Below are 60,948 nucleotides of genomic sequence, written 5' to 3' on the forward strand. Positions count from 1 at the left end.
CTATGCTGATCATGGCATGATTGCTGTTACTGTCATCACCTCCGCAGCAGGTATTGCCACGCTTGCAACCGGATTCGGAGCCCCCATAGCAATTGGTCTTGAAGCCGCGGCTCTTGCAGTGGGTATGGGCCAAGTAGGTTTGAAGAATGCTTCCAAAAGGATACAGTATAAGGTGCACAAACATGAGTGCATCAAACTCCTAGCTGAATCAAAACTAGACACTGTCTATGATAAGATTTCCAGAGCGATCCAAGATGGTATAATTTCAGACTACGAGTTTACATGGATCATGCAGGAAAAACAGCGCTACATGGTGCTCGAGGAGCAGATTCGAAAACGAACGAAAAAAGCTGTGAAATTCATCAACGATAATGAACGCGCAGAGTTGCTAGCACAAGGCAGGCAAGAAGCTAAAGATGAAATTTTTAAAAAACTGCAATCTGCGCAGTATGCCAGCGCTACTTAGAGTCTTCACCCGCCTACAGAGTCTAATATGTTGGTCAACATACTAGACGATCACTTCTCCTGTATCTTGATCTATGAGCAAGTCGCCATTATGTACGACACGTCGCTGAGCGAGATCCCTCAAATATTGTTCAAGATTTTTCTCCCATGCAATTTTAGCACAAGGCTCGCAGTACGGTCCGTCCGTTTGTGTCGACGCATCCTTATACTTGACTTTGCATATGGCTTCAACAAGGTCTATTCGCTTCAACGTAGAGTACCCTTTGAGACCTAAGGCTTTAGCTTCTTGTCGCAGTTTGTCCATTTGTTTATGTAGCTGAGCACAACCAGGTTTTCGTTATTTTTGTGACTGTCTCCAGTCACAAAAGATTAATTTTTAGTCTTCCACTTCCACAAGGTCGTAATCATAGTAAAATTGACCAGGATTCTTCGTAGATTGTTTCTTTCCCAGTGATTTGATGAACATCTGACCTGTTCGACCTATCAAAGCTTCTCTCAGTACACTCGTTGCCCATGCTTGAAATCGTTCACCATCACAATCGATCAATGTGATGACAGTTGCATCACCTTTTTTGGTCTTGATCTCTTCAACATACTCAATTTTGAATATGATTCCAGTGGGAACATCACGCCACTTCATAATGCTCTCGTGTTCTGATTTCAAGGCATCAAATTGTTCTGCAGATAGGAAAGGCATCTCTTTATTATAGATTTTTTAAACCTCAACCAGGATCAAAATACTGGACATTACTTCCATAATTTAGATATCTCGCGCTTTTCTTCCTCATCTACACACCAATTCCAAAATCGATCCGGATGCCACGCCACCGGTAGTACCTCATTCCATAGTTTTGCATAAATTTTACGCTTGTGATGATGTCGCAGCAATTCATCATGAATGACATCAAAACCACGCAGCAGTACAGCAATCTCGCTGTGACCATTGCGAGCTGCAAGTCTCATGGCCAAATCAAATTCTGTCGCACCCCACTCTTTGCACAGTTTAACAATCTCGATGTGACCATTGACAGCTGCACTTTCTAGAGCCCAATTAAACTCTGTCGCACCCCACTCTTTGAAGATCTTAACAATCTCAATGTGACCATTTTCAGCTGCACTTTCTAGAGCCCAATTAAAGTCTGTCGCACCCCACTCTTTGAGAAACTGACTTTTCGTAACAGGATTGATGGTTTCAAACCGGGCGAGATTGTTACATGTTTGACCAAAATCACTTACGACAAGTATATACGAGATAAAATGATAAAAAAATAGCAGGATTATATTAGTCCATTAGTCTCTACTACTGAAACTGACTTTCCGTAATAGGATTGATGGTTTCAAACCAGGCGGGGTTGTTACATGTATGAAAAAAATCGCTTACGACAAGTAAATACGAGATAAAATGATGAATAAAAATAGCAGCGGGATTGTAGCATGTTTGACCAAAATCGTTTACGACAAGTAAAAACGAGATATAATGATGAAAAAAATAGTAGCATTGTATTAGTCTACCAGTCTGTGCTACTGAAACTGACTTTCCGTAACAGAATTGATGGTTTCAAACCGGGCGTGATTGTAGCATGTTTGAACAAAATCGTTTACGACAAGTAAATTCGAGATAAAATGATGAAAAAATTAGTCCATTAGTCTCTACTACTGAAACTGACTTTTCGAAATAGGATTGACGGTTTTAAACGGACCATTTTCAGCTGCAAGGTTCATGGCCCAATCAAAATCTGTCGCACCCCACTCTTTGCACAGTTTAACAATCTCAATGTGACCATTTTCAGCTGCACGTTTCATGGGCCTATCAAAGTCTGTCGCACCCCATTCTTTGCACAGTTTAACAATCTCGATGTGACCATTGACAGCTGCAATTTTCATGGCCCAATCAAAGTCTGTCGCACCCCATTCTTTGCACAGTTAAACAATCTCGATGTGACCATTTTCAGCTGCAATTTTCATGGCCCAATCAAAGTCTGTCACACCCCACTCTTTGAACATCTTAACAATCTCAATGTGACCATTTTCAGCTGGAAGTTCCATGATTGCATTCTTGAACCAACTCATTTCTCTTTATTATAAGTACATTCAGACTTCAACTAACAACGGTCGCAATTTGAGTAGGGAATTTCCCTTTCTATTCAAACAGATTTACGCATGCGCGTTTGTTGATGTCAGCAGTTTTGTCGAGTGCCGTCATTTTTGATGATGTCAGCAAATTTGTTGAATATCACGTGACTTGTTTACGCATTTGAGGCATGATGAAATCTGTGACGTCACAGATGGTTTTTTCATGATATATTTTTATAAGGGTTTGACCGTGGAAAACCTTAAACGTACTTTAATTACCTCCCTACTCTAGCTTGTCTCATTACCATTTCCCCAGGTCGCCCAATTACACGCTACTCTTTCGTTCTTCTAGAACGGCAAGGACACTTGGTTTACGCTACTCTTCTAATGGCAGAAGCGCTTTAAACTTTCCTTGATCCTTTCCCATAAAATAAACTACGGATAACTCAAATAATCGTAACTCAACCGATTTTTGGCCCCTTGAAGCCAAGTGCTAACTCGAACATTTTACTCAAGATATATATTAGATAAATATCAAATTTTAAATTCATAACTTCTTGTCACCTCTTAACATAATATGAATCCAAGTATAAAGTATATATTTATATGTCACAGACGATGTTAATAGTTTGTGTACATCGTCTCGGCATATGATAGAATAGTGAAATGTTGTGCAATAGTAATCCAAATAGGCGATATTTTGATGTAGCAGATATTTTCTACACATTGCATCTGCCCTACCAAGACTTGAACTTAAATTTCCTAAATTTTGTAGGTGTCGTACATTAGACGATCAAAGCCTTGTTATACATTTCAAAGTATTGTTGAAAACCAATTTTCCCCTCTTGTGATTGTATCCAGAATTTTTTAGTGCAGTTTCGTAGTATGGGTCAGATTCGTTAAATATAGCTTCATTTGATGATAGATTTGATAAACGTGTTTCAATGGATGATGGGATTTGTTTTATAACATTTGGCGGGTGGTTTCAATTCTTTGTGGACATAGTGTGTCTCGTTGTCAGGTTTGCGATACGGACTGTATGTGGAATCAGTAAGGTTTAGTGTAAGATTGAGTTAGTTGATAATTTTCATGTTGCATTGAATTGAACGAGCCGGTGTTCAAATATGTACCGGATCATATAAAGACGCAGGACATGTGCAACAAGGCCGTGGAAAGGAATCCCGGTGCGCTCAAATATGTACCAGATTGGTTCAAGACACAAGACATGTGCAACAAGGCCCTTGAGTAGAAGGCCTTCCCCAGACTGGAGGCGCCTCGTCAGATTTGGGGGCGACTTGACGCAGGAAGGAAGTTTTAGGGTTGGATTGAAACGTTAACTTACAACCTTGTGGTAAGATACTATATTAAAATGTGCATCAGCTGTCAGAGAAAATTTAATATATTGGGAAGTGCAGTAGCCATGACTTTTATAACCGGTATTGGTATCTCCCTGCCGCTAATAGCGTTGGCCCTGGCATTACAAGAATCAGAGGAGAGGGTGAATGAATGGAGGATTAAGGACCTAAGGGATCGTCTTTATACCTTAGAATCATAAGATTAATGGAACAATGTAACGACTGTGAACGTATGTTGGATGCGTACGACAGGTGCACCTGTGGTCGGAGGTTCGTGGTAAGCGGTAAAATGTTATGCTGGTACTGCTACCATGAATATATCACATATAATGGAGGTGGCTGCGTATGTACGATGACATGCAATTCTCTGGGATCGTTTAAACTTTCAATAAAACAAGATGCTACGATTTGAGAATAAGCTTGTCAAGCCTAAATTATTCTACTCATTTACTGCTACCCTTACAGACATCAACGATATCAATGTGGACTACCTGACGGTGTCGGATCCTATTCCTGCCAATGGGGGTAAGGAGAATCGGTACATAGTAGGATACCATACACGAGACCTTGTGGTTGCCCTCAGGGTAAAAACACCCAAAATCTACTCCCAACATGGAGTCACACGGTATAACGCCAATGCAGTACCAGCAATGAGTCTCGATTTTGAAGAGTACCCCGATTGGGTTGCAAAGTATCGTCAAATCTGAAACAAAATCGAAGAGTTGATATCCGAGCAATTGACGACAGAGCCTGTGAAAAAGGACCGTTACGTGAACGCCAAGCTTAAATACTACAAGGATGCAATCACAACTAAAATCTACGGTATGCCGGTACCCCATGATGAACCCTGTCAAGCCAGTGCCATCCTAGCTATTTCATCGGTGTATGTGCAAGGTAAAAACTTCTACCCGCAGGTACATATCACGGAATGCCGGTACAAAGACTTCAAAAAGGAATGGTTGCTGAGTGAGGATTAAAAATAATATATAAAATTAAGGCTTATACTCAGGTGGTGACTCTAGGTACCGGATACATACTGCACAGATTGAAGTTTTTTTAAGACATCTTGCCTCCCTTCTTCCAGACCCTTGGCAACTAGCTGGGCACGCTCTTGTTCACCGTTTTCCATTGCCCTTGATATGAGATCAATAATAGAGTTCAGTTTACCTTCCGGGAGTAGTCTTATACCTTCATGTTTCTTGGATTTGACACGGAGCCTTTTCGAGGCGTTCCGGAGACCAGCTTGACCTATTCCGGCTGCAATCGCGAGCCCCCCCCCCATGGCACAGGCCAAGGGGACCCCTAAACCTGAGGCCATAGCCGCGATGCCAAGCGCGGATGTAATCACGCTCACGCCAAGAAGGCCATGGTCACAGAAGCGTACCCACGTATTATGCATTTTAAACTTCTTGGCAAGCCTGTTCCGCTCCTTGATTTCATCTCGTAGATATACCTCTATTTCCTCGATCTTTTCTAACCTAAAGACCTGTCCCTCATTCTGCATATCGGCGCCTTGTGAAGGTGCACTTGGTAAGTTTGGGTACAGCTTGGCTATGTCGCTCATCTTTATTCTATGAATATGCACATAGCTGGGCCTGTGAACGAGACGTTCTTCTCATGGTGGTAGACGTCTGTAAGCATAAACTCTAGACAGTCCGTCGAACCTTTCAGGGGTAGGTAAACCGGGGTGTCCGAGGACCAGCTTAGCATATCCCTTCAAGCGTTCAATTCTTTGGTGGGAAGCAGGGCCAGAATTTTAGACTTTTTACCATCAAGCAGGCAGTCGTCTTCTTCCAACTGCAGACAAACGAGTCTCAACCTATGGTACACATCGGTCCTATAATAGGCATCGTGGTCACCGCTCGTGTAGTACTTTTTTGCGGGGTCGTAGGGTAGGCCCAGAAGCTCCTGTAGGGGCCTGTTAATCACCATCGTATAGCTATCACTGACACGGAGCCCACAGAGTCTATTTTTCAAGACAAAAAGCTTAATCTTGTCTTCCGCCTGGCTATTGACAATAGTCGCGATATCCTCTATTCTGTACAAACCCTTCATAATCTCGATCCGAGTCACCCTCTGATCAGGCCCCACTTTACGTATGGTAAAGTCGTTATTACTATACAGGTTCAGCCATGCAGGTCTAATACTGATGGATTTCAGAGCTATACGAGTGTTCTGTCCCAGATAGTCCTCAAATATCGTAGGCTTCTCGATATCGGTGATGTACAGTTGTTTCATCCTTTGTTTAAGAAAGGATGAACATATACTCACACAACCCCAAGGCAAAGTATAAAAGTAACAGGGGAGAATGGGCACTTGTGTTACAAATCTTGAGCCTGTATCAGGGCCTGTACGTGAGTACAGACTCGATATTGAGGTAACCTTCCCCCAATTTACCAAATATGCCATCTCCATTCCCACTAATCTGCTGAATGACCCTGTTAGGGTGGGTTGGACAGGGCAGGCGTTGGACTACTGGAATATCCAGGTTAATTTCGCTACCCATTGCGCAAGCACCGCATTAGGCATATCTGCCAAGCATCTTACCGGTTCCGTGCCCCTTGTCAACTCGATCTTTAAATTCCATGTCTATTACCACATGTGTCGTATCCTGGCAAGAATGAAGGTACCCATGCCCTATGCCGATGGGTTTTCTCAGTACAAAAACCCCTACTCAACCTCCGGATATGCACAGGTATGTAGGGAATACGGTGCAGATGCCAACGCTTTATACAAATTCAAAGCAGTCATGTCGTCATTGACAAATGGTAGATGGTGGCCCCAAGTTGATGGGGACTGGTTCATCATCCCCACAAGTCAAGACCTGACATCAGAAGGTCTAACCAAATTGAGCGAGAGTATTAGGGTTTACGTGATCTTGTTACTGGGGTCCCAAGCAGGGCTAAAAGCATCTCTCATCGGCTCTGGTACCGATAACTACACGGCAAGGCAGATCCTGTTGCAAAAATTTGAGGCCATGGTGCAACGTCTAGAGAATGCAGGGCATGACATCACCGAATTTCAGAAGGTGTTGCAATATGCCCGAACTCCGGTAAATTTTGCCGTCATGGCCAGCGTGTACATGCTGCCTTCCGATATGAACCTGCGTATAGGAAAAATTGTAGGGTATAACAACAATATCCTCATAGCACCTGCCAATGTAAACGTGGGGGTGCAGTTTGATGTGAACAACAAGCTTGTTCATACAGAAAGGGCTATCAAACAACCACCCAAGCATACCATCAGGCACGTGGCAGCTTTCAGGCCACCCATACATACTACACCACTCAAGCATACTATCAAACCATCCATACATACTACACCACCCAAGCATACTATCAAACCACCTATGCATACTACGCCTCCTATACCTCCTAAGCATGCTACACCTATTACACCTCCCATGCATACTCCCGATCATACCATACAGGCTATACCACCGACACCTCCAAAACATACCATACCACCTACCATACCTGAACAACCCCCACAAAATCAAAACAAGGATACCAAGGCCGCATTAATAACGACAGGGGTTGTGATCATCATTGCCTACATCTGGCTTAAATAGGCTTATTTCCTCATATAGAGCACGATAAAACTAGAGGCTGCCGCGATGGCCATGTACAGATGTTTTGCCGCGTATTCCACGACTGTTGTCGCTACCCAACCGTGCCTATAATCCCGGGTAATGCAACACCCACCTTACCTGCCAAGTACTTTAAAATTTTACCCAATCTTTCCAGCTGCTTCTCAACTAAGCCTTTTCTTGCACCCGCTGCGGCACTTCCTCTTGCAGCACCCCCGGCGCTTCCTCCAGTAATGGAGAGTACAAAGGTGCTTATCAGTAGACCAATAGCAGGGACGATACTCGCTATAGTTATACCCTGCTCCTTAAACAAAATCTTAAGCTTCTCAAGCAGAGATGTGCTATCTTCAGCGATTTTCAACAGCGTGTCTTTGATGTGTCTCAGCTGGGGGTAAATGTCAGTGGATAGTATGCCATGAGCTTCCCTTATGGCCTTCTTTTTATCGTTCATATCCTTAATCTCCTTCTTCACCTTTTCTATTTCCCCTTCAAGATTAGCTTATTGCCCTTCGTCTGTCCCAGCCTTCTGCTTCTCAAGTTTTTTCACCTTGCCCTCTGCCTTGTTAATCTCGCTGTCGTATAGAATCCTCTTGTTTTTGAAGCTTTTCAAGTTACCCCTTAATGTCTGAAGTTCGAGGTCAAGCCCTTTCTTTCACGTTCGGTGATGCCACTTTCATCAGGCCCAGTAAACGAAGTGTCTTGTATAAGGCTCTCCGTGGCATCTACAAATTCATCGATCTCCTCTAAGGATTCCATCTCAATATTTTCGGTCTCGGCCTCCTAGCCAACGGTTTTTAAGGTACCATCTTGATTTGCAATCACTATTTCCTTGAAGGTTTTTGCCGCAAAGCGTTGCCGCACGTGGCAACACTTTTTGCGTGCCCCTGGCAAAAATGTTTGAGTTGACGAGAGATTTGCCCTTTTATCCGGCAGAGCTACGTGACAGATTGCAGTTTGTCCTGCATTTCGCGTCTTACGGTGACGTGATCAAAGATGCAGGGACAGCAGCCTCGGGGTCTACCGCGGCCAAGGCAGCCGATGCTGCCTACAAAATCACCAACATCAAGCTAGAGTTTGATAAGATCACTCACGAAGCCCTCGCGAGTGCTATGATATCAAGGTATAGTCGTCTCGCTTTGCCATATGAGAGAATACTCCGTAGCAAGGTCGTTACCATGAGAAAAGCAGATACCTCATACAACCTCCAAATCGACACCCCCGCAAAGAGTTTGAAAGGCGTGTTGCTATTTTTCATAGATCTTGAAAAAGTGAAGGCTTATGCCGGTGTCAACGAGGTGTTCTACAATCTAAAAATTGAGCAGATTAGCGTCACCGTTGAGGGAAAACCTAATGAGTTGTACTCTCATGCGATGCTTCCCAAGGATCATTTGGAGCAAATCGTGAACCTCTTTGGTAGTCACGACTCGAATGTGACCATCGGGCAATTCTTTAATGAATGCTACGCCCTATTCGTTGATTTCCGGGCCTCTCACGAGGACAGTCTGCATGGTTCTGGAAGGCCTCTACAACGCCTGAGTGATGGCGTAACCCTCCACATGACCAAAAAAGTCGACGGAACCGGGGATTTTAGATGCTATGTTTACCTCCTGCAGGACGCGCAGTTGAATATACTTAATGGTAGGTTTCATTCTGTGGAGTATTGAAATAAAGAGAGATGGCTACAATCGCTGTCTTTATCGCAGGGGCAGCTATAAATGCACTGGCATTTTCAGGGACAAATTTTCTATTCAGTAAGCTCTCAGGGCACGGTGAAGCGGAGCGCAGGCTTCACGATGAAGCCGTTGAAAAGCTCAATGCGGCCCAGGCCCAGTAGATCAGGCTTAGGCAAGATAAGTTAGATTGGTTCACCAGGCAGAGAGAGATGCAGCTAAAAGCCGGCAAAAGTCTAAAAGAATTGGACGACGATATGTATCAGTATTATATTGCTTCAGAGAAGAAGGCCCCGCAATTGAAAGATTTTTACGTACCCTCGAAGCAACAACAAGGGGGCGAATTGACGTTCGTCCTTGGCTCCTTATCCCTACTAGGCTTTGTTGCCTATAAGTATTTGTAAGAACGCGTTTTTGACATGTCGAAAGACATGTCAAAAGCATCACATATCGTTACGGAAGAAGAGGCGGAGAAATTAGGCCAAGTTTACTATACCCCGGAACACCTGTGGACCGGACGGAAAGCTATCAAATTACTCGCGAAGGAGAGCGGTCTCTCCAAAAAGCTAGTAACTCATTGGCTATCCAGGCAGCTCTTGTGGCTGAGACACATCAAGGGTCCAAAGCGTATAGACTACCCTCATTTTACCATTAAGAGGCCTAACGAGATGCATCAATTCGATCTACTGTACATGCCACATGACAAGCTATATGGTAGGACCTACAAATATATTCTGACAGGTATTGACGTTGCCTCACGTTACAAAGTAACAAGATCCCTGCGGACGAAGAAAGCTAGCGAGGTCGCGGGTATGATCCAAGATATTTACAAGGCAGGACATTTATACTACCCCAAAACCTTTCAATGCGACAATGGTTCGAGTTTAAATCAGATGTAACCAAGCTGCTAGAAGGAAAAGGTGTGGAGATTAAACGGGCTACCACAAAATATCATGATACGTTTACGGCCTTTGTAGAGTCCTACAACAAAGCTCTCGTCGAAAGACTCTTCAAGCCTCAGGATGCGCAAGAGCTGGTCTCCGGGGAGCCTAGCTCCATTTGGGTCAAGCACCTGTATACAATTGTCAAAAGTCTGAACAATGCCAAGACTGCAATGATAAACATGAAGCCCAACAAGGTCATTAAGCTCGAGGAGATATTGCTCGCGAAAAGCGAAGAATATCCCGAGGAGAAACCCCTGCCCGGGGATGGGCTGTACTTGTACCTACCGTATTGTAGCGGGTACCGTATTGTAGCGGGTAGCCGTGTTTTATACTATTTGAAAGACGATCCCGAAAGAAGCTTTGTTTCGGAGGAGTTGATGCTTATTCCGGAGGATGTTCAAGTACCGCCAGATGTTATCAAGGAATGGTAAAATGCTTTCACGAGTTCCTCTAGGTCATCAAAATCTATTTCGTCATCCTCGTCATCATCATCTTCATTTGGATCCCTTACATAGTCCAAATGAAGGTTGGGTGTAGAACGGGTACCCATAGACGATGACATTAGGCTCATTCTCCAAATCAATATCGACTAGACGATCATCTGGTATCGGAAAGTTGAGTATATCGCCTATTGTTGCGATATCAGCCGATAGCCTCAAGTCCTTATCCTTGACGATAACAGAGTGCCCCATAGTTTTTCTCTTTAGCCGCAACGATATAGAGTCCCAGACGTTCAATATCATCCTCGAGATCATCATCGATCACGCTTCTTGCAAATGTACCCCGTGCTTTTTCGCCCGACGCTACCCTGTGTAAAAGATCTTCGTCCGTGGGGTATTCAAAACCTTCGTAGTATACTCCACCTCGATACCTAAAATTTTCCAGGAGGTGGGGCAATATCCAGCCACTGATCCTGCCTTGATACAGCAATGTAGCACAGGTACCTGAATATTGTAGTTGATTGTAAATTGATTCCTTTGTACATAGGCTTCCCTCTTTTAGATATTTCAGTTCCTTTTAACATAATACAGCTGAAAGGGTCAATAGTGAGGGGTTGGGAACCCCCTCACCTTTGCCTATAATTTTTACTACCCGCAAGAGTATTAAAAATTAGCGTCTGCCTAATCCTGTAATGCCGGAACACCCAGATCATACAGGTCATCCCGAGTAACATCGATAAGCCTGAAATGATTCCTGAAACGTTCTACATGCCCCTCCTCCTCAAAAAGATTAAAGGCGTGTATGCCGTATGTATAAACGTGTATAAACCTTACCGTAAACCTAATGACGAAACCAGTTACATAAACGTAGAATCCAACCACCCACCTTCAATTATTAAACAAGTTCCAATAGCCTTAGAAGAACGACTTTCACTAATGTCTGCAAACGAAAAAATATTTTACCAATCTACACCTTACTACGAACAAGCGCTCAAAAACTCAGGTTATTCCAAAAAACTTACATACACAAACAAACAAAAAAACAATAACAGAAAAAACAGAAAAAGAAATATAATTTGGTTTAATCCCCCTTACGGCGTAAATGTTAAAATAAGAATCGCAAAGCAACTTTTATCGCTAATCGACAAACATTTTACTCGAAAACACAAGTATCACAAAATATTTAACCGAAACAATGTTAAAGTAAGTTACAGTTGCGTGCCTAACATGAAACAACACATAGATGCCCATAATAAAAAAATTATTAACACCAAACCTTTCCAAAAAGAACAAAACTGCAACTGCATCAAAAAAGAACAATGTCCCCTAAACCACCAATGCCTAACACCATGCATTGTTTACCAAGCTAATCTGATGTCTGAAGAAAATCCACGGTATGAGGCAAATTATATTAGCATTAGCGAAGTGTTATTTAAAAAACGTTACGCAAACGATAAGAAATCATTCAACACAGAACGATACATGAATGATACAGTTTTATCAAAAAAAGTATGGCGATTGAAGAAGAACAAAGAAACGCCGAAAATTCGATGGAAAATTATCAAAAAATGTTCCCCGTATAAACCCAATTCAAAAAATTGTAACCTCTGCCTTAACGAAAAGTATGAAATTTTAACCATTAAAGGAAACAACCAGAAAAATGAACTTATATCAAAATGTAGACACAAAAACAAATTCTTGTTGGCCAGTTTTGACACTAATGACTAACGTCAAATGAAGTCATTACATATGAGAACATGATATTGAATATTAAACGTTAACTTTGTAAATTTTTAGTCAGTTGGCTGAAGATTGTGTTCAAAGAACGCATGAAACTTGAGTTCCAAACGAAGTTGTTTTTTTCATTTTACACACTGTATTTGCTCTAAAGTGTACATATATTTAATCCAGATCTAAGAAAGGGTCTTTAGGATCCAACTTTATAGATAGAGCCTTAGCCAAATGTGAAAATAACGAAAATAATAAGTTCTAACACTGCAGTTTTTATTGATTTCAAGCATCCATCATTTTCCATTTTAATTTTCAAACCCGTTCTAAATTTGAATGTTTTAAATCGTTATTAGCAATTCAGGGCGCATTAATGGTAACTATGGCTAGTCTTAACATTTTAGAACATACAAAAGCCAATGTTACGAAAATAAAAAGCTTATAGAAGACAAAAAGGTGAAACAGACTTACACAAATAGCACAGACCACCATTACTTTAAAAACTAAAATGGTCATCATGTTTCGGTCCTCACGTTTCTTCGTTTACCCAGGCCGCAAAAGTCTTGGATTGGTTTTTCAAAGAATCAAGCGTTTTGATTAGTGTATTATGTGCGAGCGGTCAAAACAAAGTCAGTAAAACTATCAGTAAAATGTCACATTTGTTTTCTGTGGCTCCTGAGCGAAAATGACGATTGAGGTCACGGGGGTAATTATTATTAAATATGGTGTATTAAAATAATGCATTCATTCTTATCACTAAATTTATTTTTTTTTGCTGATGGTAATAAATTAAAGTAATTAAACTAATTACAGAAATAAAATAATTTTAAAATTTATTTCAACTAATAATCAGATTTGCGATTAAATAACCCCCTGGTCTCTAAAAATTCGCAGAAAGAACAAAGGAATATTGGTAACCCTTTTGAACAGACAAAATACGGCTATTATTATAGAGACTAGTCATTAGCCCGTGGAAAAATCCACTTGTTCGCCTGTCCTTTTTATACCGCATTGCGTGCTTCTCGCTACTTGAGCAGCTAACCTACCAATTTGCGTGACAGACAGACAGACGTATGCGGGTATTATAATATATGTACCCGGGAAACCCGGCGTCGAATCACCGGGATGAGCCACAAGTAACTGTTGTTGAACGCCCTAAGGAGCGCTTAAAAAGAATTGCAAACTGTTAGACACAGTCAGGTGGAGCACTTTAGTACAGGTATGCAGTATGTCGTAAATCAAGTGAAGCGCACACACCATGATAGTGTTGCAACTGTAACATATTTTTCAAAAAATAACTTTCCCGCAACAAAGACTGAAAAAGAAACACAGTTTACAACCGTTGTGACTCCGTCATAGCAAAAACAATCTGTCAATAATATTTTATTTTGTGGAATAAGTTTTTGTAAAAGTTAAAAAATTAATCCGGACTGAGCGCTTAGTAAAGTTAAACGGTGTTACACAGGTGTATAGGGATAATACCCATTTAAAAAAAACTTTCTTGTAGACTCTTTTTAAATGAAAACACAAGAAACAGTCCGTTACCAACACGGGGTTGAGCGGTTAGTCCAGGTAAACAGTGTGCACTGCACACCCGTACAGACGTTATTCCCGAGAGTACAGGTAAACCACATCGCACATGCTCTAGGCGTAACAGCTTTTCCAAAAAAACAGTCCATTGTTAACACTAAGCAGGTAAAATGTGTCGCACATGCCTATAAGCTTAATAGCCTTTTCCAAAATACTTAAGTTTAAATAAAAACACAGGAAACAGACCGTCGTTTAACAACACGGGATAGGCACGTAACACAGGTATGTGTCCTGTCTGGCTAGAGAACGTGACAGTAAGGGGCAAATAAAACTAATACAAATCTTTAGGTGGTTAGGTGAAGGGTCTCCTTAAGAGACAAGAGAGGAGTTGAACGTCCTCCACCATACCTTAGTTTAAAGGGGCGATCGTGGAAGTCCCATGAAATGCCACATAGTGATGGTGTCACTTTAAAAAACACCCAGTCCGGTCTGTGAACGGTTGGCGCTAGGAAGGGCATCCAGCTGTAAAACAATGCCAAAACTTTTTATTAATGGCCGTAAGAATAGTTGATCAGACAAATTGCGTAAACGGGGCTGGAACTCTCGCACGGTAGGACAGATGTCAGGTGTGAGCATTGTCAGACCGTTACCCAGCTATCACATCATAAGGTAGATAACACTAGGTTGAGGATGGCTAGTGTAAATGTTGGTACTCTGAGAGGTAGAGCAGGTGAAGTAGTCGAAATGTTAGAACGTAGATCTGTTGATATGTGTTGTGTTCAGGAAGTCAGGTGGAGAGGAGCTTCATTGAGATTTGTGGAAGGTAGGAGGGCAAGGTATAACCTTTTTTGGATTGGTAATAGTAATGGGTATGGAGGAGTTGGCATATTCGTTGCAGAGAAGTGGGTAGAAAAAGTAATAGATGTTATGCGTGTTAATAGTCGTATTATAGTGATAACGTTTTTGATAGGTAATAGGATTGTCACTTTTCTTTCAGTTTATGCTCCACAGTGTGGACTCAGTGAGGAAGATAAAGATAAGTTTTATGATGAGTTAATAGCAGTCACATCAAAGTTTGAAGACACTGAACTTGTCATGGTGGGCGGCGACTTTAATGGTCATGTTGGGAAGTCATTTGAAGGTTATAGAGGTGTGCATGGAGGCTATGGATTTGGGACCAGAAATAAGGAAGGGGAGAGATTGCTTGAGTTTGGAATGGCAACGGACATGGTGGTTTGCAACACATCATTCAGTAAAAGACAGAGTAGGCTGATAACATATGAATCAGGTGGTTGTAAGACACAGATAGATTACTTCCTGGTTAGAAAGGCAGACAAGAAAGTGGTGAAGGACGTGAAAGTTATATCGGGGGAAGAGTGTGTTTCCCAGCATAGGTTTCTGGTTTGTGATATTATCTTGAAGAGTGTTAAAGAAGCCAAGGAAAAGTACAGGCCCCGTCGAAAAGTCTGGAAGCTGAAGGAAGAGATTGTAGCAAGACAATTTAGTGCAAAAGTTCAGCAGTTAGCCTACAATAGTCAATGTGATAGTGACAATGTTGAAAGTACTTGGACTACTTTGAAGAATTGTCTTCTAGAAGCTTCTGATGATACCTGTGGGTGGACGAAAGGACCAGCTAGACATAGACAGACCTGGTGGTGGAATAATGAGGTTGACCAGTGTATAAAGGAAAAGAGGAAACTTTGGAAAGAGTGGAAGTCAGGTGGTAGTAAAAATATTTACTTAGAAGCTAAGCGTCGCGCTCGTACAGCAGTGTATAAGGCAAAATCAGAAGCAGAGAGAAACAGATTTGCAGATATTTTTTTTGTCATTGTTTACTTTTCTTTGTAGTATTTTGTTCTTCTCAGTAACTTTAATTGTATTTGTGATTTGTTTTTCTCTTGAAATGGTGATTAGCTGAAAAATTTAAGAAAATTTCACCCAAAACATGCCACTTTTTTACATGACTATTTTTACGTTTGGACAAAAGTTTTGCTAAAAATCTTTTTGTATCATAACAGTAGTGTAAAAAACCTCCTTAGCTATCACTTTTAAAGGTGTTTCCACTCAACCGGTGTCAAGAAATTTTCACTGTCACGTATTATTCTGAAATAATAATTAGTGGTTATCATATTAAGTGGTAATATTAGGTGGTAGTAGAACACAACCGAAATTTAAGAATTCTCAAACTCAAAGAATTAAAGCGTTTTTAATAGTGATTTAAGCTTTGTTGAAACAGCTAAGAGGTTAAATGGGAGGAATTACTATAGATATTATAAGATACAGCAACCTAAAGCTATATGACATGTGATATGTCTGTGAATAACGGATGAGATGAGCTGAAAAGGCGGTTCAGAAAGACATATTAGCGGTCGTTCCAATCTTTCTTAAGTAATCACTATTACTTATTGTAATTTCATGGTTAAATAAACTTCATTTCGGTAACTTCATGATGTTAGTATTAGCATAGACTCCCAAGATCTTTAAATTATGGAAATGTGTTTAACAAACCCTGTTTTGAGAGCATTAAAACAATGTATGTGTTTACTTTTGTACTTGTTTGCGGATGTGTTTTAGGACAATTGAGGCAATCTACCAAGAAAATCAAAATCTTTCACTTCTTGTATCATTTGCAAGCCTCCGAATTCTTCTGAACATCTATTAAAAACTTTTCAAAAACTATCTCACCTTAAATGATAATTGTTAAAAAGGAAGATATTGACGAAACCACGATGTTCGTGAATATATCACTGATTATCTACAAAATAGTGATCATCTAAGAATGAAAGACAATTTTGAAATTAAAGACTTTAAACAATTATTAAAATACGCATTTATTCAACAACCAAAACACTGATTGATATTGTTTTAACCAACAATGTAACTAGCATCGGTAGTAACATAAATGCCAATTGCAACTTTTTAATTCAACCTCGACGTTCACAACCTTGAATTATCTAAAAAATGTTTTAGCAGATGTGTTCAATCAACACGCTCTTTTTCCTTTCTCCTTTAAAACGATGTGTCAAGATGAACACATGACCTTGCCTCAACAAAGATGTGAAACGAAAATGAAATCCCGAGATCAGCTCGTGTACACAGACCGTAAATCAAATAAACTGTCGGAACTGGATGCCTACACACGAAAACAAAACTTTAATAGAAATGAGTTGAAAAGATCAGAAAGAAAACGCATATAACTTCGTTCATTTCTAGAAAACAGGAGATTTTTCGGACACAGCTCAGAACTAGCAATCAACCAACCACGTTTACTATTGACATCTCAGTGATACAGATTTCTGTAAATATTTTACAAAATTTTTGAGTTGATTGAAGCGTATATCATTCACCCTCACGAACTTACATAACGAAACAAAAAACACTGTAAACCTAGTCCACAGCGACAGACTTTACATTTCAGAAAGTCGCTAAGACTGAAGTGAAAAGTCATCGAAAGGAACTTCAACTTAAATGGGCTACAGGGTTAGACAATATTTCCAGGTGCTTTCTAAAGGTTGCTTTAAGCGTCATTGTGAAGCCACTAATGTACGTCATAACGATATCACTGGTTTCAGACAATTTCTAATTAGCACAAATTTTTCTGATACTAGAAATTATTAACTAAGGTATCCAGTTTAACCTTTTACCGTGTTCAAAAGGTAAGTTTTCTATCCGAAAAAATTTCCAAATTTTTTAACCCTTCCGATATTTGTTCCTACATGCAGCCGACAAGTTTTTTTATTTCCATGGTTTTGTAATTTTGTGCTTTTTGATTCGTTAGTTTAAACAACAACCGCGACTGCCCATCGTTCGCCCGAATGTGCAGAAAATGTAGATTTAATTTTCGCTCTGTTTACAATATGTTACAATTAAAAATGTCTGGAAATTAAAATACTCGGTGTCTTAGGTATATCACGGATGGCCTGCTCACAAATACACCTGACAAGCCATTTTTTGTATTACTGGATGTGACACATTTCGTTTAAATATTTTTATCTGTAGGCATATGTAACTAAATCTGAGGTTTATTGTGAGGTGACTACAAAGTTTCTATCCATGTTTTTTTTGAAATGACGGATAAAAATGCATATTTTTTTTTTCAAAATACAAGAATCTTATCTTCCATTTAAAAGGATCGCGTATTTAAGCCTTTAACTGTATTTAACCATATTATAATGCCATGAACTTAAATATTCTGCGTCAAGCCTGAGAAAACACATGCAATTTCTCCAAACTGGTTAAATCATTCGATCTTAAACCTAGGACATGTTTTGTTAGACTATATCTGGCTGATTTTAATAATGAGAAACGCTTCATGTTTTTGTACGTGAGGCTTTCTTAAAATTAATATGCAGTCAAAAACAGTTTATCGTTTTCTTGAGGAATGGGTCACTTCGGGAATTCAGGTACAAAGACAATAGTAGGAAGAAAATCTTGTCTATTGCACCAAACCAGTCTAAAACATGATACCATGTTTCAATTCATTATTTTAATTTTTACCAAAGATATAGGGCTATGAACATGACGCAAAATTATGGTTTTTTATACTGCTGACAGCGAAATGGTCATAGAGGCTAATCGGTATGAAGTTATTTTGTAAAACCTGAAGCTGATTTCACTCTAATGATAATAAATGTTATTTTAAAGATGATTTATCATCAAGCTGTTCAATATATCAAGATATTTAATATCAATTGATTTTTTTATAAGACATTCCCAAAATACGACATGATTTAACTTTGCAAGGCCCTCAAGCCGGTGTGTAATACAAGGTGGGTATAAGGTCTGACATAAAGTAAAAACCTGTGCTTTTATTTATAATGGACTTGTGAAAACATTATAGACACGGTGCAACACTGTAGGCAATGACCAACCTACCTATACTAAATTCTCAGCCTAGGGAGCCCTAATTTGCGTGGAATTGGAACCTAAAGAATTAACTGCTGCGTTAGTTTAAACCTTAACATATTTTTATTAAAGCAGATAGCTATATGTTTATGATGTTTTCAACAAAAAACATGTCTTCATAAAAGCATGCATTGTAGGTCATTTTTGTCAGCATATCGTACATATTTTCCGCATTGTTATTTCGTGCATTCATGCTCACTTGTTAGTATGATGGAATGTAATTTATTTGAACGGGTGTTATTACTACGATCATATGTGCGATTATAATGAGGTTTTCTATTTATCAACACCTTTTTTCTAAAAAAATACGGAAATTCACAGGTTATAACGTCCTTTATATATTGCTTTTCAACTGTATACAGCATAAAATTTTTCTAGCGCATAAGTAATATACGGGTATTGGTATTATTATAGTGCATCGAAACTTTAAGCGACATCATAATGTTTTACCAAGCCTTTAACGGCAAGTTGACTGACTGTTTAGTTGCAGGTAAATTGTTCACATATGTTGGTTAAACTTAAGGAAAGATATTCTGCACACCCAGTGGGGCGCGTGCAGGTGTAATGTCTTCCGGACTTCGAGCGTTGAGCGCTTCAATTATGTTGCGCAACAAGGAAGACCGCTGTAGTATTAGTGTATGTTACCTTGTAACATAAAATTAACGAAGCGTAACTTTAACGTAGTTATGAAGTTATGAAATTTATCGCTATTTTTCATATTATTTTAAAACTAAAGGCACTAATTAAACGACTACGACGAAGTTACTATTTTTGAGACTTAAAACTGTCGTAAGGCTTACGGGCGTCGTAAAAAGAAAAAAAATATTCATATAGTTGAACTAAAATTATGCAGAAAAGTGTTTTAGATTAGAAGTATTAGCGGTAGTAATCTCTATTTAACATAGTTATTTTTCAAAACTAAAGTGCCATAACCACAATTTTAATATTGGGGGGGGATGGGGGGGGGGGGGGGGGGTGGGGACTTAAAGAAAATTACATATGAATTTCGCCTTATATAGCGGCCATTTTGAAAGTTTACACCTCTAGATTGGCGGAAAATGTCCTTTCAGACGTCAACGATCTGATGGTTCAATGTTAAAAAAACTGGAAAAAAAAGTGCATTGTTTAATTGCATCCATATTTAGATAAAAACTTCCATCAGAAACCAAAAGATAGAAAAAGAAACATATTTACATTACACGACTACAATAATATAAAAAATGAATAGTACCCTAGAAATTTTAAGAGTAATGGCACTTTTTAGAAAATTTACACCGCATTTGCACTTTTTAAAATGTGCTGGCATCCACTTGAAACATTCAGTGGTTTTGATCATGAGTAGAACATCTGTTTTACGTTTTTCATTTCTCTCTGTCTCTCTATTTCTCTGACTCTCTTTCTCTCTTTTCTTTCTTTCTTTCCTTCTTTCTTACTAAACTCCAGCCATGATACATAAAATATTAACATAAACCGAGTAGTTAAAATAAAATTAAACCGAAATAAAAATACTATTGACGACAAAATAAAAATACTATTGCCGACAAAATAAAAATACTATTTCTGACAAAATACAAATACTATTGCCGACAAAATAAAAATACGATTACTGACAAAATAAAAATACTATTCCCAAAATAAAAATACTATTCCCAAAATAAAAATACTATTGCTGACAAAATAAAAATACTATTACTGACAAAATAAAAATACTATTACTGACAAAATAAAAATACTATTGCCGACAAAATAAAAATACTATTACTGACAAAATAAAAATACTATTGCCGACAAAATAAAAATACTATTCCCAAAATAAAAATACTATTGCCTTGTAACATAAAATTAACGAAGCATAACTTTAACTAGTCATCAAGTTATGAAATTTAGCGCTATTACTTAAATAGAAACCGAAATAAAAATACTATTTGCCGACAAAATAAAAATACTATTCCCAAAATATCTTACACGTACAGTAAACGTTGTCTATATTGTATTCTCGAAATCTCAAAACAAGATAAGCATTTTATTTAAGTTAGTAGAACCACCTACGGATTAAAATCACGCGTGCATTAATTTGCACCTTCGCAGTAAAACATTTCATTGATTTAGCTTATAACAAATGAATATTGGGGAAAGAGGGGAATACTCTATTTTGTATTGAGTAACAAAAATAAACTGGGTGGTACAGACACAGACTCTGCTAATGATATCGGTAAAAATATCAATTCGATAAATTTTTCCACTGTAGTTTTAATTAACGTAACAGGATATCTTTGGGAAATGCACCTTTCTCTAATTTCATGCATTTTTAAACCTGTTTAAGGTACATTATGTATATCATGTCCATAAACGATAATTTTTAATAACTGTTTATAAAAGAGGACACATAATTAAACAAGCCGCTAAAACAAGTTAATTGTCTGCAGCGGAACAACAGTATTAAAGTGGTCATTCTATACAAGACTTAATAATGCCTGAAACGAGATTTATATAAAGTTTGCAAATGACTGAAGTAGAACGAAATTTATTTTCAACTTCAACTCTTCTTTTCTTCCAGGTTCCTTTATAATGAGGTTTGCTGTTTACGTCATTACTAGATTTGAGTGTCATACGACTCTCCGTTATTCTCTTGTCAAATACACGAACATGAGCAGAATTAATACTTTCATAAAAAGATTACGTAATCACATGAAAACGAGACAAGGGGAGCAAAAACTTTGTTCTCGCGTAAGAAAACAGCGATAGTGAATACCAGAAAGATTGTATAAGCTAGAAAATGGAAATCGACACTTATAAACAATACGAAACCTGTATTACGTTCTTAAAACAATATTCAATAGGAAAGGCTCCGAAAAGCTCCAATGTAGCGTTTATCACCAAGAAAATCATGTAAATTGTCCGTTGAACCTGAAAACAATGCTAGTAATATTTCTGAAATCGATTTTGACATTGTTGTTAGTAATACTAAGGACAATAATACAGGAGCAGAAGACCTTATTAAGAAGAAGGAAGAACTCATTACCAAACGCCAACAGTATACTAACTACGTTATGCAGGCATGCCAAGTATAGAAATATTAACTGCGTTGTTTGGTTTCATTGATCCCGGAATTGATGGTGAAAGTATTATTTTACATAATAGTCGTAAAATCAAAGGGAATGATACAAGAGACAGGAAGCAATTTTTTTCAGGGCCTGTAGCGTTTCATTGTCATATCAGAAAACGCTACAGGTCCTGGTATGGAGGTTGCGTTGTCGTGTGAATCTTTTTTATTACTTACTACTTATTTTAACTAAACCAAAACATAGATATTGAAACTGTTATGTTGTTGGGAACCAACAATGCCCAAAACACTTTCACAGGATAGTGTACTGACCACGGCAACTCGCATTCATGTTTGTTTTTACAGCATTATATATCATGTTCACGACCAATATCGTAAATAAAAGGCAAAGTGTTGAAAGAACTATTAACTTTATATATTATTCTAGTTTGTATCACTGAGACAAGTTTTCTGTAATAGGAAGTAGTAGGATTGTATTAGTTGACTAGTTCAGCAGAAACTGACTTTTCGTAACAGGATTGATGGTTTCAAACCAGGCGAGATTGTTACATGTTTGACCAAAATCACTTAAGACAAGTATATACGAGATAAAATGATAAAAAAAATAGCAGGATTATATTAGTCCATTAGTGTCTACTACTGAAACTGACTTTCCGTAATAGGATTGATGGTTTCAAACCGGGCGGGATTGTTACATGTATGACCAAAATCGTTTACGACAAGTGAATACGAGATAAAATGATAAAAAAAATAGTAGGATTGTATTAGTCGACCAGTCTGTGCTACTGAAACTGACTTTCCGTAACAGAATTGATGGTTTCAAACCGGGCGGGATTGTTACATGTATGACCAAAATCGTTTACGACAAGTAAATACGAGATAAAATGATAAAAAAATAGTAGGATTGTATTAGTCGACCAGTCTGTGCTACTGAAACTGATTTTCCGTGACAGAATTGATGGTTTCAAACCGGGCGGGATTGTTACATGTATGACCAAAATCGTTTACGACAAGTGAATACGAGATAAAATGATAAAAAAAATAGTAGGATTGTATTAGTCGACCAGTCTGTGCTACTGAAACTGACTTTCCGTAACAGAATTGATGGTTTCAAACCGGGCGGGATTGTTACATGTATGACCAAAATCGCGTACGACAAGTAAATACGAGATAAAATGATGAATAAAAATAGCAGGGCTGTATTAGTCCATTAGTCTGTACTACTAAATCCGATTTTTCGTGACAGAATTGATGGTTTCAAACCGGGCGGGATTGTTACATGTATGACCAAAATCGCGTACGACAATTAAATACGAGATAAAATGATGAAAAAAATAGTAGGATTGTATTAGTCGACCAGTCTGTGCTACTGAAACTGATTTTCCGTGACAGAATTGATGTTTTCAAACCGGGCGGGATTGTTACATGTATGACCAAAATCGCGTACGACAAGTAAATACGAGATAAAATGATGAATAAAAATAGCAGGGCTGTATTAGTCCATTAGTCTGTACTACTAAATCCGATTTTTCGTGACAGAATTGATGGTTTCAAACCGGGCGGGATTGTTACATGTATGACCAAAATCGCGTACGACAAGTAAATACGAGATAAAATGATGAAAAAAATAGTAGGATTGTATTAGTCGACCAGTCTGTGCTACTGAAACTGATTTTCCGTGACAGAATTGATGGTTTCAAACCGGGCGGGATTGTAGCATGTTTGACCAAAATCGTTTACGACAAGTAAATACGAGATAAAATGATGAAAAAAATAGTAGGATTGTATTAGTCGACCAGTCTGTGCTACTGAAACTGATTTTCCGTGACAGAATTGATGGTTTCAAACCGGGCGGGATTGTAGCATGTTTGACCAAAATCGTTTACGACAAGTAAATACGAGATAAAATGATGAAAAAAATAGTAGGATTGTATTAGTCGACCAGTCTGTGCTACTGAAACTGACTTTCCGTAACAGAATTGATGGTTTTAAACCGGGCGGGATTGTTATATGTTTGACCAAAATCGTTTACGACAAGTAAATACGAGATAAAATGATAAAAAAAATAGTAGGATTGTATTAGTCCATTAGTCACTACTACTGAAACTGACTTTTCGACATAGGATTGACGGTTTTAAACGGGGCGGGATAACATTATATTAGCCGACTAGTTTGTATTACAAGAATAGTTTCTTGTAGCAGGGCTCACAGTTTTGTATCAGTTATACTAGTTTATTGTAGCAGGATTGATAGATCGGATGCAGATGTTGCATAACCAAATTGCCTACACAAAGTACATATAAAACGTATTGATGACACAAAAGCAAAGAGTACATGGATTGTATGCCTCAAACTAATTTCATGTAACGGATTCAATAATTTTAAATTTGGTTGCTTGTTACAAGTGACAAAATCTAAGCCCTACATACGCGACAAGAGTATTTTATTTTGAGGTTGAGAGTATTATATTCTGCTGTGAGTTTTTATTTGCAAGTTAGGAAAGACTGATATATATTTGACTTGCGTTTTTTAACATTAAACCAAAGCGAATTTGCTATCAGAAGTCTTCTTATAGTAACAGGAGAGAGAGAGAAAGAGTTAATAGCAAATGCCACTACACCTTCCGTAGCAGACTTGGACAGTCTTCGTAAAATTACCTCGGGTTTATAAGCAGTCTCTTAGGCGGCGGCTTGTTACCTGAGGCGGCTGTCCGCATACCACAAGGGCATGGCTAGCGATTATTAAATTAGCGTAAGTTTTGTTATCATGCAATTGTTTTATATGCGATTTTTATATTTTAACTTGTGGTGCAACTTTTTCGTTTCGGTTATTTGCGGACGTGTAAGTTTTTTTCACAACAGCTCAAGCGACGGCCTAAGAGACCGCCAGTTTGCCTATGGTGTGCGCCAGACTTTTTAAATTTTCGATACTGTTAAGAAAATCAACCGAAACGAACAAGGCCAAACCAATTTACTAATATCATATACAAATACTTTTAGCTAAAATTTTATTCGTCGAAGAAAAGGCTTCTTGACCAATGACTTCACCTATGATACTTTCAGCAACAGCAATGTCGATATTTTCAGCAGCCATTACTTTAATAAATAGTTTAATAGTTCAGGTATGCATGACGGAAAAGTAGTAGACAAGTCCAATAAAGTGTAGGTAGTAGTTTACGTGTCCCGGATCCATATCTCTTAATTTAACCGGGGCAATTTCGTGTAGACACATTATACACAACATTTTTCACTATATACAAACAAGAGATATTTCAGTCTACATTAAAGCTAATTTTTTCTTTAAAAACGTGTGGTAAAAAGTACAATAATAATGCTATGAAGCATCTTCTAAAAACTTTAAATTGAATTCTAACTTTTAAACGAGTTCGTAAAACACGTGCTTATACAAATTACGAAAGTAGAGGGTGTAATAACAAGAAGATTCAAGTTTGCTAAAACAGAATCATGCATAGGATGTAGTAGAGATGACCAATGCCTTTACAGCTCATAAACAAAATATAAACTTTAGAAAGCAGTGCATCAAGCGTTATATACACAAAATGAAATTAGCAAGAAAACACATTTTGTCTAATCAAGGTTGTATTTAAAGAAAATGTCAGCTTAGCCAAACTTAGTTTCATTAATTAAAACTAGTTGTCAAAAATTAACTCAGTATTATAATCGTCGTCAAAATTAGGAAAGTACAGTATCGTGCGTGATAGCAGTGCTGCCTCTGGGATAACATGCAACATCAATTTTAAGAACAATTAGTAAAGAAACAAAAGCAGAACATTAACATGTTTAATAATTTTAACGAAGAGTTATTCGTTTTAATGACTGGCATAAGTTCATGGAACAAATGTATTCATAGTTGTTTTCTTTCGTAGTCCAAACGAGTACGAATTTGTACAAAAGTAAATTTGTTTAGTATATCCTCCCCTTCCAACGCCTTAGTGACAGCTTGTTTCGTTAAAGGACCATTAGCAATAATATCCGAGCACTTTTGACGTAGCAGTTGAACATCTTTATCGCAAAATAAACTTCTTCTCTTGCCCTAGTATAACAGAAAGAAAAAAAAATAAGTATTTTTAAATGATATTTTTTCCAAGAACATTCAGGGCAATACATTATACACATTGTACCTCTGATAATCTTTGGAGAGCGTACCAAAAAATTAAACCTACTACTTACTCTGAATAAAGATTTTTGCTGTGGCACACTACTTGCCGTACTTACAGTTTCCTGAAAAATGTGAAAATGTCAATTAGTTTATCTCAGGTTAAAGCTAATTCTCAAGTTTATTTGCCTTCCATGTGAATAGCACAATATGCAATGTATGAGCGGTACTAAATGCGTTTTTTATACACCTCCCATAAGTTGCATTTACGGCTTACCAAAAAATATTTTCTCAGTTATAAAATTTTTCAGGATTAATCAGGAATCGCGATTAAATTCAGAAAAGATATGATCATTTAACATCAAAGTAAGGAAACGAGACCTTAAAAAAACTAGGATCTTATAAAAAGAATGAAAAACTGCAGATTTAAACAGAAGAAGATCCGCTGCTTACAGTAATTAAAGGTCGCTTAACAGGAGTATATCGCATTAAGCTACGGACTTTATCATAGATTTGCTTGATAGAGATATCAACAGGTACATTCAGCATAGGTCTTTTATCTCTTACGTTAAGCATCGATATATCCCTGTTTTTAATTTCTTCTTTAAACATTTCCTGTATTGTTTGTACCTCCTCTATTCTCCATTGATTTCGTGGCGATGCATGCTCATTTATTTCCGCCATTTTTCGTGGAGGAGTAGATAAAATTGATTTCGTGGGTTCGTCTTCCAAGAAATGTTGCCTTATAACACGTCCCGCAGTAACTGCGGCTTGTTGTTTCTCGCGAAGGAAGTAATGTTTTTCGGCCGTTTTAAGGCTATGATCCATCAGATCCGCAGCTTCTTGGTAATGTCCAGAGCTTGCATCTCTTAAACCCGTGCTTGTGCTTTTTCTGATGACATTACAACATAGATTTTTTGGTTGTTTCGCTGGATCAAGGATCCCGGACTTAACCCACAGACTATTGATTTGCTTACTTATTGAACCTGATGCCATTTGTTTTCCCGAGCAGGAAACGAAGACATTATCGAACTCTAACGATAAATTAGCTTTGCGATTTGTAACAAAGAGTTTAAGATAAGCGTACTGTTCTTGATCCAAAGATATGATAGCGGGACCAGAAAATGTAAACGTTTTATGTTTGCGAACTTTTATTAAGTACGTTGAATCGATTTCCACCGCTCGTTCGAACTCAGAGATTGTCAAATTTGCTGTTACACCGGATCTATGTCCATTACTAAAATGAATTAGAGCGAGTAAATGGTCACGAATCGCACAATACTCTGTATTTGAAAGCACCATATTTGCATTCTGAGTTAACTTAGTAAATATCTCCTTTGCCAGTTGCGCGTTCTTGCTCTTAAGATATGTTTGAACTTGTTGCGGTGTCACTATCATTAAAAAATCTGTCTCTTGACGCTCCCAATAACGGTCTCTCGCGCCTTTATTGTAGTTTTTTCGCCAGGAGCGGAAAACAACTTTCATTTGTTGAATATTCTCAATTGTTATACCTGGGATAACAACATCCTCTACAATCACGAAATTACAAAAGTCTTCTAGGGAATAGAGATACTTTTTAATAGAATCAGGCGCATGTTTTTTCTTAACACAATATCCCATTAAATATTTATTCCTCAATTTTTCTTTATTTAAGAGATCCGCTACGGATGTCGCGTCAATAATTTTATAAATTCTCCTGACATCGTTTACAACATTTATAGAAGACGTTCTATCCCTCATGCCTCCGTCTGGGCCGCAAATAAAGCTAAGAAAGCGATCAAAGAAAAATTCAACTTCATCATTTGGCAAAACAATTTGCTCCGTTTCATCATCGTTCGACGGTAAATACTCCGAATCACTTCCGCTATTAGTAGAAGCCACTTCACTCTTGCATGCTTCAGGCATCATCCTGTATATCTTTACCGCGGAAGCATCAGTATTTTCAGGTTTGTAATTTTTCAACGGAGTTAAAGGATCTTGATCAGTAGCATATTGTTGAGGTGATGGATTCGTTACCGTACAAGTTTTTTCTTTTTTTTCAACGATCTGATTCTGGTCTGTTTTTGATTCTTCGAAATTACTTTTTAACATGAATTTTTGTTTGATTGACAATATTTGTTTACGGGGAGAAGCCAAAGCAACATCAGATTTTAATGGCTTCGAAAACTTTGATGCATTTTTGAGTAAACTGTAGTATTTTGTATCGCGTTTCATCTTGTGAAAATTTAAAAGGTGGTCGTCTAACCTTTTCACGACTTTGACACACTGTCCCAACGGACATATACGAAGGGTGTGATAGTCCTGCTTCGATGAACTTTCAGTAGCAGTATTCTTGATCTTTTTTTTTCGTAAAGAAAAATGGCTGACTACCGCCTTGGCAGACTCGGCCGTCCATTTGTGATCTTTTCCCTGAAGATGTCTCGGGAGATTATATACTGCCTTCTTACACACTGGACAGGTAAATTGTTGCCGTTTGTATTTACTATAATAAAAATGAGATACTTGTAGGTAAGTCTTAATTTTCGACTCTTTTATTACTCGTAAAATATGTTCATTCTGTAGAAACTTACTATTTTTTTACAGTTTCGCTCCTGAAGTCAAAACCATGTGTTTCTAAACATAATTTTGATAAAAAATGTAATTTGTGTAAAAACAACATGTGAAAAGTAAGACAGGTTTAACCAAATCCAAAGAATTGTTAATACCTTTGAAGGGTTCGACGCCTGTCACGGTAACATCACATTGTGGAGCATCTTTAAGAAGAGTTTCTAAACATAATTTTGATAAAAAATGTAATTTGTGTAAAAAGAACATGTGAAAAGTAAGACAGGTTTAACCAAATCCAAAGAATTGTTAATACCTTTGAAGGGTTCGACGCCTGTCACGGTAACATCACATTGTGGAGCATCTTTAAGAGGAGTTTCTAAACATAATTTTGATAAAAAATGTAATTTGTGTAAAAAGAACATGTGAAAAGTAAGACAATTTCAACCAAATTCAAAGAATTGTTAATACCTTTGAAGGGTTCGAAGCCTGTCACGGTAACATCACATTGTGGAGCATCTTTAAGAGGAGTTTCGAAACATAATTTTGATAAAAAATGTAATTTGTGTAAAAAGAACATGTGAAAAGTAAGACAATTTCAACCAAATTCAAAGAATTGTTAATACCTTTGAAGGGTTCGACGCCTGTCACGGTAACATCACATTGTGGAGCATCTTTAAGAGGAGTTTCTAAACATAATTTTGATAAAAAATGTAATTTGTGTAAAAACAACATGTGAAAAGTAAGACAGGTTTAACCAAATCCAAAGAATTGTTAATACCTTTGAAGGGTTCGACGCCTGTCACGGTAACATCACATTGTGGAGCATCTTTAAGAAGAGTTTCTAAACATAATTTTGATAAAAAATGTAATTTGTGTAAAAAGAACATGTGAAAAGTAAGACAATTTCAACCAAATTCAAAGAATTGTTAATACCTTTGAAGGGTTCGACGCCTGTCACGGTAACATCACATTGTGGAGCATCTTTAAGAGGAGTTTCTAAACATAATTTTGATAAAAAATGTAATTTGTGTAAAAACAACATGTGAAAAGTAAGACAGGTTTAACCAAATCCAAAGAATTGTTAATACCTTTGAAGGGTTCGACGCCTGTCACGGTAACATCACATTGTGGAGCATCTTTAAGAAGAGTTTCTAAACATAATTTTGATAAAAAATGTAATTTGTGTAAAAAGAACATGTGAAAAGTAAGACAGGTTTAACCAAATCCAAAGAATTGTTAATACCTTTGAAGGGTTCGACGCCTGTCACGGTAACATCACATTGTGGAGCATCTTTAAGAGGAGTTTCTAAACATAATTTTGATAAAAAATGTAATTTGTGTAAAAAGAACATGTGAAAAGTAAGACAATTTCAACCAAATTCAAAGAATTGTTAATACCTTTGAAGGGTTCGAAGCCTGTCACGGTAACATCACATTGTGGAGCATCTTTAAGAGGAGTTTCGAAACATAATTTTGATAAAAAATGTAATTTGTGTAAAAAGAACATGTGAAAAGTAAGGCAATTTCAACCAAATTCAAAGAATTGTTAATACCTTTGAAGGGTTCGACGCCTGTCACGGTAACATCACATTGTGGAGCATCTTTAAGAGGAGTTTCTAAACATAATTTTGATAAAAAATGTAATTTGTGTAAAAACAACATGTGAAAAGTAAGACAAGTTCAACCAAATTCAAAGAATTGTTAATACCTTTGAAAGGTTCGACGCTTGTCACGGTAACATCACATTGTGGAGCATCTTTAAGAGGAGTTTCTAAACATAATTTTGATAAAAAATGTAATTTGTGTAAAAAGAACATGTGAAAAGTAAGACAATTTCAACCAAATTCAAAGAATTGTTAATACCTTTGAAGGGTTCGACGCCTGTCACGGTAACATCACATTGTGGAGCATCTTTAAGAAGAGTTTCTAAACATAATTTTGATAAAAAATGTAATTTGTGTAAAAAGAACATGTGAAAAGTAAGACAATTTCAACCAAATTCAAAGAATTGTTAATACCTTTGAAGGGTTCGACGCCTGTCACGGTAACATCACATTGTGGAGCATCTTTAAGAGGAGTTTCTAAACATAATTTTGATAAAAAATGTAATTTGTGTAAAAACAACATGTGAAAAGTAAGACAATTTCAACCAAATTCAAAGAATTGGTAATACCTTTGAAGGGTTCGACCCCTGTCACGGTAACATCACATTGTGGAGCATCTTTAAGAGGAGTTTCTAAACATAATTTTGACAAAAAATGTAATTTGTGTAAAACAACATGTGAAAAGTAAGACAAGTTCAACCAAATTCAAAGAATTGTTAATACCTTTGAAGGGTTCGACGCCTGTCACGGTAACATCACATTGTGGAGCATCTTTAAGAGGAGTTTCTAAACATAATTTTGATAAAAAATGTAATTTGTGTAAAAACAACATGTGAAAAGTAAGACAATTTCAACCAAATCCAAAGAATTGTTAATACCTTTGAAGGGTTCGACACCTGTCACGGTAACATCACATTGTGGAGCATCTTTAAGAGGAGTTTCTAAACATAATTTTGATAAAAAATGTAATTTGTGTAAAAACAACATGTGAAAAGTAAGACAATTTCAACCAAATTCAAAGAATTGTTAATACCTTTGAAGGGTTCGACCCCTGTCACGGTAACATCACATTGTGGAGCATCTTTAAGAGGAGTTTCTAAACATAATTTTGATAAAAAATGTAATTTGTGTAAAAACAACATGTGAAAAGTAAGACAATTTCAACCAAATTCAAAGAATTGGTAATACCTTTGAAGGGTTCGACCCCTGTCACGGTAACATCACATTGTGGAGCATCTTTAAGAGGAGTTTCTAAACATAATTTTGATAAAAAATGTAATTTGTGTAAAAACAACATGTGAAAAGTAAGACAATTTCAACCAAATTCAAAGAATTGGTAATACCTTTGAAGGGTTCGACCCCTGTCACGGTAACATCACATTGTGGAGCATCTTTAAGAGGAGTTTCTAAACAGAATTTTGACAAAAAATGTAATTTGTGTAAAACAACATGTGAAAAGTAAGACAAGTTCAACCAAATTCAAAGAATTGTTAATACCTTTGAAGGGTTCGACGCCTGTCACGGTAGCATCACATTGTCGAGCATCTTTAAGAGGAGTTTCTAAACATAATGTTGATAAAAATGTAATTTGTGTAAAAACAACATGTGAAAAGTAAGACAAGTTCAACCAAATTCAAAGAATTGTTAATACCTTTGAAAGGTTCGACGCCTGTCACGGTAGCATCACATTGTCGAGCATCTTTAAGAGGAGTTTCTAAACATAATGTTGATAAAAATGTAATTTGTGTAAAAACAACATGTGAAAAGTAAGACAAGTTCAACCAAATTCAAAGAATTGTTAATACCTTTGAAAGGTTCGACGCCTGTCACGGTAGCATCACATTGTGGAGCATCGTTAAGAGGAGTTTCTAAACATAATTTTTTTAAAAATGTATCTGACAGATCACAGAACTCCATGTGCAATGCAAAACAACTTTAATTATATGCAAAGAATTGTTAATACCTTCCAAAGGTTCGATCCCTTCGGAGGTAACCTCAAATTGTCGACCATCGTTAAGAGGACTTTCTACATATATCAGGATATCAAATTTTATGCAAGTGCTTTTCTAAGTTCTGGGAATATGACGAGAAAATAGAAAAAATCTGATTAGATAATTTTGCAGTAATTACGTAATTTTATGTACCTTTGTTTTCTTTTTTGGTTTCGTCGCTCGTGTTTCCAATGTCCAATTTCAATTCGTTTTTTAATTGTTCACAACCAAAGGAAATCTAAAAAAAGCATTCTAGAGAAATCTGAATACAAATGTTGGATAGTAAAAACAAAAACAATTTTTAACATACCCTGCATCTTTTCAGAATCCTATAAAGGAAACAATGTTTTCTTGTTATTTTGTTTTACATATCACCACAGTTCAAATAAAAAACTTAGTGCTTGAGTTGCCTAAATATCCTTATAATTGATATTTCCCTTTTGTTAATGCAAAATTTTACATTCTAGCGAAAAAAATAATAATTTAAATGAAATTTGTTAAAAATACTGCTGTTCAAAACGATTAAGGAATCTAAAATGAACTTAAGAAGACCACTTCGGAAGTAAGGAATCTGAGGCAGTAGTATGTAAACTAGTTTGTTAGAGACAATAACTTGGATACACATAATAATGAAAAGCAACAAAAAGGAATAAAAATGGTAAGTAATTAAAATGGTAGGCTACTTATATTCACAATGTAGGTATATATCTATAACCAAATGCATTAGTTCTACTACTACAGCGCATGTTAAGTCACACCAGGATCTTTATTTATATGCCAAGAAACTTACTCGTTTTTTTATGTGAGTAATACGAGGCTCAGAAACGAAAAAAGTTAAGAAACGTTTAAGAAACATGGGTGGGCTGAAAACGGAAAATCCAGCAAAAAACGGAAAAACAAGAACAAAAATTTAGGAACAGGAAACAATACATAGTCCGGATAAAGTGGCAATGTCATCGAAACAAGTCTATTGGGTGCTTTTGAAATTTTACATTTACGCAAACTTTTGACGCAACACAATGTTTATCGCAATGACTTCTTTCCTATGCAATGCAATACGGAGTGGCAGCGAACGTGTATGTAGAACCTTTCGAACGAGACTTGAGCCTGCCTACTAAAAGCCTGCTACTGATTCCTGCACAATCACGATAACACAGCAAAGAAACTTGCGGAATAGCAATAACCAGTATGCTTTCAGTGAGAGTGAATTAGCGTTGAATATAATTTTATTGGTACCATATTTACTGTATTTAGCCTGGATTCAATATTATAGAAGAAACATCTAGGGAGTATTTTGTTTATAAGGGAAAAGATTATTTTATGTAGGCCAATGTCAGTGTTGACATGGTTGTTACAAATTAAGAGCCATGTTAATAAATACTACCAATTTTAAGTTATATTTATCGATCACTTAATAATGAGAAAAATTCCATTGGGAAAAGTGTTGCTTGCAAGAAAAACCTAACCTTATAAAAACTAAAAATTTCACGTATTGATTGTCCTTTAATTGTGCGTGAAAAAGAATTCGTGTTGCGAACATATGCCATTTGTCCATGAACTACGTACTATCATTTCTAACAAAAAATCGCTCATCGTACGTTTCTACCTAAAAACGCCTTGAGAATTCACAAGTGATGTTGGAATTAATTCACATCATCACTCGCAGATTTCCAATGCCAAATTCCAGGATGGAAAACATATTTGACTATTTTTGTTAAAGAAGGAGAAAGGGTTCTGAGCTTGCGGGTAAACTTGAGGAAGCGTGACAAATAGACAGAGTTTGATATGACCAACCTGGCCAATGAAATAATTAGCTAACCGCCTAAAAGAAAACTGAAAAAAAATAGTTTCAAAGTTTAAATGTTTAGCTGCTTCTTTGATCAAACTATCAAAGTCGATATCCTTTCGTGCAATATCTACTAGGAATCATAGAAAGTTTTTCATACACTAATACAATTATTGCAACAACAACACCACCAAACGTAGATTTTCTAAATAAATTATTTACTAAGGAATCACCTTTACGTCTACATAACGTCTATAAAAGATAGGTGTAAATTCTGTAGGACAACTTTTCAAAATACTTGCTAACGTAGGCCCTAAGGGGGAGCTTATAGCTACACCATCAATTTGTTTTTAAACTTTGTTAAAATGCTAGCAGGCTAAGGTAAATTGTTCTGGCTACGAGGTAGTATTTTAGACACAAATGTGCGAGATCATAAAACATCGTTGCTCCTCACTCAAATTTTCTGACATGCGTGACAAGCTTGTCTTTGTAAAGAGCCAAAAATATATAATAAAATATACTCTTTTTTCCAATAAGAAGAAATATGAATTACAATTAAAATGCTATGTTTTGTAAATCGAAAAACATTTATAGCATAACCTAACAATAAATTGAATGTTCTATAATACTTTTAATGAATTTCAAGCCATGAATTGATCAAGTCAATAACTTGTGTAAATTTATTTTCCTCTTATTGCGAATGTTTGATGCATGTTTGTTGCAAGTGTTCAATAAATATCGTGGATGGAAGAACAGATAAATTTTGGCAGCTCTGAACCAGAAGTTCCTATTCCATATATAGTGTTCTGACTCCCTACACTTTCGCTAGTGAATCATCTTTGCAATTAAGCCAGCACCTAAAATCGATGAAGATTATAATACGGATTATCAATTTATTGTCATATAATACTACTACTTTGAGTTTTTAACACCTTTAAACTGTACTAAATAATAACAATAAGTTGTAATTCGTATTGCAACTACTGTTTAAACTGTGTAGCTGGTTTACTAACTAGGTAACTTAAAGACTAAAAATACTTACAATTAGATTTATCACTGTAGACGCTTCTATTTAAAACCAGCTTACTCAAAAGTTAACGTCCTATTACTAACTAGCATCCTAGATTTTCTTTTTACTCAACTTGATATAGTGAATTTGCACGCGAATCTGAATGCTAGTCCAACGATGAGATCATCTCGTCGTTAGCAGATTAACTGGAGTTTGGACCAATCTTCTTTCATACACAGCACCAGAAATTTTTATTAAAAACAGATAGGTACTTGACATGATGCTGATGCAAAAAAAGCGAATGTAACAAATCATAACTCTAATTAGGACATATCGCTTTTGCCTAGGAACTACGAAACGACGGATATCACTTAGAAATCAAAGTAAAAAAACCGACGCCCAAAAACTATGAAGCAAAAATATTAGCGTGAGATGAAAAAATATTAGCGTTTTTTCACATATATTCGGAAATGCACGCAAAAAAATGATAGCTAATTATTCCAAATAATTCTTCAGGACATTCTCCAAATGTCCTGAAGATTTATTTTTCTTTATCAAAACTTAATAGTTAAAATAAAAAGACTATTATATATTATGACTGAGAAAGAATAAAACATATCTGCTTCTAATACTTTTCTTCGTAAGATTTGTTCTAAATTACTGACATTCACTTCTGTTAATGTGTCATACTATTATCACTTTGATGAACTAATACAACATACTAAATGTGTAGTTTCATGTAACTACTTATAATATAACATACCTCTCTAAAATCACATTTCCTATTATTTCTAAGTACATACTTTTTAGCAGCTTTCTTCTTGCATGCTTCGACAAAGTCGTCAAAACTAACTCCTTTAGCTATCAACTGGTCGACTTTATCATAATTTTCTTTATTAGTAACGAAGCTTTTATGACGATCACTGTCGAGGTGCTATCAAAACAATAACAATAGCTAAACGAGTCTTTCTGTCAAAAAACTATCAACTTTATTTTTTCCGTTGATATAATTCTTGTATCCAAGAAACAGATTTGATCTACAAGAAAAAAAGGGGTCATAGCATACATATACCTGTTGCAGTGATGTGTAACGTATCTTGCAACATTCACAAAAGCCATCATCGGCAACATCTTGAGGTCTAGGAAGAACATATTTATTACGTGAACATTAATAGAAAGGATCTTAAGAGACGTTATTGGAGTTATGATAAAACGAATACTTTTGCGCTTTCTTTTACAAATGCGTAGATTATTAGATGACGCTCAAAAACCTTGAAATCGTAAATACATTTTAGGAAAATCCCCAGTTTCAGCTTGTCAAGATTCAATTTTTAAAGACCTTGATATTTAGATTTACAGTTACCAAAATCACCGTAATTTCAGAAGAACACAATCAAGTTTCTTTTTTTTCAGTAAATTAGCTATACAGCATTCATGGATCTCTGGAGGCAAAATGTATTCAAAATAGTGGAATCAATTACTAATAAAGTTTTATCCCAAAATAACAAAAGAAGTCTTTTTTTCTTCAATAAAAATGTTATTTCAAATGTCGATAAAATATCGTAGTTATTTATAAAGAAAACAAAGAGGAATAAAAATTAAGAAAAAAATAAGAAAATTTGAGCCTATATTCAGTCATTTTGCAAAGAAAATTGAGGCTCAGGTCAAAATACGGTTATCTTTCAACACAACGTGTAATGCAGGAATTGTAAAAAATACATCTAGGCATTTTCTACGTTGTTGATTTGTCATACCATAAAAAAAAAATTTTTTGCCGCCCACTAGCTGCAATACACCAACAGCTAAGAAGTTGTAGTTAGCATAAAATTAAAACACGAAGACTCTTACTTTAAAATAGTGGCCCTAGGAATAAAAAAGAGCACCATAGAGAATACTAATTTAGATGTGAACTGTTAAGATACCTTGTATCACACGAGTCATGTCTTGTGATTTCCTTGTCGATTTTAAACAGACAACCCTTTTCAAAGTGAAGATTAGGGATCTTCGTCTTATATATTAATGGCTTGAACAAACTAAAAACATAATAAAGAAACAGGCATATTAACAATACGTTAACGGTAACAATTCAAATTTAATCATGAGATTCAGGTTGTAATAAAGCCAAATCATTATTATTTTTATTTACTGAACACGTTAAAACTACACAAGAAAGAAGAGCGCTACTTACTTTTCACGATCTCTGATAATCATGTAAGGCTCTTTTAATACTATAAAAATAATTGTGTCACAATACACGTTTATTGATGAAAGGTTATACTTCTCATTGTAAGTGTACTCACCTTCTACCTCAATTACAGTTTTTTGCCCTTCCTACAATGAAATCATTGATAAAATTGAAATAACAAGCAAAACCTTTAGTTATTAATTAAGCAATCGTACAAAAATTTAATAAATAAGAATGCTAGTTTTATATATTAACATCTCAGGAAATATGCAACATAAAAACAGCGCTTGCTACTAGTTTATTATTAGGAAATGAAATTCAGTGATATAATACATACCTTCAGTTTCAGAATACTAGCATGGGAGATCTTTTTTAGCTAAGAATAAAAGATAAACATCACTAATAAATCTGTTAACAAATATATAAATAATAAAATGTACACTGAAGCACTGAACATACCTTTCTCGGTGGTTGACTAAGATCATCTGCACTATTTCTCTAAAGAGCGTGTAATGTATGCAAGTTAGAAAGCGTCTAACATACAAGTACGTAACAATATAGATGGACATAGCTGGCCCGCAGCTTAAACAGACACATTGGTCTGCTTTATATCTTTAAAGCATATCTTCAAAATTATTCTCGCTCGCTAGAATTATTAATTATAAAGAATTTTATGTGAAAATTAGAGAGATATACTCCCGATTTTTTATGATAAAGGTATAAGTAAAGTTAATTTTTCATATAGTTGATTTTTTAAAAATATACATATATATATATATCTTCTTTTTGGTTGATTTGAATATAAGTCTGCAGTCCTGATATAAAAGAGGAAATCTTTTGAAGAAATAAATCCTCTGGTGTTCTGCGGTACTCAAATTTAGACTTTTCTAAAGTTGGTTTAAAATTTTTCTGTACAAATTTATTACAAAGCAGTACTAACTCTACCAGATCCAAGTTCAGGCATCAGGCAACTTATCAGGAGGATATCAACGGACCCATTCTCTGCCAAAAGATATTGTTTTATTAGCTTTGTGATAATATAAAACTTCTTCGAGCTTGCCTTGATAGCTCACCGCATATTATTTCCCTGCACCGCATTACTTTTTTTACTGGGAGGCTTAGAGACTTACAAACTTTTTACCACTGCTTTTTACTCTCGCCACTTCTTAGATGTGCATCACCATTTTCTTCACATTCAATATCATATGCGTAATCTTTCCTGTCAACAACTAATTCAGTGCACAGTGAACGTCTTTTCGTTACAGGCCTAGCCATAATCATTACCGGTGTTTGTTTACAACTAGCCTTGGGGAAAACTGATTCCAGAATGTCAAAGCATGATGAACACTTTTTTCAAACTTGCTGTGATACATCTTTTCTGGTGACAAACACACCTTCTTAGTATCAGTAACAGGCTTCCTTTTATTCATCTTCTGACATGATTCACTTTGTCTTTGTTAATCTTGATTAGTTGGAGTTCCTTCTTCCTCCTTTATGAATCTGTAATACTGTAGTCTTACTCAATACTGCTTTTTCCACTACTATATTCACTTTTTAAAAAACCCAGGTATTTCGTCAAAATATACTATCTTAGATGCTACTGATTAAAGTGAAGATTAGGGATCTTCGTCTTATATATTAATGGCTTGAACAAACTAAAAACATAATAAAGAAACAGGCATATTAACAATACGTTAACGGTAACAATTCAAATTTAATCATGAGATTCAGGTTGTAATAAAGCCAAATCATTATTATTTTTATTTACTGAACACGTTAAAACTACACAAGAAAGAAGAGCGCTACTTACTTTTCACGATCTCTGATAATCATGTAAGGCTCTTTTAATACTATAAAAATAATTGTGTCACAATACACGTTTATTGATGAAAGGTTATACTTCTCATTGTAAGTGTACTCACCTTCTACCTCAATTACAGTTTTTTGCCCTTCCTACAATGAAATCATTGATAAAATTGAAATAACAAGCAAAACCTTTAGTTATTAATTAAGCAATCGTACAAAAATTTAATAAATAAGAATGCTAGTTTTATATATTAACATCTCAGGAAATATGCAACATAAAAACAGCGCTTGCTACTAGTTTATTATTAGGAAATGAAATTCAGTGATATAATACATACCTTCAGTTTCAGAATACTAGCATGGGAGATCTTTTTTAGCTAAGAATAAAAGATAAACATCACTAATAAATCTGTTAACAAATATATAAATAATAAAATGTACACTGAAGCACTGAACATACCTTTCTCGGTGGTTGACTAAGATCATCTGCACTATTTCTCTAAAGAGCGTGTAATGTATGCAAGTTAGAAAGCGTCTAACATACAAGTACGTAACAATATAGATGGACATAGCTGGCCCGCAGCTTAAACAGACACATTGGTCTGCTTTATATCTTTAAAGCATATCTTCAAAATTATTCTCGCTCGCTAGAATTATTAATTATAAAGAATTTTATGTGAAAATTAGAGAGATATACTCCCGATTTTTTATGATAAAGGTATAAGTAAAGTTAATTTTTCATATAGTTGATTTTTTAAAAATATACATATATATATATCTTCTTTTTGGTTGATTTGAATATAAGTCTGCAGTCCTGATATAAAAGAGGAAATCTTTTGAAGAAATAAATCCTCTGGTGTTCTGCGGTACTCAAATTTAGACTTTTCTAAAGTTGGTTTAAAATTTTTCTGTACAAATTTATTACAAAGCAGTACTAACTCTACCAGATCCAAGTTCAGGCATCAGGCAACTTATCAGGAGGATATCAACGGACCCATTCTCTGCCAAAAGATATTGTTTTATTAGCTTTGTGATAATATAAAACTTCTTCGAGCTTGCCTTGATAGCTCACCGCATATTATTTCCCTGCACCGCATTACTTTTTTTACTGGGAGGCTTAGAGACTTACAAACTTTTTACCACTGCTTTTTACTCTCGCCACTTCTTAGATGTGCATCACCATTTTCTTCACATTCAATATCATATGCGTAATCTTTCCTGTCAACAACTAATTCAGTGCACAGTGAACGTCTTTTCGTTACAGGCCTAGCCATAATCATTACCGGTGTTTGTTTACAACTAGCCTTGGGGAAAACTGATTCCAGAATGTCAAAGCATGATGAACACTTTTTTCAAACTTGCTGTGATACATCTTTTCTGGTGACAAACACACCTTCTTAGTATCAGTAACAGGCTTCCTTTTATTCATCTTCTGACATGATTCACTTTGTCTTTGTTAATCTTGATTAGTTGGAGTTCCTTCTTCCTCCTTTATGAATCTGTAATACTGTAGTCTTACTCAATACTGCTTTTTCCACTACTATATTCACTTTTTAAAAAACCCAGGTATTTCGTCAAAATATACTATCTTAGATGCTACTGATTAAACGACTAAAAGTTTTAAAAAACTCAACTAGCTTTAAGGATACCTACTAAATAAAAAAATCACTTGAAGGAAGATATATTCTTCTTCTAATGTTATGATATGTAAGGATAAAAATTACTTAAACGTTTAAATATATTATTTTAGTTCATATTAACTAATCTAACTACTCGCATTTAACCAATCTGAGAAAGACTATATTTCGTATATTATGATATCCATCACATAATCACTCTAACAAACAGAACCATTGTTGAATAAAGCATTTTTATAGAACATTGCTTTAAGATCTAATATTATGCGGTACCTACTGTTGGTACGAATTTAGACATCTAAATTCAATCAACATAAAAATTAAAACTTAAAACAAAAAAAATAAAGGAAGTGAACTATAACTTACTTTGCCAACGTTACCACAAGAAACAGATGCCATGTTAACAGGTGCAATTAATTTTAAAACCTAGTGACAAAAATTTAAAATCAACAGGAACTGTGAAAAAGTGGAAGTATTGCCAAGAAATGCAACTGAACACCAAAGTAGAAAATGACTCTCAAAGAACTTCATGTTACAGTAGCTACATTACCTTGGAACTCTGCTGCAGCTTTTGATTACCCTGAAATAAAATATGTTTCTTCTTTTAAAAGTGTATATGGTGCTCAGGAAGAGAAATTCTATTGATAACTTGTAGTGGAAGAAAGAACAGAAGCAGAACCTTGAACACACTAATTTTCTTGAGCCTTGATAATATGCGAGTTTAACATGCAGTAGGCAAGAAAAAAATTGACTTTGTTTGTGCAAATATAGAAAACATGAATTCACAATGAAACTTCTTTTAAATCACAGCTCAAGAATAGATTTCTTTTTGTGATCACAAAAATCCAAACAACTGCTTTGTGTGCAAGAATATTTGACATTAATAATAACTTGAATTGAAATTATAGAATCCTGGTGAGAATATTTGCTTCTCTGGATCTTTAAATTTTTTACTTTTTACTTTTGTACAATACAAGAAATAATGATGTTTACCTGATTCTTTATATCTTTTAAATGTAATGGTACACACAAGTTCTTCTAAAAGAAAAAAATGCAGTAAATATTTGTAAAGCAAAATAACAGTAAAGTTCCTTAGAGTTAATAAATTACCTGCTTTCTCCAAGACAACATGCATTTGTCACCATAATCGTATCTAAGCTCTTCATTAGTCTTTATGAGTTTTAGAGACTTTAAGCCTAGATACGGCACTTTGTCACGAACCAGTAACACCATTTTACAATTGGCACACCGGGATGGGGCATCATTCACGAATCTCGCCAAGCAGTTGGAATGTGTGGCATCAATGCTTAAATATAGTAGAAAAACTATTCAGATACTATTTACGGATTAGAAACAAAGTTTAAAATATCTTGAATTAGAGTTTTTAGACAACATTTGTGTACCATTACCAAAAGCTGCAATATCCTGTCTTGTAATATATACATTGTTATCTTATGTATTCCTTTTAGTAAAATACAAAACAACCTGGAACATATTACATCAAAATTGTGTCCTATTACCATAATTTTTCACCATTGCTATTAAAGTCAAACAAGTAGTTTCCCAGCCCTTCCTCTTGATAGTTCTGGGATCTTTTCCGAGCCTCCTCCTGGGTTATCAATTCGCCCCTGTAAAGGAGTAGTGGAGAATTTTCCTTATATTCATTTGATGCGAACACTCCAAAACCTAAAAAATATCATAAGATTTTAAATAATGTTTATTCGCAATGCTTACAAATAATAAGGTATAGCTACAAACCAATTTTTGAATGAATATAATATTTTTGGAAACCCTCCTCAGGATCTCCTTTCTCTATTAATGCTTGCCAAGGGTCAATCTGTGTTCGTTTCTAAAAATAGATAAAGCTCTCATCACATGAGACATGACAATGATGAAGGCTATAATTTGAAGTAATTTTTTTTGTTTTCGCGGGTCTTTGCTGACGTCAGCATAATTTTTAAACCCTTATATCATTAACCGTTCATCAAAATCACATGATCACATACATTCTCTTCATGAGCGTGTCAAGCTCTACACAATAAAGACAACGGATAAAATGAATTTCGTCAATTCGTTTTTTCATATGCACTGCTGACATCAGCAAAAGGTCTAAAATAACCAATTTTTACATTGTCCCTCCTGCCTAAGTGGATTTCTCCACGGGCCTTATTGACTAGTTTATTATATTGAAAATCACTTTCCATTTCCCCATGAAAAATGAATTCACTCACTGGATATTTAGCAGCAGATATCTAGCAGCGTTCATGTCAACTTAGCAGTTTAGTTCAATATTGGTTCTTTATCTTTATAACTAAGAAAAAGTATTTCCTATGAATAAGGATAGACAATAAGGCACCAAACATCAAACATGGCTAACCTTTATAAAATAGCAGTTGTCACAAAACATATACAGAATAAAAAAATAAAAATGATGTTAAAAACATTAAATAAATTATGCAATACAAGAGTTCACAGTTTTAACTAACTATTGTTTAAAAAAATCTTTCTTTTGTTACAATGCTCTTTTTGAGAATTGAAAAATGGAAGTAAACTGTTATGAATTAAGAAAAGTTACAAATCATTCAATATGTTTTAAGTAGGGTTACTGGCAATAACTTACTAAATTTTCATGCCTTAAAACCATTTTTTAGAAAATACAAAATATTTATAATGCCCATGGTCTTATTAAATTCACTCCGTTTACTTCCTTTTTTAATACAGAAAATAAGTGAACAACTTAAACTGTGAAAAGGTCAATAAAAGAGAATATAGCACATTGAAATTTTATGCGGGATATAACTTTACACTAGAGTTTTTGGATATATAATAGTTATAAACCAGAAATACGTGTTGACTTTTGCAATTTGATTTATATATAAGTAACATTATTTTTTTTAATAAACTTATGAAGAGATTATGCATAATACGTTATTTCAAACAACACAATTTTAGCTATTTGGTCAACTTTTATTGGGAGAATGCTTAAAGTACAGGTAAACCTAGAGTGCAAGTCGAAACCCTTGTGTATTTTGTGTTGGACAACAATTTTTTTTGCTGTTTCAGTGAAAAACGATCTAAAAAATTATGTTATTTTGTAGTTCTTCTAATTTCATTTTTTGAAAAAATACTGTATTTATATACCTTACGCAATTAAGAATCTTAAAAATGTGCAAATACACACAGAATTTCATAATTGCATATGACGTATGAATACAGGAAAATTAAAACTTGGCATCAGTGAAAGATATATATATATGTCAAAATATGAAAAAGATAATCGTTTTTTAAGTTGAGTAGAAAATGTACATTACATATACTTTAAAGAAACATATACATGGTCGTTCAGCATATATACTTTTATGGTAATATTTCGACCTCCATATTGGAGGTCTTCATCAGACTATACAAAATTTTTTAACGGTTGTCATTACATTGACATCAAAACGACGTCACTGTAACGACTTCCGTTTAAGGTACGCGAACATTGGCTTCCAGAATTTCGTCGTCACATACTGACCATCGTCTAGATTAAGGCCATGTTCACTACGCGGTGACGTGTCCTGGAACTGTATTTCCAATGCTTCGCGTACGTTACGATCAAATTTATTAAATTCTTGTTTAAGCATTTTCGCATTGTCCTAATCATAACCAGCATTACAAGAACTAGAGTGAAATGAAACTCCTAATGCGCTATACATTCTTTAATGATGGTGTTTTTGTGTTGTTCGAAGCGGGTAGCGATTCTCAACTTCGTCTCCCTTTCTTTTAAATGCTATTTAAATGCTAAATCTTGGTCCGAAATTCGTTCCAATAAAACCTAAGATCCGTACATGGACACCATCTCGAGAACGGAATCCGCAGCTTTAAAGTTGACGTATGAAAAGAAAGACGAAACTCTGGCCATGAAACTCAGACAGAACGTTTTAAGAGATCTAAAAATGACAAAACCACCAAGAGCAACCCTAACCTCAGACCAAATGGTACAATAAAGGCTCACAAGCCAGAAAAGAACCATCCAATGAGAGTTGTAGTATCAACGATCGGTACACCAAGCTATAGGACATCAGAACATCTTGTCAAGAACATACAACCAACTCTGAATAAAAACGAAACAAGGTTAAAGAATTCGAGAACGTTTGTCGAAACTTCAAAAGGTTGGATTATCACGCCAGACGAAGTACAAGTTTCGTATGACGTTGTAAATCTTTATCCATCAGTACCGGTGAAAAAAGCAATAGATGTAATTATTGAAATTCTAGCTGCTGATGATGAAATACGTGTGAGAACAAAATTGACTCTGGAAGATATACGATTACTAATTGAATTATGCCTGTCTAAGTGTTACTTCATATGGGAAGATAAAATCTACCTTCTTCAAAACTCGGGTCCAATTGGCCTAGCTCTTATGGTTGTTGTTGCAGAGGCGTTTCTTCAATATCACGAAAGAAATGCAATTAGTGTTGCTCTCCAACGTAATCCACCTGTTGCACCGAAATCGTTTAAAAGATATGTTGACGACAGCCATGCCAGGTTTGAAAATCTTGAAGAAGCCAAATCGTTTCAAAACATTTTGGACGAACAAAATGACAACATAAAATACACGATGGAAATTCAAGACCTGACAAAATCACTACAGTTCTTAGACCTAAACATTTAAAATTGTGATGGATGCTACAAATTCAAGATCCACAGACAAAACACTATTACCAATGTACAGGTGAAACCGCACTCTGGGCACGACCCTAAAATCTTGAAGGGTATCTTTATAGGTTTTCTTAACAGAGCCTATACCATCTGCAAAGGACAACATCTGGAAGAGGAAATTCAATTTCTAATTAAGTGTTTTACGGAAAATTGGTATAATGAAGTAGAACTAACAAAAATCGAAAGTTCCTATCGACAAAAACGAAACAAAAAGCAAGGCAACAGAGACGGACAGCAGCCAATGTTCGCGTAGCTTAAACGGAAGTCGTTACAGTGACGTCGATTTGATGTCAATGTAATGACAACCGTTAAAAAATTTTGTATAGTCTGATGAAGACCTCCAATACGGAGGTCGAAATATTACCATAAAAATATATATGCTGAACAACCATGTATAAGTTTCTTTAAAGTATTAACATACGTTACATAAACACATCATTTAAAGAGTACATTACATATATAATATATAATTGCATCTATCACTGTATCCAGTAGCGTATATATACTCTCTGTGGCAAATCAGCTGTTCATTTGTTATTAAAGAAATATTAAAGAATATGCAAATAATGAAAAAAATTATAGATATTATCTTGTGTTCTTATGGTATCATTATATTATTGCCCTCCAAAAACCAAAGAATGGGTGCATAAAAATCCCTGTTTTATGAGCCATAAACAAATCAAACCATGGCATTTTTCATATAACTCTTCCTTGTATCAGCCAAGTAATAAAAAACAAGACGTATGATATACGTAAACAATCTCGCGAATAAAGTTTACAAAAAGCTGTCTATTAAATTGTGATTTCTGTTACGAAGTTAGACACGACATATTTTGCTATTCAGATGGGCAATAACATTTTTTGTGGACTACGCAGTTATTTTTCGAAATTGATTTGTGAGATCTTCTTGAACGGAAAATTCCTCAAAATTTCAATTTTCGTTGGGTCAGTCTGGGGTAAACTGACTGACAGAAAGAAGAAAGCGAAAACGAGAAATTCTTTTCGCTACAAAAAGAATTTCGTTCTCGTAATTATTTATATATGGTGGAGCGTCTTCGTTTTTCTCTTACGTATTGTTGTGGAAATTTTATTTTTCGCAGACTACTTTCCAGGCATTTGGGGAGACCTTAATTCTGCCTATATTCACTTTTGAAAACTTTGGTGGAAACACCTTTACTTTACCAGTTATTAAATAAAGCTTGTGAACACTAATCTTATCTTTTTAAAAAATAAACAATATGCAGGCGCTGCATAAACTATCTCGCTATTGAAAATGCACAACTATGAAACATCCACAATGCCACCCAATTTTACAATTTCTGCTAACAAAAAATACAGCCTATCATTCATGGTTGAAAGTCGCGCGATTGAAACGTTTATGAGCTTAAACTCCATTTAGGTGACAAAAATCAAAATTTTGATGTCACTATCATATTCAGCATACTTTTTTTGTTAACTGTGCCAAATTTTGTCGAAAATAAAGTATTTTAATTTTTGAACCAATTTTGGCCTAAAATGACATTTAGGTGACAAAAAATCAAAATTTTAATGTCACCATGTTCGGCATACTTTTTTTGTTAACTTTGCCAAGTTTTGTCTAAAATAGTTTTAATTTTTGGACCAATTTGGCCTAAAATGACGTTAAGTGACAAAAATCAAAATTATGGTGTCACTATTATGTTCAGCATACTTTTTTTGTTAACTGTGCCAAGTTTTGTCGAAAACAAATACCAAATTTGGCCTGAAACGTCATTTAGATGACTTCCAAGTACTTAGAGAGTTTAGGTACGAAATTTAAATCTGTGACGTTGCAATTGATTATTTCGGACATAGTTAGTTACGAGTTAGTAAAAAGAAAAAAAAAGTAAAAATAGTTACCAAGATGAGATTCGAACACACGACTACTCCCATGTCGGTGCTCAGAGAGGCAAAAATTTCCATTCTTGTAGGACACATTTGCGTTTTAATACAAGCTCACGAGCTTGTAATAAGTATAAAGATGTTTTTTGCATTCAAAAGCTTCTGTGTTTTAACATGATTTTTCACACACTGATGTCAACAAAAGTTATGACATTTTTACAGAAAAAGAACCTCATTGATGTATATATATATAAAAATATTGTATAATGCCTTTAAACAAACGACTTCACTGTGCAAGGTACAAATGGTATTCAAAGACCAGCTATGATGTATATAAGTTGTAATATAGAAATTCACAGCTTAATATATATAAATAAAGTTACAAATGTCCAGAAACAAATGTGTTTGGTATCAGAAATGTTGATGCAGAAAAACTTATGACGTTGTCACAAGCAATAAAAGAACTATATAAATTAACACTTTTATATAAAAAGAATGAAAAGATAATAAATATTTAATATCCATGATTTGAAAAGCATTTATATGCCTACCATAATTGTTTGGCTAGGAATGAAATGTCTTGTGTTGTACATTTATGAAGCTATGCTATCTTATTTTTTAAAAACATGAAATATTGCACATTGTTCCAGTATGCTAGCTACACACTTCACAGAGAAGTGAACACAACACAATATTTTCACAAATTAGTTTGGTGTTTTTGGAATAAATATTTGTATATTATATTTTTTCACAACGATAAAGTAAATGTGGTACAGGAAAGACATTGTATTTCGGGTAAATGAATTAAAAGAAAAAAAAAATTATATTGTACCTAATATGTCCATATTTTAGTCAAAAAAACTAGCTCTTATAGAATGCTATATAGCAGATACTTTTTCCAAGGTTACTTTTAACACACTCGACACATTTTTGGGAGGTCACATAACTCACATACTTTGTGCAGGAGACGCCGGTTCAATTTTGTAATGCATCTATTATATATGCTGGTTATTGAAAGTTACCATAGCTCCCCCCCCCCCATCCAGATGAACCTCCAAGGGAATGTGGATCATGGCTAATTACCCTAGTTACATGTAACAAACTTTCAGACAAGTCATAAAAGCAGTAACTTTTTTTAACCCTAAGACTGATAAAGGCTTGGCGCCGCAATATATATGACCAGCCAGCCAAGGGAAATTGAACACTGCTGGTGTTCTGATGATTTTAAACACTAAAATCAGCTACAAGAACCTAGCTAGCTAGCTTCTACAACTAACGAGCTAGCTATAGCTTTTGTAACTGGGTAAGTTAGCTAGCTATTTCACCTATTCCACAACGTTTTTTAATAATAGTAAAACAAACATAAAATACTTTCATTGAGATAGCTAGCTCTAGCTATCTACACGAGTGTTGCTGCCAGCAAAACACAGTTAGCTACCCAGCATAAACTTTGAACAACTGTTATTGTAGAGAGAGTTTTGTTTACAATACAGCACAGCCCCCAAACTTAAAAGATTTGCTAAACTACTGTTGGAGTGTCGCTGCCGCCAATCAGGCTGCCATCTTGAAATTATGCACGGTAACAAAACAGCCGGAATGGTAGCAAAACCGCCCGATCTCGCGTAACAAAACAACCCGATGTGACAAAACAGCCCTATTTATGTAGCAATCCCGCCCGGATGTAACAAATCAGTCCTGCCGACATGTAACAAAACAGTCCATGAATATAGTTATTATTATTATTATTATTATTATTATTAGGATGTTCCTATTTGAAAACAGGATAGCCTGACATCCTCTGTATAACGACAACCGGCAGGCGTTGGATTAATTATATTATTGTTGTTGCGCGAAATTTGTATTATTGAGATTAGATCCAATAAAAAAAATTATTATTTTATTCCAAACAATATTGATTTCCTCTAACTTAAAAATAGTGATAATAATTGATTCAATTATTATTATTGGTAATACGTTGATCCAATTATTATTTCCAACCGCGGAAACAAATTGCCGTTTGACGATATCGGAAAGCCTACCATCTCTAATTTTTTTCACATATGGCAAGAGAAAATGTTTACTGTATTGGGTATCAGCAGTTTTGCGCCGGAATCGTGGAAAAGTCTTTTGCAAGTCAATAGACAGGGAAAGTCTTTGTTAGCCCCTTGATTATTGTTTTCTTGCGCTTTAGGTCATAACTTGTAATATGAAACCTATGTTTTTATAAAATTACCGATCAATTATATCTTGTGTATTTTTTTAATGCAACGATGCGGTTCCTTTTTATTAGGACGCTGACCCACCCCTGTGTAAAAACCCGCATGAATTTGCCCTTCACATATATATCCCTGCATTTTATGCTTGCTTGTCCGCCTGTCATCATGAACAAAGAAATTACTGATCGGATAGTCTAAAATAACGCAGTGGTGCAACCGTTTCTAACACAGATAGACAACGTATATTATTGTTATAGAGAGGATTTCGGTTTGGCGATTAATGATTTTCCATTTTACTAAGGCCCAGTATAAACAACTTATTTTCAAGTTAAGGAGAGAAAATGTTCCCAAGTACTACAGGAACGAGAAACCGTTTGAAATATTCTGTTCAATTATGAAGACTTCAATTGACAAGATACTTATCCTATTTGGTATGGAAAGTCACCGCGCCGGAATTATTTACATCAGTAAAATGCTCGGATTAAGTGAAGTCGACTTAAAGTCTAGACCTTCTCTTGCAACATGATAATGCAAATATGTTGAAGAACACAAAATAAGCAATTTAAAAACAGTACAACGAATTAAAAACATAATGTGTTTAAAAGGGGAAAGGGGGCGGAGTGGGGCAAGATACTCTAACAACATAAAATGGCACCTAAGCTGTGCACGAAAATTCAACTACATACCCGAATAATATCAAGGAAGATATCGCGCCCTAACACAGTGATTATTTGAATATAATCTCTATCATAATTAATACCCGTATACGTCTGTTTGTCACGTAAAATGATAACCATAGTAGCGAAACATGAATTGCGGTAAATAAAGGGCATGCGAACCGTGGATTTTTCCACGGGCCACCGATTAGTATTTTCTAAATAACAATTAAAAACATATATCTTATCAAAATATGCAGACTGACGTCAGCAAAAGTTATTGCTGACAGTCATAATTTGAGGCATTAGTTTTAATTGTCTCGTCATAGATCACGTTTTATGGCTTCTAACCCAAGACAAGGTAAGTTATGGGGGTAGGGCAGTTTTGGCTCTCTCCTCCCTCCTCCCCCTCCCTGACACCCTATACTCCGGCATGCATAGGGTAAAAATACACTGCTGCCTGAGGAGGAGAGGATGAAATTACTTTTTGGAGTAGAAAAAACCTGTACGAACATACTTTGGAGAACAAAAAAAAATCATTTTGCTGGCCACAGCACTGACATAATTATTAGTGTACAATGACGAAATTTACATTTTTACCGGAGGAGATTAATATAAAAGAGTAAATCATTGGGAATTTTTAACCATGGGCTTCTTAGCTTTGCTGGATGTGAGCAAGCTGTTACTGTTTGTAGTTGCTAGCATTACATTTTCTTATCGATAATCGACATTCGTTGTTGGAATTTTATTTCACAGTTTTCATTAAAAAGGTGAAGAGCTAAATTATATTAAAAGTGAAGAAGTTTTAAAACGATGTTAAAATAGCGGAAGGTATAACTAAACATTGAAATTTTAGGGAAATTCCTTTGAATCAATAAGATTGACGCAGTATCTGCTAAATTTGATAAACTAATACTTAGCATTATCAAAAACAAACTATAAGCATAAATAAACTATAAAGCTATATGTATTATGAAATTCACCCTTTTTTTCTTTGTAGATTTTTCTCTCGTAATTCATTCGAGTGCGCAACTGAACGAAGGTGTACTTCTCGAACAAGCCACGTGATTCTAGATGAGTTCTCACTCTGTTTTCATCTAAGCTTCCACCTTTAATTAGTTCTTTTCCATGCATTAAAATTAATTTTAAATCATGTTTCGGAAACAGTGATTTTCGCTTCATGGCACACGGTGATGTTTTTCGGTACGCAACTTGTCATAAACCTGTCTAGGTGACGCAGTTAGAGTTGGTACAGCTGCGCATTTTTGTTTTACCTCCGACGAACTCACATCAATATTGACAGGAAACACCTCTTTCAGCTCTTTAATCTCTTGTTCTGACCACACTTTTCTTTTGCTTTCTTGTCTAGCTGCTTCGTTTGACTTGTCAGCTTGGAAAAGTTCTTTAACTGCTGTTGACCCAACCAAGGAAGACTTCTCCATATTTCTTAGGAAATAGTGTTCCTCTGCTGTCCTCATGCTGTGTGTCATCAACGTGGCGGCATCTTTTAAATTACAGCTTTCCGATTCTCTTAATGCTGTGCTAACAGACTTCCGAATTATATTTGCTGAAAGATTTTTTGGAGGACATTTATCATTAAAATTACCAACTCTGTCCCACTGAAGATGAAGACGTTTACTAATGTCCTCAGGTGACACTTTCTTTCCTGACCAACTTAAAAATACATACTCGCATTTTGGTAAAGTTTGTGGTCTGGCAAATATCACGTATGTTGTCAAGAAATCAAATTCTTCTTCATTAAGGATAATTTATCTGGGCCATAGGTGTCAAGTGTTTTATGGTCCCAAACATTTATTACACATTTTCCATCAAGCTTCGCTGCCCTATCATATTAATTCATTGTGAGGTTGGCCGTCACACCAGATCTCTGTGTAATTGATAAATGAATCACAGCATACAAATAATCTCTTACGGCGCAATACTCCGTCTGAGTTAGATTATATCCTATGTCTTCCTTTAAAAGTTTTAGTATGGCTTCACCCTTTTTTGCTCCCTTGTTACTGTTAAGGTATCTTCCTACTTGCTCCTGATCAATGAGCATTTCTCGGTCGTCTGTCATCTGCTCAAATTTTACCAATTTCTCTTGCACTTTAAAAATTTTTCTCCACTACCGCAATTTTGAAATAAACGTTGTAATGTCTTGATGACTGCTGTTCATTACTTCTTTTTCCTCAGCGATAAAAAATTCGCAAAAGTCTACTAGACTATATAAATACTTTTTGATACTGGTTGTTTTTTCCGTTTCTTGACAGTGCTTTGTAATGTATTTATCCCGAAAATCATTACCTCCATTTCTAAAAACGACGCTTAGGTCATCCTTTACTTCCATAACACGAAATATACGTCGTATTTCATTCGCAGTCAGGTAAACTGCCCTACGTTTTCTCTGTCTATCAGGGCCGATCCTATAACATATGAAGTCTGTAACCAAAGTTTCCACGTTACTAGCAAGGTTATATATTACAGATTCGTTCTCTTCATTAACAAGCTCAAATTCACTTTCCTTTTTCACTTTCCTTACCAAAAGAACTAGATTCGTTTCTGGTGTTGCATGCAGTGTTTTCAACAACGATCATTATTCACTGGAATCTCAACAGATTGCACGAAACTTTCCTCCACGTCATTTTCGTTCGCCTTTTGTTGTAACTGTTTAATAGGTGCAGTTGAAGTTGATACAGTGCTTTCCAATGTTCTATTTAAAAATACTTCCGAGACAGCCTTTCTTGGAGATTCGGAAACATTGCCTTGTATAAAAGGGGCGTCTACCTTGGGTGCTTGTTTCAGCAAATGATAATATAAAGGACCTTTTGGGATATTGTGTTGTTTCATGACGTGATCAGGTAGGTTTGTCCTCACCATCATGCAATTTTTAACAGGACATTTTTTTTATCCGAAAATTTCTCCCAAAACATTGGACGCAGTAGCCGCTTTTTGTTTTTTTAATTTTTCTTGAACTTCTAAACTGAGCTTCAAAGGCTTTAAATAATTAGAACTTTTCCGCCATGGTAAATGCTTTCCTTTATCACCGTAATCGTATCGAAGCTCTTCGTTTACGTCGATATCTTTACTTGCGACTAAGCATAGCTGTGGCATTTCACCATCATGCTTTATTACCATTCGACAGTTCGAAAAACATTGCGGTGAGTCGTTGACGTATCTTGCCATGCAGTTAGAATTTGTTGCATTGACGCAAAGTTTTTTATTTTTGTCAGAGAAATAAAAAAGGTATCTGGATGAAATATTTTCTCCGTACTTTTTTGCGAGATCATCTGCTTCCGTCGCACTAACTAAACTTCCTTTGTAGCTGAGCAAAGCATCTCCGTTTTTGAACCACTTTGTTGCAAAGACACCATAGCCTGATAAAAAGAATTAAAAAATTAGTAGACAGCTTCTATACCAGATCAATAGATATAAACTTGCGTATCATAATTCCTCAATTTTGTAGATATTTGCTAAAAATAATAAACTTAATCGACTGCCTGAGGGTGATCCGTCACCAGTCGGTTAGGGCGCAATATTTTCCTCGATATCATTCCGATTTTTTCGTATGGTGTGGAATTTTCGTGCCATTTTATCTATTGTTTTCGCGGTCAAAACAACGGTACTCTTTGGATTAGAGAAGTCATTTTCACTCACTCAGCATGAATGTTTGAGATAAATATTTCCATCAGTTGCTACCTAGGGACGATTTCTCGTCGATGATGATTAGTTGTTATCGGCGAAAGTAACACAGTTGGGCAAGTTCACGCGTGTCGGTTGCTATTGATTGACATATTAACTCATTCTATTTAAACAAAGGCGGTCGCATATAGTTACTAGTACCGTTTCACACCGTATTAGTAACTATATTGATATTTTTATATTGATATTTAGCGCCATAATTGAGCCTTTTATTAGAGCGCGATTTTGTTAAAAAAATTAAAAATTCATGCGCCTTTCTAATAAGATATAGCGTTTATTTGGTGCATTGTTTGCTGGGCTGAAAATTAAAAAAAAAATTTAGGGCGAACAAGGATGTTATTCCACAAAATCCTTAACGTCCTTGGCGTGAATAAGAGATAAAAAATAAGGCTTAATTATAGAACTCTAACGACGAAAATCATTGTTATATCAAAACATTCGAAACAGATACACGGGTCTTTTAAAGAATGGGCGTGGCATACCACCGACTGGAAATTTTTTAAACTTTTTTGGGTCGGCTACTAATTGTTACTAAGTTAAAGTATGTCAGAAGGTCATTTCCCCCTCCTTTTCCTCTTCCCATCTCCTGCCTGACCTGAATAGTGTTAAAGAAATAATCAAATATTAAATACTCACCGATCACTGTGTCGATTTGATGCAAAGTAAATCCGTGGCCATCTTCAAGGGCTTCCTCCCAATCGCGTACCAAAAATCGATTATCCTGCACGAACATGAATTATTATGTTTTTTACTTTTCCATATAAAGCCTAGAACATTTTCAACATACCTTCGGTATTTTATATTCCTTTTATTTTCAAGGTTACCTCTGTGTAATGTTACAGACTTTAAAAACTGGATGATGACACAATGGTTACTTAGATGTATATAATTTTATTACCTTTTTCCAATTAGGAGGTTTTGAGGTAAACAACCAAAGATCATATTAAAATTTCTCGTGTATCAATGTAATGTGCAGTAAAAGTATATAATAGTAACTTTTGGAGCAACATATTTTGTGGGAGTAAATTCCTACACACGGGTGAGGACGCAGTGACTTTGGGTTGGTAATTATTTGCATAATTAGAATGTAAGATATTATAACTTACACGGTTTCTGAGTGTATATGCTTTCTTTTCAGTATCCATTGTTTTCCTTTACAAAGTCAAGGTGCTAAAAGAAGAAGATGCAGAGTAATTATTTGGGTTGACAGGCTAATCCGTTGAACTTTCCATAGCCTGAGATTTTTTCGCGGATTGTTGTTATATCTCGGCAAACTCGTACCCAGACTGATAAATTTTAATCTTAATAATAAAATCGGATAGCCTGGCATCTTCACGCAAATTGTTCTTCTGACTCGACCAGCTCGTACCCAGACTGATAAACTTTTAACCTTAATAATAAAATCGGATAGTCTGACATCTTCACGCACATTGCTCTTTTGACTCGACAAACTCGTACCCAGACTGATAAACTTTAATCTTATTAATAAAATCGGATAGCCTGGCATCTTCACGCAAATTGCTCTTTTGACTCGACAAATTTGTACCCAGACTGATAAACTTTAATCTTGTTAGTAAAATCATATAGTCTGACATCTACACGCACATTGTTCTTTTGACTCGACAAACTCGTACCCAGACTGATAAACTTTTCATCTTAATAAAAAAATCGGATAGTCTGACATCTTCACGCACATTGCTCTTTTGACTCGACAAACTCGTACCCAGACTGATAAACTTTTAATCTTAATAATAAAATCGGATAGTCTGACATATTTTTGCGCATTGTTCTTATATCTCCGCAAAGTCGCACCCAGACTGATAAACTTTTAAACTTAATAATAAAATCGGATAGCCTGGCATCTTTTTGCCACATTAATCTTATATCTCCACGTCAGATTCACTAAGATTAAAATTCGTGCAATGGCTTTAATGTCCCACTATAAAGTATAATTTATAATTCCCCCGGTAAAGGTTAAAAGCCTCACAGGCTTTCTGTGCTCTCAGGCTATGCATCTTACAAATAAATGCACACGTAGACACACAAAGACACAAAATACTTCTTACTCAAAAATACTGTGCTTCCACTTTACTTCTAAAACGTTGATGATGGTAATGTACTTCCAAAATATCAATAATATTTAATTTTACGCCAATATCGTGATCACTGTTCGCCTTTTATAAACATCCCCCAATATCAATTACAATTTTTCACTACGCTGTCGTTGGGTCATCTAAAGTATCTGGTCAAGTTTTATTGTTTTTCATCATATAGTAGTTTTAACATTTAATCCTTTTATTGTTGCATATATCGATCGTTATTTATGAGTATATAAAGTTTGTAATTATAAATTTTTCAAAGTTGTAACTTGGTTTGGTGGTCATTCTTACCTATTATATATTATCCTATTGGAATGGTCTCCAGTCTATTAGGACAAATAAATAAATGAATACTTACTTTCTTACTTAATTCAGGATAAATTCCATTTTAATCTTAATACTAAAATCGGATAGCCTGACATATTTTTTAATATTTCTCTCATAACTCAACAAACTCGGTACACAGACCTACAATGTTTTATTATTTCTAACAGATTTGTGTTTCCATTATCAAAAAGTGAAGAAGAGCCCTGGGGAGGAGGTTGACATTTTGTGTTGTGATTAGCAGTATGATTTTACTAATTTTGCGTTAACGCGGCGAGTTGCCGTAATTGATCACCGCGGTTAAAATAGAAAATAAAATATGATAATGCTACGGCCGCGAATTTTGCAAACTAGAGACTTTTGATTTCGATGATTGAATTTGTTTCATCTACAAATATTGAGAAAATATTATAGTTGTTTATATCTAGGTCTCGATATTTTGTATAGCTACTTGTAAAGTATATATGTAAAAATACCCCGATCGGAGTTAGCATTTTGTATGTTAAAATTTGTCTATTATTGGTCCTTAGTAGTGTAGTAAGTAGAACGTACTAGATAGTTGAATCCTTAAGTCAATAACATTTTTACATTCACAAGATATTTCGTCATATTAAAAAGTCATGACTTACCAAAGTATTGGAAAACAACTTTATCAATGGCGTTATATTGTGTCAAATATATCTAGTTTGACAGTCTGTTTTCTATTCCCATCAAGAAGCTGAAGTACGTTTTTTTCGCAGATTACTTTTGGCACATTTTGGGAGCTTTTAATTCTGATACCTTTCAAAACTAAGATTGTGTTATTGTTGTGTACTACTAATTCTATTTAAACCGGACCATGATATGTAGAGATTTGTCGGGTACTTCTTAACCAACATTTGACCTAAAATCATAACGACAACCTCACTTTCTTTGATTTTTTTTACTATACTAGTCGGTAAACCGTGGGTAAATTCACTAACTCGCCCGTCCTTTATTTGCCGCATTATATGTTTCGCTACTGCGGTTATCATTTTGCGTGACAAACAGACGTATACAGCTATTATAAAGAACCAGGGGAGCTTTAAACGCCGGGATCAGCCACAAGTAGCTGTGTGACCCTTCGTGGAACGCCCAGTAGAGTACTTAATAAGACCCGTAGAGTTGAGCGCTTCGGTATAGGAATGAAGTAAAGCACACACAAAATTATGGTGTTTTATTCTCCCACAATTTTAGCTGAAATACAGTTTACAACCCGTTGGTACACCGTCATGGAAAAAACAGTTGACCAACCTTTTATGTTTTTCAGAATATACTCAAAGCTGAGCAGTTAGGTAAAAAAAAGAGGTAAAAAATGCCGCGCATAAAATTTATCGCAACTTCGGTTAAATAGAAACACAGGAAATAGCCTGTCGTTAACAATGGGATGAGCGCTTGGTACAGGTATACTGTCTCGAACATGCTATATATGCAAAATATATACCGTTTTCCAAAAAATTATATCCTAACTTCGGTTTAAATAAAAACACAGGTAACAACCCGTCGTTGCTCCGTCTAGCTAAAAAATCACTTAGCAATTTTTCTTTGTGGAATATATTTTCATGACTGTTATAAAAGTTGTAGTTACTTAACGTGGCCACGTGCCTCAGCTTTTCACATGCCTACATGCCTTAATTTTTGTGTGATAATTCTTTTTGTTGGATACTCCTCGTTGTTGCTAAAGAATCCAGTAGTAAGCGTTGTTAGTCTACTTTGAATCAATGGAAAATCACGTGTTTTTTGTGGTTGTTGATACTTCAATGGGACCTTCACAATCTTTTTAAAAGCCTTGAACAGCAAAATTTCAACGCCTTAATTTTAAAAGGATTCATCTTTCGCAAAAATTATTTCCCTTAATTTCCCAATTATTTCGAATCGTGAAGGTTTATTAATGAAATCCCAATTACCGCAGAAGCACTAGGGCACGTAAGTACATAAAGTACGTTGCGAAAATAAGGCGCGTAGACACATAAAGCACGTAACCACGAGGGCACGTAAGGCACGTAAGTTAGCAGACCCTGTACATGGCTAGAGAACGAGATAATATACAATCCCGATCGATATTAATACTTTTTTTCCGGTCCTTTTAGTCATCGCAATCTCTTGTAGGCAAAATTATGTTATACATCTGGAACTCCGTTATCTCAAATTTTCGTTTTGTGGAACTATTTTTCCGGTCCTTTCAGCTCACAGGACGTATATTTATAACAGTATTTTTTACTGATATACTCATCCTGTATATAAATTCGGAAATAAAAATAATAATAATAATAATAATCATTTTATCACGAACTGGATATAGCCTAGAGAAAGCAGAGTAATACTTTAAGCTTTTTTGGAAAGAAGTAAGTTTAGTAACAATCACATACTACTATCAATATATATATATTTTTCTTTTTTCTGTTCCTCGTTTTCGGCTAAACGAGTATTTTATCTCGAACTTCAGAAGGTCTTCGACGCTCGATAACTCGACTATCCTTTATCTCGAACTTTCAACGTCCTAAACTTTTTTATCAGTTCCCTGGGAGTTTGGGTCGACCGTATTTATTTTAACACGTGGTATTAAGAAGAAAAAAAGTACAAAAGGAGATCGACAAACCTGACACCACCACTTTCAAACCAAAATGGCCTTCGTTACATGTTTTCGTTTTTTTTTTTTTTTTGATTCTACCTTAATTCTGTAAACAAAATCCGCAAAAATCGCGTTCTGCGGAAATTTTCCGAAATAAAGCTGCGGCGCATCTTTTTCGAACAAAATACGACTATTATTAAAGAGACTAGTCGTTAGCCCGTGGAAAAATCCACATATCCGTCCGTCCTTTAAATTTACCAATCCCGACACATTGGATAAAATTTATCGCGTTTGATATTCGTGTTTCCGTAGCACAATTTTCTAACTCAGCGGAGCGTTTGAGCAGAGACAGACAAATTACGGCTAGACTAGTCAGTCCTCAAAACATATCGCATTTGGTGTTTCTTAGCACAATGTTTTCGTGTGGACAGACAGACCATTATTAAGATAGGGAGCATAGACTTACAGCCTTTGATCTGAAAAGTAATAGTCACTATGAATTGAATTGTAGTCTGTAATAAAAGGCATTAAACATATTCGTAACATGTCGGGATCACCATTTAACCTAAAAATATGCTGACAAGCTTAACTGATCTGAAAGTTTTTTAGAAATTATGCACTGGCACTAAACAAATAATTTTTTTACATTAGTTGTATATATTCTGTTTGTACTCAAATTATTCATTTTTGATTTTTACGAATTAGACCCCCGGAATCTCAATCATTACGATATGATCACCACGCTTTAACTGATGGAATTTTTTGTCCGTATTTTATATACATGTTGACCATTTCAGTTAAGTGCAAAGAAGTTATTTCATATTAAAAGAAATTCCGTAATGCTACATCTGGTGTGCGTCACCGAGTAACATAGTTTCATTTTTGTCAGGCAACCCAAAATTCTCTGTTTACACGTCCTTGCCACGCCAAAAAATTGCATTACATTGCGTTGTAAAAACATAAATAAAAGTGCCAATTTTCCGAAATTTTAAAGACGTACAAACTGTCTAACAAACTAAAGTTTTACACAAAAATCTTCAAATATAGCTACTGAAATTCACAAAACTAAAAAGCATTAAAGAAATCAAAAATCTACTGTTTCTTAGACTGTTTTGGTTTCGCTATCATTATTTTTCACTCGCTAGAAGTCGTAGTTTTTTCTTGACGTCACGTGGTTTATGCTTACCGAACACGGCGTCCTTTTAAGAAAAATTTAGGTTAGGCAGAGAAATCTTATATTTTTTACAACCCTGGGTTTTGGGTTGTGAAACGGTCACGACTCTGGTACAGAACTATTCAACTGGTCTGTACCAGAGTGATGCTCGTATCACCGTCTGAATGTTAGAAAAAAATACAGATGCCTTGCTTGATTTTTTCACAAACTCGTAGCCAGACCGATAACATGTTAATCTTAGTAATAAAGGTGGATAGCGTAACATCTTTTCACGCATTGATTCTATATCTCCGCAGAAGAGTCGTGCCTATTATGAACATTATGAATTCTATTTTAAATAACTCCTTTGGTGCATTACTCTTATAATTCGACAAACTCGTACCCAGACCGACGACATTTTAATCCTAGTAATAAATTCGGATAGCCTGACATTTTTTCGCACATTGCTTATATATCTCAGTAAACTCGTACCCAGACTGACAGAATTCTATTTTAAGTAATAAATTCGGATAGCCTGACATCTTTTCGCATATTAATCTTACAACTCGACAAACTCGTACCCAGACCGATAACATTTTCAACTCACTAATAAATTCGGATAGCCCGCTACGTTTTTGCACATTGCTTTTATAACTCAGCAAACTCGTACCCTGACTGTTTTGCTAATATAATTGAAAACTAGTACCCAGGCTGACATTGTTTCAATCTCTGTAATAAAACGCCAGTTCCGTGTGTCTGTCTGTCATTTTTGCAAAGTGGATTATTATATTCACTACTTTCTTTGATAAAGTCTATAAAACATCACCTATAAATTTTTTCTGTAAAGTACTAAACTTTGATGTTAACATAATGTTGACGTCAAAGGAAAGTATATTAATTAATGAAGCAATTACATTGCACCTAAAACTTTGAGGCCAAATAACTTGGAAATTTTTCACCGCGTGGGTAACTAAGGACCACCTTGGAGCAATTTGGGTAAGTTTTCCAAGCCTGGGTCCCCAATCCGTTTCGGAAGAGACGGGTCGATGACGTCATCAGAAAATATACAAATTTCTTAAAATAATTTTTTGCATATTTGTTCGTTTTTGCTGAGGTCAGCAAAATGTTTAAACCCCCATATCTCCTTAAGTGTTTGTCCAAAACAAATGATCCTATACATTATTTAAATCAGCTATTCAA

At 35.6% G+C, this 60,948-nt stretch overlaps 4 protein-coding genes across 7 annotated transcripts; 1 reads left to right on the top strand and 3 right to left on the bottom strand.

The window, feature by feature from the left end:
• Positions 1-23,760: 23,760 nt before the first annotated feature.
• On the bottom strand, positions 23,761-29,069 carry LOC130656429 (uncharacterized). 2 transcript variants are annotated; one of them, XM_057459276.1, is made up of 6 exons: positions 28,895-29,069; positions 28,585-28,647; positions 28,450-28,492; positions 26,333-28,361; positions 25,954-26,004; positions 23,761-25,816 (listed from the first exon to the last, which is right to left on the bottom strand). In XM_057459276.1, the coding sequence occupies exons 1-6, from the start codon at positions 29,001-29,003 to the stop codon at positions 25,628-25,630; spliced, it is 2,484 nt and encodes an 827-aa protein (XP_057315259.1). In that variant the 5' UTR covers positions 29,004-29,069; the 3' UTR covers positions 23,761-25,627. The 2 variants fall into 2 exon arrangements, with proteins under 2 accessions (XP_057315259.1, XP_057315258.1); XM_057459275.1 differs by having other exon boundaries at positions 28,740-28,989.
• Positions 29,070-30,665: 1,596 nt separating this feature from the next.
• On the bottom strand, positions 30,666-37,361 carry LOC130657801 (protein DBF4 homolog A-like). The gene is made up of 11 exons (XM_057460798.1): positions 37,356-37,361; positions 37,005-37,147; positions 36,739-36,849; positions 36,665-36,679; positions 35,889-35,955; positions 35,620-35,750; positions 32,332-32,350; positions 32,175-32,259; positions 31,994-32,056; positions 31,836-31,898; positions 30,666-31,590 (listed from the first exon to the last, which is right to left on the bottom strand). Exons 1-11 carry the CDS (start codon positions 37,359-37,361, stop codon positions 31,424-31,426), a joined length of 870 nt encoding a protein of 289 aa, XP_057316781.1. The 3' UTR covers positions 30,666-31,423.
• Positions 34,267-42,789, bottom strand: LOC130656430 (uncharacterized). 3 transcript variants are annotated; one of them, XM_057459279.1, is made up of 18 exons: positions 42,676-42,789; positions 42,203-42,293; positions 41,965-42,130; positions 41,555-41,750; positions 41,438-41,482; positions 40,995-41,024; positions 40,811-40,870; positions 39,268-39,306; positions 39,146-39,184; positions 38,924-38,954; positions 38,812-38,851; positions 37,461-37,499; positions 37,339-37,377; positions 37,117-37,147; positions 37,005-37,044; positions 36,739-36,849; positions 35,889-35,955; positions 34,267-34,664 (listed from the first exon to the last, which is right to left on the bottom strand). In XM_057459279.1, the coding sequence occupies exons 4-13, from the start codon at positions 41,675-41,677 to the stop codon at positions 37,374-37,376; spliced, it is 450 nt and encodes a 149-aa protein (XP_057315262.1). In that variant the 5' UTR covers positions 41,678-41,750; positions 41,965-42,130; positions 42,203-42,293; positions 42,676-42,789; the 3' UTR covers positions 34,267-34,664; positions 35,889-35,955; positions 36,739-36,849; positions 37,005-37,044; positions 37,117-37,147; positions 37,339-37,373. The 3 variants fall into 3 exon arrangements, with proteins under 3 accessions (XP_057315262.1, XP_057315261.1, XP_057315260.1); XM_057459278.1 differs by lacking the exons at positions 34,267-34,664; positions 35,889-35,955; positions 36,739-36,849; ... (1 more) ...; positions 37,117-37,147; positions 37,339-37,377 and adding an exon at positions 38,132-38,656 and having other exon boundaries at positions 37,458-37,499; XM_057459277.1 differs by lacking the exons at positions 34,267-34,664; positions 35,889-35,955; positions 36,739-36,849; ... (1 more) ...; positions 37,117-37,147; positions 37,339-37,377 and having other exon boundaries at positions 37,458-38,656.
• A 1,673-nt stretch (positions 42,790-44,462) lies between these two features.
• On the top strand, positions 44,463-45,101 carry LOC130657802 (uncharacterized). Its single transcript, XM_057460799.1, has one exon. The coding sequence runs from the start codon at positions 44,463-44,465 to the stop codon at positions 45,099-45,101; it is 639 nt and encodes a 212-aa protein (XP_057316782.1).
• Positions 45,102-60,948: the final 15,847 nt, after the last annotated feature.

The sequence above is a fragment of the Hydractinia symbiolongicarpus genome, chromosome 9 (genome assembly GCF_029227915.1).
Source record: "Hydractinia symbiolongicarpus strain clone_291-10 chromosome 9, HSymV2.1, whole genome shotgun sequence".
Lineage (NCBI taxonomy): Eukaryota > Metazoa > Cnidaria > Hydrozoa > Anthoathecata > Hydractiniidae > Hydractinia > Hydractinia symbiolongicarpus.

Excerpts from the sequence above, each read along its gene's own strand:
- LOC130656429 (XM_057459276.1), bottom strand. The coding sequence starts at position 29,003 with ATGTTCTTTTTACACAAATTACATTTTTTATCAAAATTATGTTTCGAA. Across the intron at positions 28,362-28,449 it reads AGCGAAACTGTAAAAAAATA|TAAATACAAACGGCAACAAT; the intron begins GTAAGTTTCTAC and ends TTTTTATTATAG. Across the intron at positions 26,005-26,332 it reads TTAAGCGACCTTTAATTACT|GAAACTGTAAGTACGGCAAG; the intron begins GTAAGCAGCGGA and ends CACATTTTTCAG.
- LOC130657801 (XM_057460798.1), bottom strand. Across the intron at positions 32,057-32,174 it reads AACCAAAAAAGAAAACAAAG|AAAGTCCTCTTAACGATGGT; the intron begins GTACATAAAATT and ends TGATATATGTAG. Across the intron at positions 31,899-31,993 it reads AGGGATCGAACCTTTGGAAG|AAACTCCTCTTAACGATGCT; the intron begins GTATTAACAATT and ends AATTATGTTTAG.
- LOC130657802 (XM_057460799.1), top strand. The coding sequence starts at position 44,463 with ATGAGAGTTGTAGTATCAACGATCGGTACACCAAGCTATAGGACATCA.
- LOC130656430 (XM_057459278.1), bottom strand. The coding sequence starts at position 41,677 with ATGGTGTTACTGGTTCGTGACAAAGTGCCGTATCTAGGCTTAAAGTCT. Across the intron at positions 38,955-39,145 it reads CTAGTATTCTGAAACTGAAG|GAAGGGCAAAAAACTGTAAT; the intron begins GTATGTATTATA and ends ATTTCATTGTAG. Across the intron at positions 38,657-38,811 it reads ATTATCAGAGATCGTGAAAA|TTTGTTCAAGCCATTAATAT; the intron begins GTAAGTAGCGCT and ends TTATGTTTTTAG.